This window comes from Capsaspora owczarzaki (genome assembly GCF_000151315.2).
Source record: "Capsaspora owczarzaki ATCC 30864 unplaced genomic scaffold supercont2.12, whole genome shotgun sequence".
NCBI lineage: Eukaryota > Filasterea > Ministeriida > Capsasporidae > Capsaspora > Capsaspora owczarzaki.
In genome coordinates this window covers 480436-542384 of record NW_011887303.1, presented here as the reverse complement: position 1 = coordinate 542384, position 61949 = coordinate 480436, and the positions used below count along the sequence as shown (strand labels likewise).

General features: G+C 53.8%; 17 protein-coding genes across 17 annotated transcripts in view; 10 read left to right on the top strand and 7 right to left on the bottom strand.

The window, feature by feature from the left end:
- The first annotated feature begins 5187 nt into the window (after positions 1-5187).
- CAOG_06758 (hypothetical protein) lies at positions 5188-7954 on the top strand. The gene is made up of 4 exons (XM_004344329.2): positions 5188-6959; positions 7126-7487; positions 7621-7749; positions 7836-7954. The coding sequence occupies exons 1-4, from the start codon at positions 5216-5218 to the stop codon at positions 7899-7901; spliced, it is 2301 nt and encodes a 766-aa protein (XP_004344379.1). The 5' UTR covers positions 5188-5215; the 3' UTR covers positions 7902-7954.
- A 120-nt stretch (positions 7955-8074) lies between these two features.
- CAOG_06757 (hypothetical protein) lies at positions 8075-12062 on the top strand. Its single transcript, XM_004344328.2, has 6 exons — positions 8075-8140; positions 8429-10221; positions 10354-10507; positions 10610-10959; positions 11040-11592; positions 11684-12062. The coding sequence occupies exons 1-6, from the start codon at positions 8114-8116 to the stop codon at positions 11903-11905; spliced, it is 3099 nt and encodes a 1032-aa protein (XP_004344378.1). The 5' UTR covers positions 8075-8113; the 3' UTR covers positions 11906-12062.
- On the bottom strand, positions 12006-13448 carry CAOG_06756 (ATP synthase g subunit). The gene is made up of 2 exons (XM_004344327.2): positions 13315-13448; positions 12006-12552 (listed from the first exon to the last, which is right to left on the bottom strand). Exons 1-2 carry the CDS (start codon positions 13439-13441, stop codon positions 12260-12262), a joined length of 420 nt encoding a protein of 139 aa, XP_004344377.2. The 5' UTR covers positions 13442-13448; the 3' UTR covers positions 12006-12259.
- A 94-nt stretch (positions 13449-13542) lies between these two features.
- CAOG_06755 (hypothetical protein) lies at positions 13543-16136 on the bottom strand (the record flags this gene model as incomplete). The annotated part of the gene is made up of 2 exons (XM_004344326.2): positions 13543-14927; positions 15000-16136. The coding sequence occupies 2 exons, from the start codon at positions 16134-16136 to the stop codon at positions 13632-13634; spliced, it is 2433 nt and encodes an 810-aa protein (XP_004344376.2). The 3' UTR covers positions 13543-13631.
- A 164-nt stretch (positions 16137-16300) lies between these two features.
- Positions 16301-17605, top strand: CAOG_06754 (hypothetical protein). Its single transcript, XM_004344325.2, has 4 exons — positions 16301-16624; positions 16811-17024; positions 17111-17238; positions 17322-17605. Exons 1-4 carry the CDS (start codon positions 16373-16375, stop codon positions 17529-17531), a joined length of 804 nt encoding a protein of 267 aa, XP_004344375.1. The 5' UTR covers positions 16301-16372; the 3' UTR covers positions 17532-17605.
- Positions 17551-19899, bottom strand: CAOG_06753 (hypothetical protein; the record flags this gene model as incomplete). The annotated part of the gene is made up of 2 exons (XM_004344324.2): positions 17551-19276; positions 19563-19899. 2 exons carry the CDS (start codon positions 19897-19899, stop codon positions 17730-17732), a joined length of 1884 nt encoding a protein of 627 aa, XP_004344374.2. The 3' UTR covers positions 17551-17729.
- Positions 19900-20551: 652 nt separating this feature from the next.
- CAOG_06752 (hypothetical protein) lies at positions 20552-25428 on the bottom strand (the record flags this gene model as incomplete). The annotated part of the gene is made up of 11 exons (XM_004344323.2): positions 20552-22728; positions 22807-22844; positions 22936-23027; positions 23173-23266; positions 23380-23411; positions 23666-23713; positions 24223-24279; positions 24383-24490; positions 24626-24810; positions 25009-25085; positions 25351-25428. 11 exons carry the CDS (start codon positions 25426-25428, stop codon positions 20814-20816), a joined length of 2724 nt encoding a protein of 907 aa, XP_004344373.2. The 3' UTR covers positions 20552-20813.
- A 1220-nt stretch (positions 25429-26648) lies between these two features.
- Positions 26649-32055, top strand: CAOG_06751 (megakaryocyte-associated tyrosine-protein kinase; the record flags this gene model as incomplete). The annotated part of the gene is made up of 4 exons (XM_004344322.2): positions 26649-26798; positions 26868-31517; positions 31593-31668; positions 31750-32055. The coding sequence occupies 4 exons, from the start codon at positions 26649-26651 to the stop codon at positions 31992-31994; spliced, it is 5121 nt and encodes a 1706-aa protein (XP_004344372.2). The 3' UTR covers positions 31995-32055.
- A 381-nt stretch (positions 32056-32436) lies between these two features.
- CAOG_06750 (ephrin type-A receptor 4a) lies at positions 32437-38499 on the top strand. Its single transcript, XM_004344321.2, has 7 exons — positions 32437-32463; positions 33730-34356; positions 34507-35832; positions 35945-36045; positions 36171-36260; positions 36364-36496; positions 36599-38499. The coding sequence occupies exons 2-7, from the start codon at positions 33881-33883 to the stop codon at positions 38424-38426; spliced, it is 3954 nt and encodes a 1317-aa protein (XP_004344371.2). The 5' UTR covers positions 32437-32463; positions 33730-33880; the 3' UTR covers positions 38427-38499.
- A 6549-nt stretch (positions 38500-45048) lies between these two features.
- CAOG_06749 (hypothetical protein) lies at positions 45049-48389 on the top strand (the record flags this gene model as incomplete). Its single annotated transcript, XM_004344320.2, has 2 exons — positions 45049-46915; positions 47813-48389. The coding sequence occupies exons 1-2, from the start codon at positions 45264-45266 to the stop codon at positions 48387-48389; spliced, it is 2229 nt and encodes a 742-aa protein (XP_004344370.1). The 5' UTR covers positions 45049-45263.
- A 260-nt stretch (positions 48390-48649) lies between these two features.
- CAOG_06748 (expressed sequence) lies at positions 48650-49758 on the bottom strand. Its single transcript, XM_004344319.2, has one exon. The coding sequence runs from the start codon at positions 49728-49730 to the stop codon at positions 48804-48806; it is 927 nt and encodes a 308-aa protein (XP_004344369.1). The 5' UTR covers positions 49731-49758; the 3' UTR covers positions 48650-48803.
- Positions 49759-49949: 191 nt separating this feature from the next.
- Positions 49950-51816, top strand: CAOG_06747 (hypothetical protein; the record flags this gene model as incomplete). Its single annotated transcript, XM_004344318.1, has 4 exons — positions 49950-50231; positions 50619-50748; positions 51065-51600; positions 51712-51816. The coding sequence occupies 4 exons, from the start codon at positions 49950-49952 to the stop codon at positions 51814-51816; spliced, it is 1053 nt and encodes a 350-aa protein (XP_004344368.1).
- A 326-nt stretch (positions 51817-52142) lies between these two features.
- CAOG_06746 (hypothetical protein) lies at positions 52143-53080 on the top strand (the record flags this gene model as incomplete). Its single annotated transcript, XM_004344317.2, has 2 exons — positions 52143-52881; positions 53043-53080. 2 exons carry the CDS (start codon positions 52143-52145, stop codon positions 53078-53080), a joined length of 777 nt encoding a protein of 258 aa, XP_004344367.1.
- Positions 53081-53084: 4 nt separating this feature from the next.
- On the bottom strand, positions 53085-56354 carry CAOG_06745 (protein phosphatase 2). The gene is made up of 7 exons (XM_004344316.2): positions 56089-56354; positions 55283-55434; positions 54867-55196; positions 54047-54697; positions 53728-53943; positions 53387-53624; positions 53085-53295 (listed from the first exon to the last, which is right to left on the bottom strand). The coding sequence occupies exons 1-7, from the start codon at positions 56261-56263 to the stop codon at positions 53285-53287; spliced, it is 1773 nt and encodes a 590-aa protein (XP_004344366.2). The 5' UTR covers positions 56264-56354; the 3' UTR covers positions 53085-53284.
- Positions 56355-56754: 400 nt separating this feature from the next.
- Positions 56755-58474, top strand: CAOG_06744 (chromodomain protein). Its single transcript, XM_004344315.2, has 8 exons — positions 56755-56888; positions 57151-57237; positions 57331-57418; positions 57510-57620; positions 57700-57822; positions 57890-58074; positions 58194-58264; positions 58369-58474. Exons 1-8 carry the CDS (start codon positions 56796-56798, stop codon positions 58430-58432), a joined length of 822 nt encoding a protein of 273 aa, XP_004344365.1. The 5' UTR covers positions 56755-56795; the 3' UTR covers positions 58433-58474.
- A 107-nt stretch (positions 58475-58581) lies between these two features.
- Positions 58582-60621, top strand: CAOG_06743 (hypothetical protein; the record flags this gene model as incomplete). Its single annotated transcript, XM_004344314.2, has 5 exons — positions 58582-59035; positions 59429-59922; positions 60036-60182; positions 60292-60441; positions 60511-60621. The coding sequence occupies 5 exons, from the start codon at positions 58582-58584 to the stop codon at positions 60619-60621; spliced, it is 1356 nt and encodes a 451-aa protein (XP_004344364.2).
- Positions 60622-60739: 118 nt separating this feature from the next.
- CAOG_06742 (pantothenate synthetase) overlaps positions 60740-61949 on the bottom strand; it is a 1418-nt gene continuing 208 nt past the window's right edge. Inside the window, exon 2 of the mRNA XM_004344313.2 lies at positions 60740-61815. Within this exon, the coding sequence (XP_004344363.1) occupies positions 60815-61815 (1001 nt within the window). The 3' untranslated portion in view covers positions 60740-60814. The remainder of the gene's footprint in view (positions 61816-61949) is intronic.

Below are 61949 nucleotides of genomic sequence, written 5' to 3'. Positions count from 1 at the left end.
TTGCCGACATAGCGCCTGACCTGAAGCAGAAAGTCTCTGGTCTTGGAAGGATCCTTGCCAGTGAAGAATTCCGGCAGGGTGAGCTGAGGACGCAGAGGCGGAGGGACAGAGGGAGCAACAACAACGGGTTGGATGGAGGACTGATGCAGCGCAATGGCTTGAGCGATAATTGCGGCCAGTTGGTCAGCTGAGAGGGATAGCGTAGTGTCAGAGTCAGTGCAAAGGTACGTCGATTGTCAGGCAATGTTCATGAATAAAGGTATATTGACGAATGAACCATTCCCAGTACTGGAGACATGACAGACAATACAAGGTAATGCATGCAAGTAAGTAGGCATGCCAGTGGGGCATGACACAACCTGCCACTTTGAATGATTTCTTGCGTGTTTTCTCACCCTTGTCTTTCTTCCTGATTTCTTCTGTCTTACTCTGATTTCTCTTGTCTGATTTTCTGATTTGATGATGACAAATATGTTTGTCTGTCAGTCGTCAAAATTTGATCAACCTGATTCGATTTGGATCCTTTCTTGTCTTGTCTTTATTAAATCCCAAAAATCCCCAATTCCTTGTCCTGTCTTGCGCCAACACCTGAGTACCCTTCCCTGTCCAGTCCGGGATCCTAACAGTTACCTGGCCAATAGCTCTATGCCCCAACCCGTGGGAATCGGAGTCTCACAAGGTACTCTACAAACATCTAACAACGAGCGATTCAAACAGCACATCTCGGGCAGACTCACTGGGTTGAACCTGAACTTGCCAACCCACGCGGATTTGCCTGATGATAGGAGTACTCGCTGGCCAGAGCGTCGCGGACACGAGCGTAGAATTGACAAACGTCGCTTTCGCCGCGTATTCATATTGAACAGCACCTTGCTCATCTCGAACAATCAAGTCAAAGACGTTGTCACCGATGCGGTAGTAAAGATTCTTCGTGTCCCGAACCACTTGAATTGCTTTCACACGGGTCGAATTACCATGGATGCTTTGAGGCACTGTGACCTTGACAGGACGGTCATCGTACGGGTCTCGTTTGGTATGCTGTACGCCTTGCCAGTGTTGCGCTTCGTCCATAATGATGTCTGCGATCTCGGCTGGTAATGCTGGCAGAAATGTGGACTGATCTTTCAGCTCCGGTCCGCTGGTCAGCAAGCAAAACACGGTCTGAAGGTCGTCAGCGGTTGCTACGCGTGAAAGTAAGGAGAATGCACGAGGGTTAACCTGGTCGTAAATGCTGCGCAACGAACAAGCACCATAAATGAGCAATCGGAAGGCACACTTTATTGGTTGGAAGCAGCTCGCGTGAGCTTCAATGGCTTCGTTTGGCAAGGACAACTTAGCTTACGTAGGACCCTTTTGGCCGGTGTCTGTGCGTTTTCTGATTGCTTGCGAACAAACATTGCTAATGCAATTCCGCGCTAGACTGTTGAGCAATGCAACGAGTAAGCAGGATGTATGGCTCACCCTGGCTCAAAGTCAAAGTGCACGACATCATACAAAATATCCCTCAGCTTCGGGTTCACCTTGAACGCTTCGGCAATCGCCTGGGCTCCAGCATCGCCAATCAGATTGTCGTCCCAACTGTGCGTTCCATCCATCAGTTAGCTCAAGTGGAACTATGAGGGATAGCTGCCTTACAAGAGCCAAGTCAGCGTCGAGTTCACCTTGAGTGCCTCAGCAATCGCCTGCGCTCCCGCATTGCCAATCTCATTCTCACTCAGACTGTACATCCATCAGTAAGCATTGAAATGCCCCCTGCTGAATCATCCACTCACAAGCATCTGTAAAGTGAGATGCTTTACCCAAGATGTGTCAGCCTCGTGTTGACCTTGAGTGCTTCAGCGATTGCATGCGCTCCAGCATCACCAATCTGATTCTGCTTGAGGCTGTCCATTCTCTCCATTCGTGAGCATCCTGAATTCGTTTTACTGGATCGCACATACACAAGCATCGTTGAAAGTGTGATGACTTACTTGAGACGCGACAATGTCGAGTTCACTTGGAGTAACTCAGCGATCGCATTTGCTCCAGCCTCGCCAATATACCCCAAGTCCAGACTGTCCGTCCCTTCCATCGGTGAGCCTTCTAAATGCCCTCTGCTACAATCCCCACTCGCACGCGTTCGTCAAAGTGAGATGGATTACCTGAGATAAGTCAAGGTCTTGTTCACTTTGAGTGCCTCAGCAATGGCCTGCGCTTCTGCGTCGCCAATTTGACGCAGACTGTCGGTCCGTTCCATTCAATGAGCATTTTGAGTACCCTCTGCTACCCACTCACATGCATCAGTGACTATGCCTCACCTGAGGTCGTGTTCATTTGGAGTACTTCAGTCATTCCCTGCGCTCCAGCGTTGCCAATCGTGCGCAAACTGTCAAATTGCTCCATCAATGAGCACTGTGAGTACCATTTGTTGAAAAGACTTCCACTGACAAGCGCCAGCAAAAGTGATGTGACTCACTCGAGCGCTTGCAAGGACATGTTCACTTTGAGTGACTCGGCAATTGCGTTCGCTCCAGCGTCGCCAATCTGATTGTTGCCCAAACTGTCCATCTCCTCCACGCTAAATGTCATTGCTGACATCACCATTTACAAATATCAGTTAATGTGAGATGCCTTACACGAGCGATGTCAGCATCTTGTTCACTTTGAGCATCTCAGCCATCGCCGTCGCTCCAGCATCGCCAAGCTTATTATTGTACAAACTGTTCAGTCATTAGTAAGCACTATGAACACCTCTGCTGGATCATCGACTCACGTCAAAGTGAGATGACTTACCCGAGGTTAGTGACTGTTGTGTTGACTTTGAGCGCTTCAGCAATCGCCTGTGCTCCAGCATCGCCAATCTGATTCCAATTCAGACTGTACATCCCCTCCATCAATGAGCACTCTAAATGCACCCTGTTGAGGGAAAGTGACACCCCTTACTCGATCTTGATCAACGTCGTGGTCACTTTGAGTGTCTCAGCAATCGCTTGTGCCCCAGCATCACCAATCTGATTGTTGTTCAGACTGTCCGTCCATCAGTGAGCACTCGTAATGCCCTCTACTAGATCGCCCACTCACATGCACTTGTCAAAGTGAGACGACCTACTCGAGTACAGTTATCGTCATATTGACTTTGAGTGTCTCAGCAATCACCCGCGCTCCAGCATCACCAATTTGGTTGCTCCACAGACTGTCCATCCCCTCCCATAGTGAGCCACTCTGCCGAAGCCACCCATTCACACTCATCACTCGAAGCGAGATGACTTACGAGAGTCCCGTCACCTTCGAATTGCTTTTGAGTCCCTCAGCAATCGCCTGTGCGCCGGCATCGTCAATTTGATTGTATGGCAGTCTATCCTCCTTTTCATCAGTACACATGTTGTCGCAATTTATTTCCAATATTTCCGGCCTTTTCGTACCCGAACCATTGACTGGCATTCTTGACTTTGTCGTACAACTCCCGCTGTTTCGCGCTCATGCTCTGGTACGACAGCATGGCTGACTTTCAATCCATCGGAACAACGCGGTTGTTTCAGTCAGTCTCATTGGTTGTGCTTTCACAAATCATCTCTCAAACGCAGAGTGCAGACCCCAGCCGGTGCCAAACGCACGAAAAGTGCGGCAGCGACGCAAACACAAAGAAGAAAAAAAGCGCCGCCACATCATCAAGAAGACTGAAAAACACAACAACACAACAATGGCATGGACGAGGATGACAAGTACGGACGCCAACTTGAAACATGAAGGAGAGGGAAAACAAAACAAAAAAACAAAACATTGCCCAAAACGAAGCTGCTCGGACCTTGGCGCACAGACCGATACGAACTACTCATTGTGGACAAGAAGCACGACCACTCCCGCTCGTGTCTCACCATGTTGTTCCACCTGCCCGATGGACACTCTGGACGTTGCGGTGCCGAGCTCGCTTCGACCACGCAACCATCCACACGGACCACGCTATTGCGCACTTCCGAAGCCTTGTTCTCAATCGCGCGAGGCAAGACACCTACACATGCCGCACAAACAAAGAACTCAAGACAAGCCCAGGCTTCCATAAGCTCTGGGGCAACGCACTCGCAATCGAGCCCGACTCGACTTCCAAAAGATGATCCTCGGCCTCTGCGACGACCAAAATGTTGTTAGCACCCCCAGACATCAAATCTGGGCTGCAAATGTTTGACTAGAGCTGCGTACGCCAATACCAGCGGCGCAGCTCAGCGAACTTTTGTTGTTACGACGGTGTGAGTACTGTTAAATACAAGTACACATCGGTTTGAAAAAAAAAAAGGGGGGGGGGAAACCTGCAAATTTCGCGGTTCGCAATAGCTGAACATCCGACCCGGCGATTGCCAAGGTCTGTTGACCTCTTTGAACTGGTTTTGCGCCATGTTATCAAAAATATTATTCTTTATCACTTGCGTATCTTGGAAGTTGAGCGGAGAAAAGCGTAGGTCGTCAAATGGGACAAGTCAAGGCAGACAGGTTGCATCGCTGTGGAGGCTCAAATTTTTGGACGCATGTTCGTGCGTTCTTGTAAATCTGTCGACAGCTTACAAATTAACAGGCAATGCTTGAGCTATGTAGCAAAACAGGTGCTTTGTTGGATTTGGAGCGCAGTTTTCGGGCAAACTCGAATTTTGCCTGCGTCAACTAAAATTTTCGTTTTGGTGTAGTTTTTGTTGTGTTTTTTGTGTTTGGTTTTGACTGTCTCCTTCTCAGCTAACCAGGCCCTACACAGTGAAAACGAACCCGACCGATGTCAAAACCGAGACTCGAACAGCTAACGAAGGTAGTCGGTGGGTTGTTGACGAGGATGGAGTGAAGTCAAGGGCAATCGGACGCATTTTTGTGCCCATCACCCGACGTCATGTGGCCAATAGCTCTAAGACCCAACGAGGGATTACAATTCTCACAGTCTCACAATCTCACAATCTCACGGACGCGCCGCATGAAGGAGGGTAGATGGCAACGTCCGCTCCAATTTTGAGCTGCCTTTTTTAAGGTGTTACGAATGCCAATTGTCCTGGAACCTATCATGCCATGGATTCCCACCAGTAGCTGGAGATGTTGTCCCAGTAGACGGCCACATACACCTCATTGCCAACATTCAAACAGTCATTCAAACATCAAAGAACAAAAAAAAAAAAAAAAAAAAAAAAAAAAAAAAAAAACCAATGGAAAACTCAGTCTGTTTTTTTTTTTTTTTTTTTTTTTTGTTTGTTTTTGACTGCAGATGGCGGACGCGCAGCCACCGGCATCAAGCACCACTTCCAGCGCGGCATTAGCATCAGCACCGTCACAGATGTCCCACCAGCCACTCGATGCGTCGTCGTTGTCGTCGTCGCTGGCTGGGCGATCGTCGACGTCGTCACACTCCAGCAGCTCAGCACGCAAGCGGCTGCCGTCCATCTCGGCGGCCGACCACGCGATTCTGCAGCAGCAGCAAGAGTTGTCTGCGTCTGGCACTCCGCTCGGCTCGCGATCGACGCCAACATCCGCGCGTGCGTCGAGCCGGTCGATCAAGCGGCCAAAGTTTGACGACGAGGTGGTCGACACGGCCGTCCTGCCCAAGTCCCGGCCGTTCTCCAGCAGCGACATGAGCGCAGTGGCTGCTGCTGGTGGTGGTGGGTTGGTAGCAGCACCAGCAGCAGCAGCAGCAGCAGCGGTTGCTGGCACGCTGGCCGGCGGCTTGGCTCGTCCTCTGCCTTCTGCTACTGCTGCTGCTCTGTCGTCCTTGTACTCGTCCAGCGTCAGTGCACCCTCCGCCACGTCGGCAGCCGCACCATCATCATCGTCATCCTCCTCCTCCTCGTCGTCATTGACGGCATCGCTGGCGTCGTCGTTGGCCGCGTCGTATGCGCACATGCACCACTCTGCACCAGCAGCCAGACCCGCGCCAAAGAAGGCCCCCGCTAGCATCCCGCGCAGGCCCACTGTCGCGACTGGCGCGTCGTCGTCGTCTGCGGGTGCAGGTAGCGCAGATCCGTTCCTGTCGAACGGTAATACGATGGCTGCAACGAGCTTGCAGGCCAGGCTCAAACCTCAGGCCATCACCGCGCTGCTCGGCGCCAAGCCGTCGCTGTACGGGGCGCGCTGGACGCCCTTGGACGATGCTCTGCTCGTGGCTGGCGTGCAGCACACTGCAAGCTTGGAGCGCGTCTTCCTTGCCGCTCCGTTTTCGCACCACCACACATTGGCCGAGGTCACCCAGCGGTGGCAGGCGCTGCTGTACGATCGCGAAGTGTCGGCCGAATTGGTGGCAGGCATCGCGACTGTCGTTCCAACGCTGGCCACTGACCTGGTGCTGCAAAAAGTTCCATGGTCCGCTGCTGAAGAGCTGGTGTTGTTACAGGCGGTCGCGGATTGGCGAGTCCAGCGCGCTGCTTCCTCTGCGCTGCCCTCTGCAAGTGCATCTCCACCACCAACGGCGCCATTGAGCGTGCAACAACAGCCGCTCACATCATCTGCCACACCGCTATCGTCATCCAGTGCTGCGGCCAGTCCCGCCACCGCTTTTTCGCCCGCTCCCTTCGCGGCCGAAAGCGCAGCAACGCCCTCTGCAGATCCGTCCGATTCGACCTTCATGTCAACTGCCGCCTTGTCGCCAGCAGTTGGACCGAGCTCTTTGACGCTTGGTACAGACGCGAATGCGAGTGCCACCGCTACCGATGCCACCGTCACCCCCACACAGAATTCCGGGCAGCTCGACCCACTGCTCTCTGCATGCGCGCCACAACATTTCGCCGACATTCTGGAGCAAAATCGAGCAAAGTTCCATTTGTGTCGCACTGCAAAGTCTCTGTTTCAACACTATCAAACGCTCGTGCGGTTTGGGGCGTCCGCCTTGTTTGACGCCTACATTTCCGGGCAGGATGTTGCTTCTGCCGCTGTCAATCCCGAATCATCCGTGACCATCGAGCAAACTGTCAAGGAGCGCATTGAACAAGTAGATCAGGTCAACGAGTTGCTTCAGAAAGGTGAGTTTGGACTTTTTTTTTTTTTTTTTTTTTTTTTTTTTGCTTTCATCGTGTATCTCTCGCCGCATTTTGATTCTGATTGACACCAGTCTCCTTTCTCTCACACGACTCATCTGTGCATGCAACATGACACTGTTCTTGTCCCGACTGCTTTGCGCTTCCACAGAGCTCGACATGTTCGATCACACACAGAAACGCCAGTTACGTCGACTGGAGCTCGAGCTTTCGGCTGGGCTGGGATTCACAATGTTTGCACGATCGCAGTCTACGGCGCTAGCTGCGGCAGTAAATGGGAGTGGCGACGATCAAGCTGCTGCACTCAATGCGCTGCAACGTGAGCGCGATGCTCACGTTCGCTCGCTGCCCGATGCGCTGTTTGATGGAAAGACGCTGGCAATGCTTGTGGGAGGCCAACACCGGCATCCCATGACATCGCGGCAGATTGTTATTGGTCGAGACACGCCACTCAGCCCTGTCGATGTTGACTTGATGCGTGAAGGAGCGAGCTCCAAAGTTTCGCGCCGCCAGGTGAGTCTTGTTGTTGTCCCCCCCTTGACAACGCGACTTGTTCTTTTCCTGTGGCTGCAATCGTGTCTATCAGACATACAACAACAACAGCAAAAAAACTCAACTGAGGTCATTTCTTGTGTTTGGACTCCAGGCCATCATCAAGCTCAAACCGACTGGCAACTTTAGGCTGTTTAATGTTGGCCGCCGCTCCATATTTATCAACGGCACCGCTGTTCCCCCGAATTCCAAGCGGCATCTTCCGCACAACGCACTGATTGAGGTGAGCCAGCAATGGGTTCTAATGTTGGGTTTGTTTGTGTGTGTGTTTGGATGCTCACACCTTTGTTGTGTTCTATTCACGTGCAGTTTGGTGATTTAGCCATGCTGTTTGTCGTGAACATGCCTTTGATCAACATGTTGCGTGGCGGATGATGATGCTTCTGCAGCCAACCCAACCAATGTCCGATTACAGCTTTTCGTTCCCAGTCCCATTCACGTTCCGCGCTTTTGTTCTTCCTCACCCCCCCCCATCATGTCGATGTCATCATCATCATCGTGATATTCGTGGTTTTCCATTTCCATCCAACATCCTTGCAGTTTCTCAGTCTCTCTCTTTTTTTTTTTTTTTTGTTGTTGTTGTTTCCATGTCTGATCGCGCTGCCAAGTTGCAGGTACCCTCATCCCCTCCCCCTCTCTAAACTCTTTGTTGCTTCAACACCAGATCGGGGTCAATTTCCAATCCATTGAAGCGCTTTACCGACATTTTTTTTATGCAATCACCCAACCATCGTAATGCAAGCTCACTGAATCCAATGCAATCCATTGAAGCAGTATTACACAATACTTTCACCCATACCAAAAACGAAAACGCTCGACTTTTCCCCTCCCCAAACCTTTGGCCTTTCCACTCACACTTCTCTCGCATGCTTTTGCCTGATTATTTTTTGTTGTATGGACAGGACTTGCGCGAGAAGGCCGCGGCGCACGAGCAGAGCAAGCCGCCCGTCGCGTTGGAGAACTCGCTGACAATGGTCGTGGACGAGGCCGCGCTGCTGCTCAAGCCCGTGCGCGATCTCGACGCACAGTGGGTCTCTGCAGATGCACACACGATGCGCTTCCTGCCATACACTGCGCCGCCCGTCCTGCCGCCGCCGAGCGCGCTGATCGCCAACCCGAACGCTGCCGCCGCCATTGACGCGGGCATTCGGCTGCGCGTCGAGGCCCTCACGCTCATGCTGGGCGATGTGCAGTGGCTATTGCAGCTCAACTACTCGGTCTTCTGGAGCCATGCCGTCTATTGCTTGCCGCTGCAGCGATTCATCGACTTGTACCTCAAGTTTGCCCCGCGGTCCTGGGTGCCATTGATCAGACTCGTCTCCTGGCGCAATGCATGGCAGCAAGGGTTTGATCAACTCTCACAGAGCCTGTCAGCGGCACTCACCGATGTCGGCGGGGACGAGTTTGACGCAACGAGTGGCGATTTCCCACCACTCCAGCCTGCCGCCCTTCCCGCGCCGGCTCCAGCCAACGACAAGGGCAAGGGCAAGGGCAAGGGCAAGGGCAAAGCTCCAGCCAACGACAAGGGCAAAGGCAAAGGCAAGGGCAAAGCAGCTGCTGCGCCGAGTGACGATTCTCAGAGTGATGGCGAGGATGGAATGTCAGCGACCCGCCCGCCAGTTGTAACAGCCGCCGCCCAACCACCTACTACCCATGTCGTTGAGGTCGAGACAGAAGCAACTCGGCTCCTTCAACTCGAAAAGCAGCTGCACCACGCCGTATTCTTGCTGCTGCTCCGGATGGGCGTCCCCAGCGAGTCGCGGCAACACTTTATGAGCGACGCCGTCCACGCGAGCATTGTGTACGACAACTTTATCTTTGACATTCCAAAGATGATGGACATTGCCTCGCTGTACGCCCGCAGCAACCATGATCTGGTTCAAGGCTTGCTTGCCGGCCTGTTTGCGCGGCAGCCAAAGTACATGTCCGACCTGAGCACGCTGGTTCGTCCTGCCACGCTTCAATCCATTGCCACTGAAGTCGTCTGGCTATCCACCGCCTGCGGCGGCTCTTCCTCCCTCTACGACAGTGGCGCTCCTGTGCCTCGAGCTGGCAGCCAGGTCTCGTCCACCCAACCAAAAGCCACTCCTCGCGACATCATTCAGCACTCGTGCCAGCTCGCGGACGCGTTCGATGCGCTCGAGTCGTTTGTGAATGTTTTGCCTGTCTCTGCGGATTTGTTCATGTTCCCCGTTTCCCACGTCAAGGGGCGCAAGGCGGTTGTGGAAGAAGTTCCGATCGGTGAAACCGACTTTACCTCGCAAGGCAACCTGCTCTTGCGGTCGGCGTTCGTCGCTGATTCGCTTCTACCTCGCCTCTTGTCCTACTGGAGCATTGCTGCTCGCCAGGTGACTACCGTGCCGTCGACACCGGATGTGGAAGTCCCGGAATCTGCCTGGGCTTCGGTCGAGGCTGGCCGATCGAGCCTGCTTCGCCTTTCACGGAGTGTGCTGGCACTCGTACACGCAGTTCTCGATGCAGTGTATCTCGTGCCCTTGACTGTCTCAAGCGAGGCCCATGCCGACAAGCCAACCTCTGGCGGCGACTGGGCACCACCGGCTTTCTCTGCGCGACTGGACAGCATGTTTGATAACATTACCATCATTCTTTCCATGCAAAAGGTTGTATTTGCTCTCGAGCAGCGTTTCTACTTGACGGATCGTCTGCGAAGATTGAGCCGCGTCAACAAGTTCATGTAAGCGTCCCTCGTTCTCCTTATTTTTTGTTTGTTTTTGGTTGGTTTCGTTTGGAGCTCTGCGCCTGCTCCTCGGTTGTAATGAAATGCTCACACATGTGCCATTCCACTTGTTGTTGTCGTCGTCGACAGCGATGATACACGAATCCGATTTGTGTGCGACGGCATTGCGGCCATTTCTGAGCGTAAGGGCGCAACTGCCGCTCGCGTTCCTCCTCCATCTACCTCAACTGCGGGAAAGCGACTCGGCGATGTTGGTCCAGCGTCCAAGCAACACCCCGGCCAGGTAACAACACACAGATTTAGGTTTTTTTTGTTTGTTTTTGGCGCAACCGGATTCGATTCCAACCTTCTCTTCTCCTTCATCACCACGAAATACTCGCAACAGCCTTCGCCAGACCTCCAACAAAAGGTTGCAGCGATTCGTGACATCTTCCCCGACCTGGGTGTCGGCTTCGTGGCGGCTTGCTTGAAGCACTTTGACATGAGCGTCGAACGCACGACAGATGCGCTGTTTGACGAAAGCAGTTTGCCCCCGCAGCTTCGCGCGCATGATCGAAAAGATGCCAGCTATCCCACATCATCAGGAAGCTCCAATGCCGCACAAGTTGTGCCTGTCCACCAAGCTGGGCGGTCGCTGCTTGACGAGCGCCTCAACGTGTTCGATCACGATGAGTTTGATCTGCTCAAGGGTGCTTCAACAACCATCGATTCGTCACGCATTCATGTGGGACGACGGTATGTTAGAAAGGCGTCGACTTTTCAATGTGTATCATCCCGCTCATTTTTTTTTTTTTGGTTTTCGTGTTTCTTCCTAGTGCTGAGCCTGCTGATGCCCGTGACCTTCTCGATGACAAGTCATTTGTTCGAGAAGCCAAGGCAGCCATCCTCGAGTCGCAGTATGAGCTCGAGTACGACGACGAGTACGATGACACTTACGACGACAACCTCGACTTTGGCGATCTCCAAGCGGACGATCGCGAAGAGCTGCCTCAGCAGACCGGTCGAAGCAAGGCGAGCGCTGCCAAGTCGGCTTTGGACACCAGCGGCGTCGCTGTGCCGTCGGCCCAAATCTTGGCTCGTACTGCTGCGGCCAATCGCGACAAGTCGTCTGGAGAGGTGCTTGTTGCTGCAGTCGCTGCAGCTTCAGGTCCCAATGCTCTGGTTTATGGCAAGGGCGGTCGTGTGCTCTCGCAGCAAGAGATGAACCAGGCCAAGCTGGCGGTGCAAGAGAAATCGGCCGACGGGTCCTTGTTGCAGCCTCTCAACCAGCGTGGTCTTCAAATACACCGCAGCACGAAAGGCGCTGACGGTGGAAGCAGCGATGAAGAATCTGGCGAAGCAGTCCCTCAAGGTGCTGGTCCGCCGGCTGTAAGTTTGTACTACTCTGGGTGGGGTTTGTTTTGTTTTTGGGTGTGTTCGCCATCCTTTTCTGACTTGCGCATTGGCTGCTCGTGAACAGGGCGGACGAGGTCGCGGTCGAGGCCCGCCTGGCACAGGCCCACACGGCGGCGGGGGCCCGCACCATTCTCAGCATGGAGGCCGTGAAGGTGGTGGGCCGTCGGACGACCGCGCCCGTGCAAACGCGCGCCAGAACAAGGCCAAGCGCGCCAACCACGATCGCAAAAACCAAGCCGACCGCAAGCGCAACCAATCGTTCCTGAGTCAGCCAGCAACGCAGTGAACAAGCACGGACCTTCGCAGCAAGCGTGTTGAAGAGTGCATTCAACCATTTTTGCCGAGTCGTGTTTGTACCACAGGATTGGTACTTTTGGGAAGGTTCGTGGGTTGGATGAGGTCATAACTACATTCACAAATACACGCACACACACAAACACACACACACAACATACAAACACAAACCAACAAAAAAAAAAAACAAAAAAAAAACTCAAATCACCGGTCCGCTCAAACAAAGCCACCAATCCCAGAGCATTCAACATTGCCTTGCACAAAGACGCGTTGCGCCTCCTCGGTGGTTGATTGTTGTTCACGGGAGACGAGGACGATCTATTTTGTTGTTTTTTCCCCCTCTTGGTTAATGATGGGCGTCGTGGTGGGCATCGGCGTGCTTGTCTGCGTAGCCGACAAGGCTGCCACGGGCAATAATCTCGCCGACAAAGAACCAGCAAGCAATCTCAACGCCGACAAGGGTCTTCTGGACGGCCTCCTTGATGGGGAGGTTGAGGAAGGAGAGTTTTTGGGCCGAGTGGATGACCTTGCTGGCGTCGCGCGAGACCTCGCCAAACTCTGCTGGCAGGGGAGGGAGGAGCTCGGCCTTGGCGTTCTTGGCGAAGGTCTTGACGTGCGGCGCGACAGTCTCAGCGCAGCCTAAAGAGGTGTACAGGTCACACAGGTCAAAGCGGACGAGAGTGAGTGAAGGAGTGAATGAGACTGAGAGTGAGATTGAGAGTGAGCTTGAGAGTGGGTTGTTTTGCTGAATGCGACTCGCGTTTGCCAGACTCACACCCAGCACTCAATCCGTCCTGGTGAATGACATTGCAGAGTGATGGAGTGATGGAGTGATGGAGTGATGGAGTCATGGAGTGCGAATGGCTGGGGATTGCATTCGTCGTCGCCAGTCCAGCATCCCAGTCACGCACGAGCGATCGCTTTTTTTTTGCGACCACGTCTCACATTGCACACCCTCTCCTTGATGCATTGAGCCGCTTTGGCCATCGTTGCGTGTGGTAAGAGGGAGAGAGGGAGAGTGGGAGGTGGGGGGAAAGATCTCGTTTTTCCTCCTTGTGTGCGATCACTCTCTCGCGCTCCCCCGGCTCACAGTTCGACCCCCGCTCACAATCATCCAATTCGCACATATTCAATGTCAAAACCAAAAAACAACAGAGCATGAAACACAAGTCACTTTGAAACTATGATATGAATGGAGCAAAAGCAAAAAAAAAAAAAAAAGAAAAAAAAAGCGTTTTGATTTCCTCGTGTTTTTTTTTTTTTTTTTTTTTTTTTTTTTTCCACAATAATGGGTTTCCAGCCAAAAAATCACAAACCCTTCAAACTTTGCTTTCATTGAGAGAAAGGGGAAGGGAAGGGAAGGGGGGAACCAGCAGAGTCAGTGTGTCACCGCAGACGTACGGATGGTGGTGTTGACGAGCTTGCCACTCGATTGGACGAGGGCAGTGCCGAACTGTGCGAGCTTCTGGACAGCAGCCATTTGGTGTCTGTGTGTGTCTGTGATGAAGGACTGAGCTCTGAGCCGCATTTCTGAGAGTGCCAACAACAAGATACTAAATAGTGTACAGCAAACAAACTCAAGCTTCGATCTACGGGATTGCAGGATTGTGAAAATCAGAAATAAAAAAAGCAGAGAATGAATGGGTCATTAACAAAACAGCTCAGCTCAGCTCACGTCGCTGCTGCTGACATCACAAGACGAGCACCAAAAGCAATGCTTAATACTCGTCAGCCTCATCATAGTCGTCGCGGTTGTCTTGGGCATATCCAGTGTGGACGAGCTCGTTGTCGTCGCCATCGTCGTCGTCGTTGCCACCACCGTCGTTCGTCGATCTTGACAAAAAGCCAGATGCATCTTCACCACTACCCAGCGGTAGGCCAATGGTCGTCGGACGTCCAGAGCCAAAGCCGAGCGACTCGGAAGACGGACGTTGCCGCGAAGATCCAGCTTTTGCGGATTTACCCGACGTGGCAGCAGTGGTAGTAGTAGTAGGCGGCCCAGGCAGTGCAGCATGCAATCCCGGTGCAGCAGCAGCAGCAGCAGCAGCACTCGACGCGACAGAGCCCGGGGCGGCAGCATCCTCCTCCATGCGGTGGAAGAGCTGCTCCAGGAACAGGCGCTCGTCCTCGCCGGCTTCAATGTCGGGCAAACCGTTCATGTGGACTTTGGCGAGCCGCCGTGGTGTCTTGACGTCAGGGCTGGAGGCAGCACTGGCCGCTGCAGCAGCGGCTGCAGCAAGAAGATCTGACGTTTTGGAGGGACTCGATGCGGCAGATCGCGGTAGGACGGGCAGCAAGTCTGGCTCACCGGTGCCGTGCACGTCGATGGCCATTGTGAGCGGTTTGCGGTTGCGCAGGGCATAGTCGACCCGCGCCCGGTTTTCTCGTTCTTCTCGCTTGTACTTGTTGCGGATTTGGCGGCGGTCGCGGTCCGGGAAGAACTGGTTGACCAGCGAAAAGTCGGTGCCAACCATGCTCAGTACCTCGAAAAAGCGTGCCGTCTCCTGCGGCGTCCAGCGTTCCGCTTTGGAGCGCTTGAGGTAGGATGCATAGGTCGACATGACGCCTGTCTCTTTGATGGCTTCGCCAACAACCTTGGCCTCTGGCGCAATTGTGGTCGTTGTGACCACCAAACTGTCCTTGGCCATCACAATGTTGCCCTCAGCGTCAATGGTGAGCTGAGGCGCAATCACATTGGTGCTTGTAGCCAGAGGAGGGGCCTCGCTGCTCCCGTAGGCAATTGGGACGGCCAGCGAGCGGCTTGCGACGAGACTGGGCACGGGGACGGCGTGATCCCTGATGCCACCAGCAGCAGACTCTTCAGTGGCACTGGCACCAAGCATGCTGTTGTTGTTACTGCTGCCGTCTGCTTCGTCGTCACTGTCCTCGTCCTCGCTCCCTCCGCTCACATCGTTACTCCGCGTTGCATTGTCGTCATCGCCAGCTTGACTGGAAGAATCGAGCTTGGTGCGTTTGCGAGCCTCGGCAGAGGCAGCGGCACGGCGCTTGCGCGTCTCGATGGTGGATTGCATGCGATTGTTGGTCGGATTGTAGTAAATCAGGTCACGCATGGTCAGCTTGTTGACATCGCTGACACCTGTAATGCGCTTTTTTGACTTTTTGACGGCTGTCGCCGGCACGAGCATGGACGAAGGGTCGTTGCCATCGGCGATCGAAGCGCTCGTTGTTAAATGGTGAGCTGTTGAAGATTCCGACCATCGCTGCAGCGACCACTGACTGCTGGCGTCCATCTGACTATGACTGGCGCCTGTACTACTAGTACCACTACTGCTGCTAATACTACTAGCACCATGATGACTGATATAGGCGGGCTCGATTGACTCGGGCATGGAGATTAACGAAGCGCCAGAGCCTGGAGCAGAAATGGCAGTTGCCGCATTCCGGGACGAGGACGAGGACGATGCAGACGATGGCAGCGCACTCGACGACAACGATGATGATGATGCTGCTGCTGATGACGAGGGTATGGTGATGAGTGAGGCAATCGGGCGACCGCTTGAGGCCGAGGTTGAAGCAGCGGGACGAGTGCTCAATCCCCCACTAGCAGAAGTCCCAGCAGCATCTGTTCCACTGTGTGCATCGCTCGACGGTGCTCCAGTGTCCTGGGAAGCGCCCTGGGTGGCCGCGTCGTCCTCATTGAAGTTGGCTGGAGTGGAGATGGCGATGGCAACGGCGGCGGCCGGTCTCCGAGCAGCTCCACCCGCTGGCGGGATGCGCGGTGCAAACCGGAGCTTGTTTGCAGCAGGAGCGGTTGCCGTCGCTGTCAGTCCGACAATGGCAGCCGCCGCCGACGAGAGCAGCGCAGAAGGGGACGACGACGGTACGGCAGTATTCGAAGCGATGGACGACGCCGCGGACGGCAGCTGCGATGGCAATGACGATGACAATGACGATGCTTCCTGAGTGCCAACAGAAGCAGCAGCAGAAGCAGTAGCAGCAGCAGCAGCAGCATCATCAGGAGTCGGGGCAGCGTCGTCGTGGTTGTGGCGGTGGTTGTCGGCGTCGTCGCGTGGTGCATTCGCGCGCTCGGCCTCGACCTCTGTTGCTGGCGGGGCTGCGGTCGCCCGGCTCGCGTCGTGCTCCTCGTCGTCCTGCTGCTGTGACACTGCAGGCGCATCAACTGCCGCGACCGGTCTTCGCCGCGTCGAAGTCGCCGTCGACAAACCAGAATTCGGCACTTTTGGCGCAAATTTCAAAACCATCCAAAAACCTGAAAAAAAAAAAACTCAGAAACAAAAAAAGTGAACCAAATCACAAAACAGAAAAACAAAACGTTAAAATAAAACTTGATCACCAAATCTCAGAAAGTCAAACGACAATCTGAGAAAGTTGAAACAAGTTTCTAGTCTTTTTTTTTTTTTTTTTAATTGAGTTTTCCATTGAGTTTTCCATTGAGTTTTTCGCTGTTCAACTCCACTTTGTCAAACTCCCTGCGCCAATGTACACCAACTACCACGGGCAGCCGCAGCAGCAGCAACAGCAGCAACCACCGCTGCAGCAACGGTATCATCCGCAGCAGCTGCCGTACCCAACATCGCTGCAGCAGCAGCAGGGCTCGGCGTACCCAATGCCGCCACAGCCTCAGTACCCGAGCTTCCGGAGCCAGTCGCCGGCGTCCATGCCAGCGCAGCCTCAGCCCAGCGGGAGCAGCAGCAGCAACAGCAGGGGATTGCCACCACGCCAGCCAACGGTAAGGTCCAATCCAGCGGAATGAAAGTGAGGGAGAGGGAGAGAGGGGGAAATGGTGATTGTTGGTGACGTGAGCGTCGTTGTTAGTGAACTCGGAGAGTAACCGGCACTTCACTGGAACAGCGAGTTCTTACCATCCAACCTAACCAACCTCATTCGCTGCCCTACCATTTTGTACACACAACAGGTCTACCACGATCAGCAGTCACAGATACAAACAGTCGGCGTACACACCATCTACGAGCAGTTCCCGGATCTCAAGGCCATGACGTCGCTGAGCGAGTTGAACGCGTTGCTGGAAGACGAGCAGTTGCTCGACCAGATTTGCTCAGAAATGCCAATGTGCGCATCCATCGCAAAAGCCCGGTCGGACTTGCTGGCCAAGAACCACGATATTGCGCGTAAGCGACAGCGAGTGCATGCCATTGAAAGAAGAAACCAAAACCGGATGAAGCGTTCATTCTCACTGTTTTCCCCCGTCATACAGAACAAAACCTGGCGCTGGAGCCGCGCTTTATTGAGCAACTCTCGCGGCTGGCAGAGCTACACACCGAGCTGGCAAACAAAAAGCAGCAATACGATGCCCTATTCCAAGAACAACAAGAGGCTTCCCGGGTAAGGCCACCACGACTCGCAGTCTTTGCGCATCATCGCGCACTCACCGATTTACTTGTCGTTTTATGATGGCCATCTCGCAGCGATTTAGTACAGATGCTCTTCTCCAATCACTGAAAGTGGCAGCGACCGAGGCCGACAGCCAATCCGAGGCGCTGGCCGAACAGTTGCGCTCAGGCGAATGCTCGTCCGTGGACGACTTTGTGCGAGACTACCAAGGTCTGCGGCGGCTGTACCACGAACGAAGCGCAAAGATTGAAAAGTTGCAACACTTGAAAGATCATCAACGGTAGATGCAAACGAAAAAAGAAACAAAAAGTGTTAAGAACAACAACAATACACAATGTAAACATTGCAACAAAACAAACGGAGATCTTGGCAGTGTACTAGACCAGAGCATCACACCAAAAAACTCACCAAAAGCAAGCGAATACAACCAACTATCAAAGCGGATACATTTTTGCCATGCAAAACTCCCCCACCTCGCCTTTTCACCCTGCATACTTGTACGTTGATTGAGAGTGCTTTGCAGGGGTTCGCAGGGCAAACTTGACGACAGTGGGTTTGGTTGGGATTTCGGCATTCTGCTCTATTTGTGCGACTCGATTCGAGGCCGAGGCAATCGTGGGTTTGACCTCCATCCCTGTGTCGCCACCGCTGGCCTGGAGTGCACGAGTCACTGCACAGTCGGTGTGTTTCAAGAGCACCTGGCGCAGACGCTCAATCTCCATGCGCAGCTCCTCAACCTCGAGGACGAGCGCGCTGTTGTGCATTTGAATGGACTGCTCGCGCTGTTCGAGATCGGACAGCCACCTCTTCTTTTTGGCGCGACACCGAGAGGCTGCCTGGCGGTTGCGTGCAAGGGCCAGCTGGCGACGCTCCTCCTCTGTGGCGCCGGGCCGGGCAGTAAACTCGGAAGTGCTGTCCGCGTCCGAGTCGTTCACGTCCAAGTCGGCCTCCGCCGCAGAGCGCTTACTGGGCTTGACTGCTTTCGCGGCGCTCGACTTTTTAACAGAGCTAGAAGGGGCGGCACTTGTCGTGTTTGCGACCGAAGCCGCCTCTCCAGACTGGAACAGCGGGGAGATGAAACGATCAAATGTGCCAGGGGTGATTGGCGGGGGACCAACCACCGCAGTATGGGGGTGTGTGGGCTTGTTCCGGTGGGACGCCGAGGCTGCTGAGGCTGCGGCTGCTGAGGCTGCGGCTGCTGAAGTGGTGCCAGGCAGGGCTTCGCGGGCTGTGGCTGAAGTAACAACAAACACGGGAAGATTGGATGATGTCGCGTCGGACGCAGACAGTGAGGGAGACGACGAAGACGACGCATCCACCCCCGGCGATGAAAGAGTGGGACGCGTGCCGTTGAGCGATCGCCGCTGCCGTCCAGGCAAGAGCACGGGCTTGGCCAGCTCAATCACGCGTTGAGCCGGGGTCGTTGTGTGGACAATCGAGGCAGTGATGGGTTCGTGCGGCATGTTGTCCAGATCAAGCATTCCAGAATGCACCTCATTCAAGAACGGCGTATTTAGAGCCACTCGCGACAGGACGGACGGAGTAATGACTTCCGTGATTTGAAATGTGGAGAGCAGCAGGCCAGGACTTGCCGCAATGCGAGCAGAGCGACGCGGATGCGCGGCGTTGGACGAGTGCTCCATGTCGGCTTCTGTAATGATTCTTGCGGACAGCTGTTGCTCTGGCGCGGTTGAAATTGTGAATGGGGACTGGCGGCGGCCGTTGCGCTCCGAGTGCCTTCGTCGTGGACCCGCGCTGGGCTCGTCGTCTGTTTCATGGCTGCTCGCATCCGCCGCCTGCTCCGGTTCATGTGCCTCCATGCGCACCCGACCACTTCGGGGACGCGGCGATGCTGGCGTGATGTGAATGACGCCCGGCGACGCTGCAGCGCCATTCTCCTTCGACCGTCGCGACCTTCGAGAAGCGCGGTCCCCGTCATCCGTCAAAACCTGCGCAAAGCTTGCATCAAAAGGGCTAATTTGCTGGATGAGTTCCAGCTCGCTATTCGTGGACAGAGGACCTGCAAATCCTGTCAACCAAACGCAAGACACGGTAAAAAAATGAGCGAAAATCAAAACAACCAGCAAAGCATCACAATTCAAAGCGTCTCAATCTCCGAAATTTCCACCACTGTTAAATAAAGCAAGTCGAAAAAACCCCCCTCCACAATCCAACCCGAAACAACACAGCGAATCTGATGTTGAAACAGCCAAGATTTGAAAAAATGCGCGCCAAATTCGCCTTTTTTTTTTTTTTTCTTTTTCAATAGTTTTTTGGTGAGTTTTGTTTGTTTGATACACTGCGTACTGCGCTACCTGGGATGGAGAGCAGGTTGCTCGTTTCGTGGTGGCCCGAGGCGCCCGGTGTGAGCCCGTGCGAGCGCAAGTGGGGCCCGCCAAAGTTGCCCCAGCCGCGGTCGGCGTGGTTGGCGGCGTGATGGTCGCTGAACGCCGGCGGGGTGAAGACGGCAGGCGATGGATGGTCGGCCTGCATGTCGTGCCGGCCGTGCGCCGCGGCCGAGTGGTGGCTCTGGTGGTGATGCGCATGCGCGTGGCTGTGCGGGTGGCCGTGGTGGTTGTTGTGCGACGACGCAGTAGCAGCATCCGTGGTCGCCGCCGCTGCATTTCGCCGCTCGTGCAACCGCTGGGTCATTGTGTTTGTGCCTTTTCCCCCCCCCCTCTCGGAGTCGATTAGTGCCAGTGGCTGAAGTCGGGCGATGCGCAAGTCAAGGTACAAGGCGTCCTCGTAGCCAAGGAAATGGGCGAACGAGAAGAGCGAGAGAAGCGAAGGATTTTGCAGCGAGTCGAACCAAGGTCAGTTTTACTGAACAATTGGTCCCAATGCAAAGTCAGTCAGTCAGTCACGAAATTCAAAAGAACAAAGAGTGAACTGAGCCATAACGATCAGTTGAAATGGATTCAAAATTCGAATTAGGATGAGTGAGAAGGTGTGGTTGTGAAGGCCACGAGTGCATGGAAAAAAAAAAAAAAAGCTACCAAAACTCGATTTGCCGACCACTCACACCATAAAGTGCTTCAACTCGTCGATTGAGAAGTTTTAGACAATGGCGGAAAAAGCATTGCGGTTGCGTTGGATGATGGTTGTCTTTGAGACGTGCGAAGGACAAAGGGGCCAAATTGATTTGCACTACCGCAACGCTTTGTCAACGCATACGCAAGTGCTCCAAAGTCGCGATTCGCTCTGCTGCTGGGATCCCAAAGCCAGCCAGCTCCAGGAGTCTTTGTTGGAAGTACATTCAACCATCGCTTTACTGATTTCTCTGCGAATGAAAATGAACGCCGAGGGGATGACTCTGGGCGGATTGAATTGAAATTGAATCGTTCATGCACTTTTGACTCACTTTCCAGCCCATCCCTTGCAGTTTCTCGTGTGAGGTCAGCCATGAGCAAAAAGACACAACCAATCCTCCATTCCAACATTTAAAAGGAGGAAGAAAACCAACTCGTGACTCTACAACCAAAAAAACAAACAAAAAACAGTAAACAAAAATGACGACATTCTAGCCTTGAAAAGGTGCGTTCGTTGCTTTTCGAGTCAAAAGGATCTCAAAGGATGCCTTCAAGGTCCTTCATAAAGCTGTTGTAAGCATCGTCAGTGGACGGCTTGGCACCCTGAGCGTTGCCTTGAGACGCTTCCTGATCGTCCACCGCAGCAGGAGCCGCAGAAGATGAGGACGACGCGTAGGCTGTCGGACCCGCTGTCGCACCGTCTTGCGGTTTCTTGTTCCGCAACGACGTTGGTACAAACTTTGTCAGATTTTGCTTCAGGTTGCGGATTGCCGGCGCAGCTGAAATGGTGGGCACGACCGCAGTGATGGGCATTGCTGACGAGCCGACTTGCGCCGCGCCTGGAGGCGGCCCGTAATACGCAGGTGCGTTTCCAAACTGCGGCTGAGGCTGGTAGTGCTGAAACTGGGGATGCTGGGCGAGCGGGGGTGGAGGAGGAGGCGGAGGACGAGCCATCATGCCGGCCAGCAGCGGCGGCGGTGGCGGAGGCAAACGCCCGCCATACGCAGGCGCTCCGCTCGGAAACGCAGGAGCAAGTGGGATTGGGGGTGGTGGAGGAGGCGCAGCAAACTGCTGCTGCTGCTGCGGCTTGCTTGGTTCTGCAGCTGCATCATCTTCATCATCGCTATCGCCGTACGATGCGAGCAAGCCGCCAAGGCCGGAAGAAGGCGCAGCAGATTTCGAACTTGGTACGACAGGCTGCTCGATCGGGGTAATCGGAGCTGGCGCGGCCACGGGTTGTTGGGACGGAGGAGCGACAGGAGCGCTCGTCATTGAGGGCGTTGCCAGCAGAGGTCCGCCTGGAGCGGCAGGAGCGTACGCAGGGCCAGTAGGAGGAAGCGCATAGTAGGGCTGGCCATGGGCAGGGTGGCCATACGGGAGAGGCGGTGGCAAGGGGTATTGCTGCTGTTGCGATGGATGCTGCGAGAAGGGCGGCGGTGGCGGCGGAGGGAATCCGGCATGCTGATGCTGCCCGGCAACCTGTGGCGGAAACTGTGATGAAGCGTAGGGAAAGGGTGGTGGAGGAGGAGGAGGAGGGAGGCCATATGCAGGGCCACCTTGATGCAATGGCGGCGGCGGGGGTGGAAAATTCGAGTAAGGTTGGGTGGGTGGAAAGGCTGCAGCAGCAAGCGGTGGGCGGAATCCCATGCCAGGCGCTGGCAATGAAGGGTGCGGGGGAGGAAGCAAAGACGCAGGGCGAGCTGGGGCTGGAAGAAGCGGCGGCGCAGCCGCTCCAGGTACAGGTAGCAAACCGCCACCAACATTGAGCGGCGCACTAACAGCAGCGGCCGCAACAGGTAACGGCAACAGTGGTGGTGGTGGTGGTGGCGCTTGCTTGGGCGGGGTGTTGTCCATGTCGAAATCGTCCGTTGTGCTCCATTTCACCTCCTTGTCCTGCTTCTTGGCACGACCGCTTCTCGGTTCCTCGTCTTCTTCTGAATCAAGCACATCACCATCCTCGTCGTCCGACTCTGGTGCACGAATATTGTCGGGATGATGTATGAGGGTTTGCTGGCGCGTTTGGAGTTCCGCCAATGCGTCGTCAACAATCGAGGACGCCTTGGAGGCCTGCTCGCGCAGTCGAGCAAGGGTAGCCAGACGCTCTTTCTGACGTTCTTGGCTCTTGGCAGCAGTGTCGTCGAAAGCCAGATTGGAGGGTGGCCCTGGAACAAACTTTGGCGGCGGAGGGTGCCGCGACGCGGATGGGGCAGAGAAACCTGGCGGAAGCGCATAGCCTCCACCTGGCAGTGTTGGAGGTGCCCATCCAGGGGCGGATGTGTCGCCGTAATACGCAGACGGAGGTGGGGGAAAGGCGTGCGTGTTGAGCTCGTCGCTTTCGTTGTTGGCCGACTGGTCCCGATTATTGGTCAATTTGGCACGCTTTTTCTCGTGCTTTGCGGCGGTCGCCTCGACTAATTTTGCCGAAGCTACTTCATCAAAGTCTGATTTCCAACTAGACGAAGCAAAAACAAGCACCAGTGAGCGTCATGCGATCGAGATGGGATCAAAACGAGGAAATAAAGTTAGCTACCGATTGAACGCGTCCAGCCCAGCCTTGTCGTTGCGTGTCTGCGCGGTAGTGATGCACAGCGATGCACGTGAGCAAGTGCACGCGAGGAAGGGTGAGCATGATTGATTTCAGCTCGCCAAGCTGCCTTACCAAATGTGCAATCACGTTATCAAACTCGCTTTGCTTCTTCTTCTTGCGATCGCGGATGAGGTAGATTGAGACGTCTTTTGGCCGATTCGTTTCTGAGAGCAACCAAAAACAACGTTCCCAGAACGGCAGAGTCAGAGTTTTTGCTTTCCCATTCACCATCCATCTTGGACATTAATCTTCGCGGCAACCCACACTCCATCGCACACATCACTCATCTGTCTGAGCGCGTTGATATACCTTGGCGAGTGAGCTCGGCCAACTCTTCATACAGTCGCTTTGGGTCTGCAGAGGACATGCGCGACTTTTGCGCCGCCTCCTTGGTTTTCTTATTCTGCGATTCACACACACACACAATCAAACAATCACAACATGCATATTCACCGCCCATGGATGATGAGTGCACTTCCATTGGGAAAACGATGTCCATGCGTATCCGTCGCTTGCCTTCATTCCCTGCCGACGCGCCAGCTCTTTACCTGTGCAAGTGAGAAGAGAACCACAGCAAAATACAAGTTGTTTGGGAACGGGCAACAGGCAGTGAGCGACTGGGTTGTGGAGCGTTTGACTGAGGTTCAGTGAGAGGCGCAAAGGCAGAGGAAGAGTGGATGGAGCCCGAGAGGTCCAATCGAGCACGACAAGCAAACAAGACAAACAGATCAAAGCACAAGTCCTTGTCATTGAGGTTGATGGGTGGCGGGTGAGAGTGAGTCAGTGAGTGAGTGAGACGCACGAGCAGCTTCGGCCGGGTTGGCGCCCTTGTCCTTCTTGCCCATCGTCGCTGAATGGACAGGAAACCAAAAGACGACTGAGTCTGATGGATGATGACGTTTTAGAATGTAAATACAAACCAATGTCACAAAAGAAATTGGCAGCAGAAAGGAAGAAGCTGCCAGGATGGATGCTGAATGAGCGATCCAGCTTTGCATTGGTCGAATGCGAGCAGATCAAAATCATGGAATGTGTATTGAACAACAGAGCTTTCAGGAGGATAACATCGCGACATGAACGACGGCGAAACGCACAAGAGAAGCGCAGTTAAAGAACAGAAACAGCCGTTTATTTTTCAAGATGTGAAATGTAACGAGTTAGCTGTTCAAGCTGCTGTGTGCTTGGGAGTTCCATAGAATGAACTTGTACTGATAATAGGCAAGAGGAAAACCAACCAAGGGGGGAGAAGGACGGAAGAGATCAAGGAAAGAGCGTGAGTTGAAACAACAGCATGAAAACACAAATAAACTGCTCCTCCAACATGGAGTGTGCAATCACAAATCACAACATATCACGTACCTGGCGGAGGAATGACGAAATATTGGTCTTGCAGTTGCCACTTGGCCGCTGATGCTTCTGGGAAATGGAACAAAAAAAAACCCCTCGAGATTGGTATTCATTGTGCAGCATGCGCTCTCTCTCTATCTCCACGCCAACAACGAGCTCACACGGCACTTACGAGAAAGCGTCTCGCTTTCCGATAGACCCAACAACGCAGCGCAATCCGTCACAGAAATGGTCGAGTATGCGCGCGAAACGAGATCAAATGCGCGCCCTCGCACGGCAGCTGGAAGGCAGCACACACCAACAAACGCCAACCATTCCAAGCATGTTCGAGAAGTGAGAATGATGGAGCAACAACATTTCAACCGCGCGATCTGCATGAAAGATAGCGCCCCGTCATTTCGCCATTTCGTCGTACCTTGAATGCTGGAAGCCAAGACCTCATTCACACCAACGGTCCAGAGGTCTTGCACAGCTTGGTGCACAAGAGTGTACTGTTTTTGCCAGAGCAACTTGCCGACGTTCCAGATTGGGGCCACCTTCGAATCTGGTCGCTGCTTGATTCCTGGTGGGATTCGCTTCCACAGGTACTTTGCGTTCTCTCTGTGCGAAACAACAAAAACAAGAGCGACATGAGTCAGAGCAGGTATGAATCAACACGAATGGCCGATTGAGCTCCTGTCTGAGAGTCTAGAAGGTTGAGCGCTCGACCATCGAAGCAGCCCGCCCTCGACCCGACTCCGCCCCAGCCGACCAAGCGCAAGTGAGGCAGCGCTTTTCTTGTTCCTCTTCGTCTCTTACAGATCGTTCTGGATGAGCAGCGCGGCCAGTGCGATGGCGTAAAAGTCTTCTTGCAGCAGAACGCCTCGAGCGAGTTCCTGTGTTTCCCCAGCCGCGAGCACATCCACAACAATCAGCAGCCAAGCGTGAGTGAATGGCCCAAGGAGCGAAACGAGCCAAAGCGCGAGTGGAAGAGTGGAAGAGTGGAAGAGTGGAAGAGTGATGATGTGAGGCGAGCGGGAGAACGACAGCCAAGAAGCAAGCCGACATCAGCCCAGTAACACGACCACCACCACCACCACCACCACTGAGACCGATTTGCGGAACTGGGGAAAGGGGAAGGGTGTCGTGAGGTCGACGCACATTCAGCTCGTGCGCCTCGCAGGCTGCAGCGACGGCGTCAAAGCGCAACGCAGCGACAAGCTGTTGAATTTCTTCCATTGCTTGTTGAAAAAGGCGCAAAAAATCAAGCAATGAAAACTGAATGGACGAAGAAGAAGCTGCTGAGAACTGGAAATTCAACCCAAATGTATGAGAATGCTGGCGAGAGTTGAACAACACGGAAGGCGAACAAACGCCAAAGATATTGGAAAAAAAAAAGAAAAAAAAAAAAGAAGATGAAGAAGAAGAGCACAAAGCCGTGACAATGAAGAGTTTTTGAACAAAGCTGCTGAGATTGACACAAAAAAAAAAAAAAAAAAAAAAAAGAGCAATACTGCAAAGCTGCTGAAAGTGAACTAACTGCATTCAACCGAGTGGTTTTCACAGCGCTCGATTTGCAACAACTCAGCGAAAGAACGGGGGGGGGGAGGGCCTCGAGTCAAGCAGATCCTGAAAGCTGAGAGCAGCAGAGGGCGTCCACGCCTGCACAGAATGGCGCTTTCTCCCCACCCCCTTGATTTGCTTTGTCAACGCTTGAAATCAAGCGCACAACAAGACGCTCGTTTGAGTTTCTCAGACGAGGTTTGTTTGATTTTGTTTGTGAATTCAGGATCGGCTCGTGATCATCATTCGTCAATAATGGTAAGATTTTTAAAAATGACATTAAAAACCGACGCGTTTTTGCGTGCGTCCACCTCAGCCGCATAGTGGCAGTGGGTGGTCATTCGCACTTGGGCGCTTCAGAAGGAGCAGAGCGGGGGCGGGCGGTGGACGACGGGGCGGACCAGGGGGCGTGCTGTCGTCCACGTTGCAGAGCAGACGAAAGTGTTTAGTCGGACTGAGACGGCCTGCAAGGGGGTGGGGGTGACAGGGACACGGGATGAAGCACGATGTGATACTTTTCTGTGCCTTCTCATCCCGAAGGCGGTGGGGGCGGGTGTGTGAGAGCCGGTTTCGCTCAGGGGTGAGGTCGAACGGATACCCTTCGGTCGTTTTTCCCACAGGTCGCTCCGCTTCGGCTGCTTCAATCGCCTGCCCTCCTAGCGTAGCTCCGCAGGTAGTTGGCAGCAAGTCCAACTTGCACGCATGCAACGTGAAGCAGACGAGGGCTAGTTGGGCATCACCAAAGAACGACACTGACAAATTTGTTCGGACTTGGTTGAATTTGAATTAGAAAATGAGATCTACGCTAATCACCGCATTGCTGGCGGTGCTTTGTGCTGTGAACGTCAATGCCGGCCCAGCAAAGATCGGCTTGTATTACGATTCAGCGTCCTTCAATGGACCTGCGTGCGACGACAGTTCGGGAGCCACCGCTTGCGACAGTTTTTCGAACCACTGAGTACTCTGGCTCAGTTGCCAAACTGCAAGACGACAACAATCCAGTCTGGGAACAATACTTCACGACCAGCCAGGTCAACAATTACCCTGTGAGTAATCAATTCTAAAAACAGTCTGGTCGCGGCGAAATCTCACCATTGCTGTTTCGGATCTTACAGGGCTCATTCAAACTCGAGTTGGAATTCTACGACGCAGACTTTTTGTCAAACCAGATTCTGGGCTCCATCGTCCAAACCTACACAGCGGGCTCTTCTGCTGCTTACATTCCCATTACTGTCAATAATCCTTTCGCTTCTGCATATTGGATCAAGTTTGCGTATCGTGTTATTTGCCAAGCCAACTATTACGGGCCGACGTGCGACACGTTCTGCACCACCTCCACTGGAAACTGTAGTACCTGCGATCTCGTGTCTGGCGCTTGCACGGCTTGCAAATCAGGCTACACTGGCACTCCGTCCTGCTCCACTTGCGCCACCAACTACTATCCGAGCGGCTCTGGTTCATGTGTGTATTGCATACCCAATGACGGTGGCTATTACACTTGCTCATCAACAGGCACTAAGGTTTGCACTCCTGGCTACACGGGTGCCAGTTGCAACACGCTCGTTTCCTGCCCGACCGCTCCAGCTGCGCCGACCAACACCACCAAAAGCCAATGCAGCTCTGTCAGCGCCAACTCCACTTGCACCTACCAGTGCAATACTGGCTACTCAATCTCTGCAGGCTCTCCAAACATCACTTGCAGCACAACAGGCGCATGGGCACCTACAGCTACAACTCTCAGATGCGTTGATACAAACGAGTGCAACAACTTGAACGGCGGCTGCAACCAAACTTGTCTCAACACCCCTGGATCGTACGACTGTAGCTGCCTCACTGGCTACACGAAAAACGGCGATGGCAAAGGCGAAACCGGCTGTCTCGACAACAACGAGTGCAGCAGCGCCAACGGCGGCTGCCAGCACACTTGCACCAATCTGCCTGGGTCCTACGCTTGCTCGTGCAACAGTGGATACCAGCTGCAGCCTGACGCCAAATCTTGCATCAACATCAACGAGTGCACGACTGGAATGCACAACTGCGCTGCGAATGCCACTTGTGCCGACACTATTGGCTCGTTTACTTGCACCTGCAAGGCTGGCTTTTCCGGCAACGGAACGCACTGCGACGACGTGAATGAGTGCAATGGCATCCCGTTCCCGTGCAGCAGTGACGCCCTATGCACAAACACCCCTGGAAACTACTCGTGCGCCTGCAAGCCTGGCTTTTTGGGCAATGGTTTGGAGTGCGCGGCTGATGGTCGCGTTGCGTTTGATGTGTCGTCTCGCTTCCTGGTGGTTCGTCGACCCGAGTCAGGCACGAGCACAATCTCCCTGGTTGTTGAGGCTCCAGTCCAGGTTGATGCGACTGTTCAATTTTCCATCAGCTCGGCATCTTTGACTGCTGTTTCTTCGGCACCGCTGCAGTTTTCTTCGACAGTGCATCAGCAGACCATCACACTGAACCTTGCTGCAAGCGGCAGCGCGTTGGCTCAAGAAACGATCGACATTCAACTTGCCAGCCCCGTCAACATGGCATTGGACGACCACTTTAACAGGTCTCAGATCGTGATTGAAGCCAGCCAGTCGCAGTTTGGCACGGTCGGCGTGTCCGCTGGCTCCCGTCAGATCAGCTTGAGCAACGTCATGGCCAACCCGGAGTTCTCAATCACGTTGGAGCGTTTCAGCGCCGTTTCCTATGCCTCGGCCGTCGATATCACGTTTTCCGTGACCTCCACTGTGGCCAGTTCCACCACATTCGTTGCGACAATTCCCGCAGGCCAGCAAACTTTTGCGGTTTCCATCACAGTGCCAAACATGGGTACTCCGACTGTCCCTTCAACGCTGACGTACACCATCACTGCTGCGACCGCTGTGACTCTTGGCGAAGCGACTCCGATCGGCTACTACGGATCGTCGGTCGTTGCAGTGCCCGAACATGACTACCCCTACGGTCTGTTCAGCATTGCTAATACTGCGTCTTCTTGGCCTGAACCATCATCGGCCAGTCTCACCATCACTCGTGCTCGTGGTAGCGTTGGCACTGTCACTGTCCGCGTCACTCCGTACGCTGTCGCATTCAACACGTCAACTGGCACACCTGTGGCCACCATCGACTTGGATTTCGCTTCGACACCTGTGGATGTCGAGTTTACCGCTGGAATCCTGACCAAGAACGCTCTTGTTGCCATCCTGGATGACACCATTCCTGAACTCGCCGAGGTCTTTGGCGTTCGCCTCGAGATTGTCAGCGGCGGCGGTGCGGTTGACTCGACTGCTTCCAACGTTCTGGTGACAATTGCGGAAAGCGACAGCCCGCATGGCGTTTTGGCATTTGACGCTGCCACATTGGCGGTTGACGAGCCCGCTTCTGACAGCAGCGTGTCCATTACCATTACTCGAACGGCAGGCCTGTTTGGCGACGTTACGTTTGCCTGGGCGACCTCCATCACCGGCTCCGACCACAACGTCAATGCCCAAGCTGGACTGGACTTTGTGGAAGGCGCAGGCACTGTGACGCTGCTTCAGGGCCACTCGAGTGCGGTCATTCAGGTCGTCATTCGTGCGGATTCGCTTCCGGAACTGGACGAGACGTTCGCTGTTACCCTGTCCAGCCCCACTGGCGGTGCGACCTTGGGTGCACAGTCGACAATCACAGTGACCATTAACAAGAACGACAAACCCTACGGCACCATTGGCTTTGTCACTCCAACGTTGACCAAGTCGGCTGATGGCAGTGCACGGTTCCTCGTCACTGGTGGCTCAACTTTCACTGCAGAGGTTGCGCGCTATTTCGGCACATTCGGAACTGTGACAGGCGATGCCACCTTGCAATTCACAACACCGGTGACTGCCGCTGACTTTAACAATCAAGTGGTGCGGACTGTGAGCTTTGCGGCTGGCCAGACGTCGCAGACATCCAACTCTTTCAACGTCGTTGCCGCTCAAGCCCCTGTTCGTCTATTCGACATTGTTCTGAGTCCCAGCTCGGGATCTCTGGCGACCCTCGATGCTGACGCCCCTTCTGTCATTCCATGTGCCATCGAGGCCAGCAACGCCGTGGACGGCGTCGTCCGTTTCACTTCCCTCACATTCATTGCTCAGGAGAGCGCTGGTGTTGCGCTCGTCACGGTGGAGCGCACTGGCTCAGCGCTTGGTGCCGTGACATTCACCTACAGTGTCCGAACTGGCACAGCCGGCGGTGAAGACTTTGACGCCTCCATCCAGGACGCGCCCGTTGTGATTGAAGCCGGTGCAGCGAGCACTGTGATTAGCATTGCGGTTGACGACGACGATATTCCCGAGCTGGACGAGACGTTCACTGTGCTCTTGACGGGCATCACTGCGGGCTCCGCCTACCTCACCTATGCCTCTGTGGCCACGGTCACGATTGCAGCCAACGACGATCCTAACGGCTGGATAGAGTTTGCACCCTCCGGCAATCCGCTTGGCGACGATGTTTATACGGTTCGAGAAGATACCCCTTCACTTAACATTCCTGTGCTGCGCAACGGCGGCCGATTTGGCGCAGTGGACGTCACTGTCGTCGCTGGCACGAACGCGTCCATCGCCCCGTTTACGGCCTTCCTGAATCGTGACCATCCGGACGAAGGCGTATCCTTGACTTCCGACTTGCATGTCACATCACCACTCGTGGTGCACTTTGCTGCTGGACAGAGCACTGCGTCGGGCGCGCTTGTGCTGACGATTCTGAAGGACAACGTGCTTGAAGGGGCCAAAGCCTTATACCTTGCTTTGCAAGACCCGACGAATGGTGCTCAGCTTGACGCACGCAATGTCATTATGGTTGAGCTTCGTGATGGCGAAGACTCGGCCGCTAACAGCGCTGCAGCAGCAGTGCCCATTGCCATTGGAGTGGTGGTCGGATGCGCGGCGGTGATCCTGCTCGTTGTGATTGTGTTGCGCCGTCGCAAACGAGCTCGCCATCAAAACCAACTCTTGAAGGCGACAGAATCAGGATATGCAGTGCCCATGCAAACAGTCACCATCCCGTCCAAGGGGGATGCAAGCGAACCTCTGTATGCGACTGCAACTGCAACATACAGCAACAGTGCTGCATCTGCAACGTCCGGATCTGCCAACTACGACACGATCGATGCCCGAAGAAATCCCAACGAAGCCATCTACGACGACGCCGTGCCACTTTCTCGCATCCACACAACTCCAACTGCGATATCCAACCAGCTTCGAAACAATCTTGTCCTTGGGGAAACACTGGGCTCTGGCGCGTTTGGTGTTGTCGTAGCAGGGCAGCTCTCCCTTGAGTTTGTGCCGCAAGATGCCATCTATCTCTGCGCCAAGCGAAATCAATCAACGCTCGCGGTAGCGGTCAAGCAACTCGCAGCTGATGCCACGGCGAACTCTCGCGAAGATTTCTTCGAAGAAGCGCAGATGGTCTGCCGATTTAGCCACCCCAACATTGTGCGGGCGCTTGCGGCACTGCTCGAACGCGACCCCAACATGTGCATCCTGGAACTGATGCCGTACGGAGATCTCCGAAGCGTGTTGCGGAACTCTCTGAAGGACAATGTGTACTGGAGTGCTGCGGAAATGTCGTTTGCGCTGCAGCAAGTGGCCTCAGGCTTGGCATACCTTGAGACACAGAACTTTGTCCATCGCGACCTCGCTGCTCGCAACTGCTTGGTCGGAGCAGGCCTCTCTGTCAAGATCTCGGACTTTGGTCTGTCCAGGGCGCTGGAAGAGAAGGACTACTATCATATGGAGACGAACGGTCGCCTGCCTGTCAAGGTGTGTTGAGTTGGATGAGGGAGGGAGCGTGGTAGTGTTGTTGTCGATTCTCACTATGCTTATTTCATTTATCAGTGGATGGCGCCCGAGTGTCTGAACTTTCGAAGGTTTTCTCCTCATAGCGATGTGTGGGCGTACGGTGTCTTGGCTTGTAAGTCGGTTGGTATCCTTTGGCTCGAGTCTGCCATTGAAGCCTAACACACGACTGTACAATGATTTACGTTGATTGTAGGGGAGGTCTATGCGTATGGCGCAACGCCTTATGGCAACTTGGCTGCAGGCCGGGAGGTGCTTGCTCAAGTGGAAGCTGGCTTGCGACCGCAGAAGCCAGAGTCGTGCCCAGATGCAGCGTATGCTCTGCTTGAGCGTTGCTGGGATTTGATTCCTACTGCGCGACCGACAGCATCAGAGCTGCAAAAGTTCTTTGCGGTGGGCGCATCGGAAGGTGCTATTCGAGACATTGGTGCAATGTTGTGAACCAGCTTTTGACATTTTGTTTTGCGCATCTCTTGTCTTGTTTGCTTTGGATTGAAACACCTTTAATCGAGCTGTTATTGTTTGTGTTTATTTGCATGTATCCGCTTTCCAGCAGCAGGTTCAAGCAAGAAACACGAGTGAGACTCTTCTTGTCTTTGCTTGCTTACATGAGTGCCAGCGCAGGCAGGCCTGTGAATGCGTTCGCAGAACTGCTGGTGATCCTATTACCATTCAGCCACCTACAAATTGTGTCGCCAACGACGAGTGAGCTGTTTGTGTGTGATGCTTCGGGACTTACCATGTTCGCAGGGATTGCATCCTTTTTCACTTTTCGATCTCTCTCCAACCCTCTTTCCCTGTTTCCCCGTTTCGCGTTGATGAGGCCGACTGATTCTTCCCACATGTCTGAGTCTTCGTTTCGTTGTTGCACTCAGTCTTGACTCTTTTTCTTTCATTTTGTGTGTGTTTGGTGAGTTTGGATTTGTTTTTTTTTTTGTTTCAATTCGCCTTTTTTTTTTTTTTTTTTTTTTTTTTTTTTTGCCTTTGTTTTCTCGCTCGTTTTTTTGAAGCTCGACAAGCGATGGATTGGCCAGTGCCGACCCTGCCACAAACACTCATGAATGAGCTGTCGCAAGTACTCGAGAGACACGCACGAGCGGAGAGCGGTCTTGAGTGCCAAGGAGAAGTGTCCAAAAAAAAAATCACGACAAAAAAAAAAAAAAAAAAAAAAAAAAAGGCTGGCTCGCTTCGTTGCGCGCCCCGGATTGCGTGGATTGCGTGGAGCGACGCGAGCGTTGGCGATGGCGATGGCGGTGCGGGGTCCGTTGGTGGGACACGGACGCAGTGATCAAGGGGGTGGACGAAGCATCGGCCCAGATCTGTGGCGATGGTCGCGGGGGCGCGCGAACCTGGACAAGTGTGCAAAGAGCGGAACACGGCATTTTACCGTCCACTGCTCATGGAGCCTCGCGCTCGACAGCCTGCAGACGCGTGTGTGCAGTGCATGGTGCTGCAGGGCGCTTGCCGGGTGAGAGCAGGTCCAGTCGATGGAGCCTCCTGCACAGCCGTAGAAAATTGTGGCTGCTGCTGCGAGTCAAACCAAACACAAACAAATCTCAAAAAAAAAAAAAAAAAAAAATCAAAAAAATCCAAAACTTATAAAAATCGATACGCGCCCTCACTGCGAATTCGCCTCAACCTAGGCTTTTGTTGACTTTTGCATTTTGTCGTCCTATGACGAGATCGTTTTTATCCGTTCTTTTCTTTGTTTGTTGACACTTGAACATTGTGTTTTTTTGCTTCTTCGCACGCTCTTCCACGGCTCATGCTGTGCACAGCCTTCAGTTTCACACACCAACCACTGTACTCGTTGCTCGTTCGGTTCGTCATGCAGCAAGCGCTCGCAGCAGACGCTCTTGTTTTTTTTTTTCTTTTTTATTATTTTATTATTTTTTATTATTATTACCTGACTCCTATGCGAATACGATCGCACATTGCGACCCCATTTGCTCTGTTCCTACACCGACAAACAAAGAGCACGGGGTTGGTTCGCTCTCGTCATCCTTTTGTCACATTCTCACCCCAGCTTCCATGTCGCACTTTGCCGCTTGATCTCGATTTGTTGTACGTCTCTCACCGTTATTTGTTTTTATTTTTTATTTTTCGGTTTTTTTTTTTGCTCTTTTTCAAAATTTCCTTTCCCTGTCTCTTTCTTGTTGCCATCCTTCTTCTACAGTTTGAGCAGAAATCCCCCCAACCAAGGACCCGTCTCTGCTGGAGCTTGATTCTCGTCCTGGTTTCCTTGACCTCCTTTTTTTTTGTTTCGTATTGCTTGGAGGCGCAAACAAACCACAAGACAAGCAACAACAACAACAACTTGACAAACAATGGAAGGCGCGAATCTGCGTGTCCACCTGGAAACGGGCGATGTAAAGGCCGTCAAGTACGCGGCCAATACGACCGTCCAGGACATTATCAATATCATGGGACTCAAGATTGGCTTGCAGTCGGTCGCTCACTTTGGCCTCTACTTGGAGCACTCGGACGCTGCGCAGTCGCAATGGCTGAGCCCGCTGCGCCCCGTCGCCACTGTGGAGGCGTTCTATCAGTCTAAAACACAAATATTTGTTACTTCGTCGTGGAAGTACACGTTTCGAGTACGCTTCCTGCCCAAGAACGCCGTCAATCTGTACTCGAAAGACAAGACCGTCTTCTCGTACCTCCACCAGCAGCTCTGCCGATTCCTCAAGCAGGGCAAGTTTGACGATATTGCAGAGCAGAGCCTAGTGCAACTTGCAGGCGCCGAGATTGTGCGTCGCTGTCTCGGGATGGCGTCGCACAAGGTGAATCTTGACTATTTCGAGTACGTCACTTCTCGCTTTTTTTTTGATGATGTTGTTTGCCGCCTTCCTCCAATCGTTCATTCCGTGGCCAACCTGTCGCTTGTGCACGCCCTTTCCTTGTTCTCATCCCCCAATCTTTTTTTGTTGGTTTTGCCACGCTCCTCCAACAGAAAGGAAATCGGCTTTAGCGAAATCCTCTCGGAAGGCATTCTGCATCGCTACAAGGTGAAAGAGTTGAAAAAGCTTCTCAGTCCGCATTGCAAAGAGTACGAAAAGCTAAGCGAGGACGAGTGCAAGCTCGTCTTTTTCAAAACGCTGCAAGAACACTCTGAGCTTGGCTTGACAACGTTCAAGGTCCAGCTGGAAATGATGTCTGGCTGGGGTGTTGGAGTTGAATTCTTGATTGGCCCTCGCTCTGGCATTTCGCGCAAGGAGGGCGACAAGATCACGCCTGTTGCCGAGTACAGTCAGCTGCGGTCTGTGGGCATTGTCCCGCAGGGAAACAAGGCAAAGGTCGAAATCCGCTTGATTGGGTATGACACGGAAGTCCTCAAAATCATTTGCGAGAGCATCATCGCCGCCGAGGAGCTTGCCAGCTTGCTTGACGGCTATTACAAGCTGTTCGTGGATGCGCGCTCTTCGATTTTGGCCTCCGAGCAGCAGGCCAACAGTCGGTTTGCCCGAGCAGGCCGCGGCAGTCCAGGCACTTCCCGCGCCAGCCTGTATCTCCCCGATCGCCCGAGCATGATGTCCGACCCGTCCAGGGACGTGGGGTCGCGGTCTGACGACGAAGACGTGGATGATGCCGAGCTCGACCATGCGCTGCAGCAGCAAACTAGCCTTGCAAATGTTTTGCGAAGAGCGTCAGAAATGAACCTGCAGGGTGTAAGTCGCACGCGATCCGATGCACCATTGCATCAGAAGCTATCTGGGTCGTCTCGAGCGCTTCATGGCAGCCAGGGCAATTTGGCTGGCTCCAAGCCGGCATTGCCTCCGATGCGGATTACCCCAGGCCCGTCTTCCGGCCCCACATCGCCCGTGAATACTGTCGCGCCCGACGAAGAACTGGACGACTACATGACGCTGGATGACAAGCTCGACTGCGACACCATTTTCCGCGACCAGCTCACTATCGCGCGTGTCATTGGAGAAGGCCAATTTGGCTCGGTGAACGAGGGCGTCTGGACCCGTCCCGACAACACCAATGTTCCCGTTGCCATCAAAACGTGCAAAAACAACGTTTCGCGAGAAGTCCAACGCGAGTTTTTGGCCGAGGCTACGCTCATGAGCAAGCTCAACCACCCGCATATCGTGCGTATTCTGGGCGTCAGTCTTTCAAGCCCAATTCTGATCGTATGCGAGCTTGTTCCTTTGGGTTCGCTTCGCAACTATTTGCTCGACAACAAACCAAGCTTGAATCTTAAAATGCTGCTTGGGTACAATTGGCAAATTGTTTCCGCCATGTCCTATCTCGAGCACGTCAAGGTGATTCATCGGTAAGGAGGCGTCCAGTCAAGCACGTGCAGCAAAAACATGTTGGCTGTTGGATTGAGCGACAATCATTTGCGAAAGTTTCCTTACTTTTTTGAACTTTTTTACTTGTTGTAGTGATCTGGCAACGCGTAATATTCTTGTTGCTACCCGGCAGGTTGTCAAACTGACGGACTTTGGCCTTTCTCGAGTGCTGACTGAGGACGACATTTACACTGGTAGGTGTCTTCCGCCGATGCGAATGCCTTGATTTTTTGATGCTGACTTGTACCTTTGCTTTTCCTTCCTCCCCCCCTCCTTTCCTCTCCCCCCTCCAAAACAATCTTAACATGCGATACGCCAGCTACGGGTGGGAAAATGCCTGTCAAGTGGATGGCTCCCGAAAGCATCAACTATCGCACGTTCACGACTGCAACCGACGTGTGGTCTTTCGGTATGTGGAAACGCCTCTGCCTTGTTCTGGTCCTTGTGATGCTGTGCCACGGGCTCTCGTCTTATTTTGTGTGGCTCGGTGTTGTGTTTCTTTTGCTCTGCAGGTGTCTGCATGTGGGAAATCATGTCGTACGGCGAGAAGCCCTACCCCCAGCTCCAAAATAGCGACGTTATCGATCACCTCGAGTCCGGGGCACGATTGCAATGTCCGGATGACTGTCCTGACTCATTATATCGGTGAGTTTCACGGTTGTTTGACCCTCTCTCTTTCTATCGTTCTCCCTTTGCTTTTTTGTTTTTGGTATTTTGTTCTGACTCCACCCTCGCCTCTTTCCGCAGAGTCATGCACGACTGCTGGGCGTACAAGCCGGAGGACCGTCCTTCCTTCCGAGAATTGTACGATCGGATGATGCAGGTCATTGCGGAGGAGCGTATCGAGATTCAGGGTGTCACAACGTCCCATTTGCGCAAGTCGACATCGGAGGCTGAAATGCGTGCTCAAACCAAGCGCATCGTCGAATCCGTGCGCGGCTCGCAGTCGTCCATCGCCATGAGCAGTCTCACGGCACCGGCTTCGGACAGCGGTCGCAGCAAGTCTCCCCGCGCCTCACGACTAACGCATCAGCAGTCACTCCCCGCGTCGGCCTTTGCGTCGATGGGAGACGAACCACACGTTCTTACTCCAGGCGTCGTCCCGACGGCGCCCAAGCCCGTCATTCCTGGCGTCACAACTATTTCCCGCACCAGCCTGACATCGTCCACCTCTTCGCTCAACGCATCGGGTGCGATGGACTCGACGTCCTCGCTCAACGCGACCTCCGCGGCCCGAACCAACAGCAAGCCGCCAACGGTCCCAGTCAGTTCTCGGCCGACGACTGCGCCCCACGGCAAATCATCAACCTCCACACCGGGGCCAGCAGCGAGCGCCGCGTCTGCCAGCGAGTCGCGATCATCGCGACCGTTGCCCGAGCGTAGTACGAGCGTTGACGGCGATGTGGCGCTTGATGTTGCCGCGGAAGATTTGCCACCGCCACCAGCGCCCTTGAAAACGTCGCCAAGGCCAGTGCGACCAGTCAGCACGCTGACGCCGCCATCTATTCCTGCTCCGGCTCCGCCCGGCGCGTTCAAGCCCCCGTCCGCGACCCCCGCTGCGCCAGGCACTTTCAAGCCCCCGTCCATTCCAGCCCCCGCACCCCCTGGCTCGGCCGTGCACAAGCCCCCGTCGGGACCGGAAAGCCCGGCGGCTGGCTCTGCGCCTTCGCCGCTGGCTGCTCGCTTGCAGGCTCGTCTGAGCGAAGGCGGCAGCAACCCTGCTCATGCCCCGGGTCGGCTGTCAGTCCTACTGACAGACCTCGATGAGGACGTGCAGAGTGTTCGTCTCGAAAAGGAACGGGAGCAGGCAACGCAGGCGCAAGCCGCAAGCAAGACCAAGCTCGAGCGCCGCACGTCTGACTTTACCATGATGCTGCGTCAAGCGATCGACGAGCTGCCCGACATGGACGGTGACGACGAAGACGAAGACGACGATGACGACGAGGAAGCCGTCAACGAGCAAGTCACCGCGGCTCTCAAACCGCCAACTCGAGCGCAAAAGTCGACATCGATGGAGCAGCTGGAAGCGATTGCAGCTCCGCTGACAGCACCCCACGCATTCGTTGTTCCAGAATCGCCTCGCATGTCTGACGCGCAGGTTAAGCGCCAGGCGCATGAGATTCTGTCCGAGCTGGATGACCTGCTGGACGAGGAGGATATCAAAACGGCACAAGTCCGGTTGGATGCCCTCAAAACCATGTACCAAGACAAGGTCGTAGCTGTCATGAAGAGCGTCATGGATCTCAAAGAGTCGGTGCGGCTCAACGAGACCTCGGCGTTTGTTGACATGGTTCGCGTGATTGTCATGTGTGCCGGAGAGGTGATGGACATGGTCGATCCAGTCATGGCGTGTCTCGCTGACCTCAACGACAGTCAAGTCGCTCCCGAAGTTCACATTGCCCTTGCCGATGACGTCTCCTTGCTCAAGGTTGACATTGAGAAGCTTGTCGAGCGCACTGGCCAAGCCACCCAATTTTCGCCGCAAGCCCACCTGTTCCAAGCCGAGATGCTTGACGCGGCGTTCAAGCTGGCGGTGGACGCCAAGAAGTTGTGCGACCGCATCACCAAATTCTAAACCCAGCTCTTTTTTTTTTTTTTTTGGCTTCTTGTTTTGCTTCTTGTTTTGTTTCTTGTTCCATTATCTATCTCGAAGAGTTTTTGGTTTAGCTTCTTTCTGCCCCTCCTTTTGATTTTTTTTTTTTCGTCGCTTGGTCGTTGTGTTCTTGGTACTTGTGTAAAATTTTTTGGTGTCACTGTTTTTGCTTTGTTCTTTTCTGTTCTTTGCTCGTTGATGAAGCTTCTGTTTGTGTCGTATGAGTATCTAAGAACGTGTTCTTTGCCAACGCAATCCCCTTTTGTAATACAAGCTCACTTTTACTTTTACTTTTTTTTTTTTGTAAGTTGCTGGTTGTTTGAAATTGGCGAGCGCGAGCGTGTTGGTGTGCGTTTGGTTCTACGCTTTTTCTTCGTAACTCGTGCAGCCTCCATGCACATTTCTGATTGAACCGTGAAGATGTCTTGCAGATGAGGGAGCCAGATTTTGCATGGCTTTGTTCTCCAACAACGTGTCCGGCACGAAGCGAGGTTTTCGGGGGAGGGCTCTTGTTGTTTTGTTTTCTCCCTCTTTCGAGGTGTCCTTCCTTCTTGTTCTCTACTCTGCTTTGTGCTTTTGACTTTTATCAATGGAGAGGGGCGCAACGGCTCGATCACGGGGGCAGGGAGAGAGATTTACAGAAGGAGAGTCGGCAAGGTGTGCAAAGTTGGAGTCGCAGCAACGGTTTGCGCGCAATGGACCTAAAAGCGCGACACCCAGCGAACCGCAATGCTCCGAGAAGCGTGACGCAGTTTGGGTCTTTTTTGTTTCTTTCTCTCATTTGCTGTTGCGCTGCGGACAATCGACCGCGACATTGAATGGCGTTGTTTGTTTATTTCAAGACGCCCCTCCCCCTTTTTTTTTTTTCCACGCCGCGTTGTTCCTTGCGTTGGTGCAACATGGGGCCCAACATGTAGTCATGAAAATTTGTTGCCATATGCAACCTGAATTCATTCGCGATGGGCAGATGGCTGCCGCTGATGTGTGGCGGAGGCGTGTCGTTGAGGTTTTGAGATGAAGCCGCGTTTTTCCGGTTGGTGGCGCCTCCTTTGGTTAAAGTTTCCCCCTTTTGGCTTTTCAGTACCCTAGTACATTTGCAAACGTGATACTTGCGCTGCAACCACGACAAGGCAGAGGACAGCTGCAGCTACTGGGAGAGGGGAGAGAGAGAAGGAGTGGCGTTCTCGTGTGACTTGACTTTTGATTGCTTGGCTTTGGCATTGCCGCCGTAATACCATCGTCCTTTTGAATGAGAAAGTTCAGCGCAACGCCACGCCCAACGACTCAGCGAACATGCCTCAAACACACACACCTGTTTTGTGCACACCCTCAGTACCATCCACGCCGAATTCTCTCGCCTTCCCCGCAGGCTCTTTGCCCCCCCTCCCTTTGTGTCTTTGAGTGTGCTTGTGGACAAGCGTTCCGACAGCTGTGGAAAGGCTCAAATGCCAAAACAAACCAACCAATTTGAAATAATTCACGACAAAAACAAAGCGAAAAAAAAAAAAAAAAAAAAAGGATCGATCGGAATGGATTGAGATCGATTTTCAAAATATGCGAACGCCGTGACGCAGAAGGTCGGACATGAGGGGAAAAAACATTCTGGGAGAAGGGTGTAGCGGGTGCGATGAATGCACGTACCTGGACTGCAGCTAGAAAGCGAGCGAGAGAAAGAGAAAGGGAGATGGACAGAGAAGGAGAGAGAAACCCGCGAACAAGTTCAAACTGAGACATTCGACTGTTCAGACAACTGTGTCTGATCACTCCAGCATTTTGACTCAAAGGGTGCCTGACGCACTCGAATTGCCCAATGAGAGTGCGTTGCTTGGTGTGGCTGTCATTAACCATCCTGCTCAGTCGCGATTCTTCGTTCGTTTGTTTTTCTCTGCGTTGTGTCATTTTGATTGACTCTTTTTCCGTTTGACCCTTTGCTGCTCTTTCCTCGCGTGCGGCCATCATCGTTCGTCGTGCGCTTTCCATCTCGCTTCTTTAACGCATCGCAGCTCGTACCTTGGCAGCGTGTGAAGCTGTAAGTAAGCCGCGGTCTGCCCCGCTCTTGTCTTGCCACACGCCCCGCCCCACCCGCCCATTGCATCCACCCCTTTTCCCCCATTGCTGTACACACCCCCCTTCATGCGTATGGGTGTATGAGTGCAGTCTGTATCACTGTAGCATCCGATCTTGCCCCAATTTCGCCTCACATTCGAAGGGCGATTGCCGCGCGGTTTGCGCTCGTGTCGTTCGTGTTGTTGGGTGTTACGTGCGCGCTTCTCGTCGCAGCGGCTTCCACCGTCGCAGCGGCTTCCAATGTCGCATGTAGCACATCGTGCACATCCCGGGGTCTGTTGAGTGCGAGCACACTCGTTTGCTTTTCGCTGAATGTGCGAATTGGAACACGAGGGACGATTTTAACTTTGTCATGCGAAATTTGAACCGCACCACTTTCTCTCCCCCCCCTCCTTTTCTCGTTTCCGCTGTGTTGGTCGTTGCGTTTGCTCCAGCTTGCATGTGTTCCAAACGCTTGTGTGTACGAATGATGGAGCGGCGCTGGGGCTGTCTTGGCCGGTGGTCGCCCTGAATTCTCACCTCCGCCCCTTTTGTCGTTTCGCCGGCTCCTGCTCCTCCTCCTCTCTCTGCTCTCGTTGCGTCGCCCCTTCACCTATCTGCATCCACTCGTTCTTTTCATTGCTCCTAATTTTGGAGTTCTTCCTTAAGCTGTAACGGTTCGAGTTTGGTGCACCGAATGAGCTTTGTGCGCATTTTACCTTCTGGTCGGTTCTGTTTGTTTATTGTGAGCCGCGTTATTCATTTCTTCAGCGTCCGCTCGTACTTGGCGACGAGTGCCGGCGGCGCTGGTGTATGACCGTACGCTGTTTGACACGAGTCGGCACTTGCGAGGTAACAAAAGCACAAAAGAAAGTGAAGAAGAAGAAACGATGGAAACGCGTGGTTTGCCCAGAAAAAGCCCTTTTGTGGTCTTTGTTGTAGCGGTGTCTGCGAGCGGAAAACACCGCATGTGCAGAGTGGTGGTATTGACAGCCGACTGATGCAGGCGACATGAGAAGGGGAGGGGGGCGGGGAGACTATTGGGCGGGGACATTGATAAAAAAAGCGCAATTTTTACGGCGCTTGATCTTGTTCCGCTTGTTCGGAGGTTGCCGGACATCCTCGTCCGAGCTCTTTGCCGGTGACACGGGCAATACCCGACTTTTGTGGTGCTGGAGACAAAGCGATGCGTGACGGGTGGCACGGGAACTTGCAAAAGCAACGAAGGGCGATTGAATTCGCAGCGTCGCGTGCGAACTTTTCGGTGTTACGAGTGCTGTCGGGGGGCAGAGACGCGCGTTCTGTGCAGCTGTTCGCTCGCGGTAGCTGCAACATCGTTTGCAGCACCTGCCCATGTGGCTATGGCGACACATTCGCGCAAACTCGTTCCGCAAAACGCCATCGTTTCGAAAGTGGTGGCGTTTCGATCCTCAAACCGTTTTTGGTCGTTTTTGAGTGTTCGCTCCTCGTTGGTGCCTCAGCGCCCAAAACGCGCACTTTATCACCACAACGAGCATTTAACGAGCTTTGAAGAGGAGCGATGCACTCATGTGGGAGGTGCTGGAGAAGAAGCGAGGGCGGCGGTGGTTCTCGGCGGTTTTTCACTTTCGAGCAACCGCCGACCGCGCGCACTTTTTTTGCTGAAACACAGCCACCACCTGCAGTCACTCATCTCGCGCTTGCCTACAATGCAGTCCCATCCTCCCGAGGTGCTGGTGCTTGTGCGGAATGAAGTGGGTGGTGGTGGTGGGGGGTCGAGTTGTGCATCGCTTCTGGTTTCAGTTTCACTGCTGTTGCTCTCGCCCCGCTTCCTTCTCTCTCCCCTTCTCTCTCCGCTTCCTGAGACCCACACAACAGCTGCATCTCTTTGCACCCTGCTGCTTGTTCTCTCGACCTTTCTTCTTCTGGTGTTCAGCAGTCTTCGTTTTCGTTTCTTCTTCTTTGTAAGAATTCGGTTTGAGATGTTAGAAAAAAAAAAAACAAATGGAAAAAGCAACAAAACGAGCGCCCAGTGGAAGCGCGTTCGAGATGGAAGGTGTCAACTCGATCGCACTGGCGGAGCGGGAGCTGCTTGTTCCTTCTCGCGCACTCCAGCCACGGCGCAAGTGGGAGGTAAAGGGGCGAGGAGGGATGAAGCCCGCGGACGGCGGCAGCCATCAAACGGCCTGTGCTCTCTCGCGTCCCCTCTTCTCGCACCGCCTCTCCTCTTGTTTGTGAGCTGTCGTTGGTTGAGCCTGGCACTGCTGGCGTCACCAGCTCGCCTGCCGATCGAGGGGCTTCCTCTACGCCCCAACGCGCAGTCCATCTAACAAAAACTGTCGTTGGATGTTTTGTTGTTTGTTGTTCGCCGATTCGCTCGTTGCTTCGGGGTCGATGGGTTGGCTCTCCCGACTCCATCTTCGTTGCGTGGCAGCTCGATCCCTAGTGTGATCGAGTGCGAGCGAGGGTGTCGGGGAGTGGATTGCTACGAATCTGTCAATAACACGCGGATTGGTTTGGGAAGTTGTCAATGTAAAAAACAAAGGGAAGGGTGACTCCTTTGATCGGCTCCCCTTAATTTCCCCCGATGCGGCCGTCCCCCCCATCGCTCCCCTTTTGCCTTGTCAACATGTCTGATGGTTGGTCTGCATCCCCCTCCCCACTCCCCTCATTAAGTGAGCGAAGGGGGCTGGGCATTTCAGCGGCGAAATGGAATTGCGAGGGAGTTCCCATTTTTCGGGTGTTATCTTTTCGCGACCAAGCGGTTTTTTCCCTTTGATTCGCTCCGTGAAAGTGCTTCGGCGAACACGCTCATCCTGCTACGTCATGTCTCCCCAACGAGTGCTTATCTTATGTTTTTTATTATCCAAGGCTGAGCAAACGAGCACAGTGTCATCGCGTTGTTGCCCTCCAAAAGCTCAAACCCCGCATTTTTTAATGTTTGTTTGTTGTTTTTAAAAGTGGTCGCTTTTTTGCGATTGCGGTCAGAACGCGACCTTCATTTTGCTCTTCTCTCGCTCTTTCACCTATCCTGCAGTGTGCAGTCGGTCACTGTGATGATTATCATGCTCCTATCTGCTCTCTCGCTCTGGTCCTTTGGACGTTGTGGCTGTGGAGGGTTTGCTTGGTTTGCGGACTGTTTTTTTAGTTTGTTTCTTGATTTCCTTCTTTTTCACTCCCTCGCTGTCTCGCCTCCTGTCGCTGCCTCTCTCTCTCTCTGTCTCTCGCTCTCTCTCCCTCGCACATGCACTCACACACTCGTACCTTCATTTCTCATGATTGTCACGCACAAGGGAGGGGGGAACTGGCGCGCGGGGCTGTTGCCTGGGGCTGTTGTTGTTGTTGTTGTTGGGGAGTCCGCAATCCGTTTCAACACCTTTTTGTTTTTCGTCGTTCTTTCTCGCTTTGTCCTGCTTACCTCCATCCACTCCAACCTTGCCCTCCACCCACCCCCCGCAAGCAGTTGAAAAGCGAAGATATTCACAAAAGCAATGCGAGAGTGGTGGTCTTCCACATTGGCCTCTATATCAATTTTAATGATTCATCATTGAGAATCGGATCATTCTTTTTTTTTTTTTTTTTGGTTGTTTTTAACGGTGCGGATTTTCTCTTTCCCTCTCCTTTGGTTGAATCTGAGTCACCACTCGCTCCCAAGCCACGATCGACTCCAACCGCACATCATCACACTGGAAATCCGTCCCATCTCCAGCAACACGAGTGTGATTGCGCGATGGCAATGCCGATTGCGCGGGATAAGGGGAAGAAAAAAAAAAAAAAAAAAAAAAAAAAAAAAAAAAAAAAAAACCAGAAGAAAACGTGCGTTACTCGTGTGAGCTGCATTCACATTCAAATTACCGAGCGAGTCCGCGATGATCGTCCTCAGCACAACGAGCTCTGTCTCCCTTAAAAGCACAGAGTGCCGTTGGGATGGCTGCGAGGCGTGTGTGTGAGGCCATCGTGTGTGTCGTCGGATTCTCTTTGCGAGCTTTGTTGGCGTTCCCAAACCCCCTGCGGACAGCTATCAAGTGGTCTTCCTCTCCGTTGTGAGTGTGGGGGTGCCTTTTGGTGCTTGGAGCAAGGTGTGACATTCCTTGCAGGTTGGGGGTCGAGGACGCGTCGATGGATGCGAAATAAAGCCGAGAGGAGGTGATTTGATGGAATGAAGCCGAGGAGGAGGTGACACCGGTATTTCCACCCCTCCCTCCCTCCATCCTTCCTTGCCCTCTGCTTGCCCCCCTTCGCCCTCCATACGCACGCTCATGCACTCACACACACACAAAGCACACTCTGTTGCGCGCTCTCCTTCCCCTCTCTTTCACACACTCAACTCTGTCATTCCCAATTCCACTCCCTCTTCCATTTTGCCCACACCCCAAAGCCAACATTTCTTTAAGGCACTCCCCACCCATCGTCCATCCAATGCCCTCTCTTTCTCTTCCTCTTCCTCTTCCTCTCCTTTCGTTGTCCACTTTCTCCCGGGTTTTTCCCCCTGCCGTTGCTGACGTACATTTTGCTTGTTGGTTTGAACCTTTCATTGTTTTTTTTTTTTTTTTTCTATTTTCCCCTTTGAAACCACAGCTTTTTTTTTTTTTTTTTTTTTCGATCACAAATCACACCTCGACAGCGCCAAAGTTCACTCTGCAAAACCACGACAGCAGCTTCTTTGTTGGTCATTGCCGTTGTCATCATCGTCATTGCCACCGTTGTCCTTGGAGCTGCAGCGTTGGCGTCGTCGCGTCGTTTTGTGTCGCCGCCGCGGTTTGTCTCGTCGCCATCATCATCATCATCATCATCATGTCGAACACGTACCCGTTAGCGGCCTCTGCAGCAGCCGAAGGGCTCGCGTCCAATGAGCAACACCACCACCATCATCATCATCATCATCACCATCACCATCACCCCAACCAGAACCAGAACCAGAACCAGAACCAGCAGCAGCAGGACCACGCTCACCAACCGCCGCCGCAACAGCAGCTGCCACCAGACACGCGGTCCCGACTCATCGCATCGCCCGCCCCTGCCGCCCCTTATGCTGGTGGTGCCGACCACCCCGCCTCCACAACCACCGCGCAGCCCCATTCCAGCACAAGCACGGCGGGCAGCACAGACCAGCAGACTGCGCAGCAACAGCAGCAGCAGCAGCAGCTCCTTAACGGCAGCAACCCAACAGGCGCAACTTTTGCTGGGGGCGCGCTTGCCGCTCCTCTTGCGTCGCATCCGCCACCTGCCGCTGCTGGGCTGACTGCGTTTCATCCAGCTCAAGTGCAGGATAACGACCGGCTCGCTGCTGGCTCAAGCGGTCTCGCTGCAGCGTCCCAGGACGTTGCCCCCTTTTCCTCGTCTTCGAACGTGTCTGCGGACGGCAGCAGCAGTGGCAACGTGTCACTCCCTCCACGATTGCCGCAGCAGGACACGAACAGCACGTCCCCGAGCATGTTCTCGCTGCCTGGGTCTTCCTCGATGATGCTGGATCAATCTGGTAGCAACCCTTACGCGTTCGCACCTAGCAGCCACGCCCCACCGCCAATCTTCCCGTATCCGCCACCCCTCATGCCCTCTCACATGCCGTCAATGCCGTCAATGCCGCTGTCGCACCCCATCGGCCATTATGCTGCCGTCGATGGCGGACGCATGCCTGGGTTTGCGCCCATGAATCCAGCAGATGCACTGCAGCAGCAGCAGCAGCAGCAGCAGCAGCAGCAGCCGCAGCAGCAGCCGCAGCATCACCAGCACCTCCAGCACCAGCACCAGCAGCAACTTCCAATGTCCACTGCTGCGGGGTTTTACGGGTGGAAGCCGCAACCCATGCCCCAGCAACCCATCCAGCTGCCGCATCAGATGCATCAGCAACTTCAACACATCGTGCAGCACCCACAGGCCAAGCATCCACAGTCGCAGCTTCCGCTTCCTCAACAGCTGCAACCGCAGCAGCAGCAGCAGCAGCAGCAGCAGCAGTCAACTTCATCTCGGATGTATTCTTCGTCGCTCGACGAAGCAATGCAACCACGCCTCCCTGGCGACATTAAATCTGCGCAACCCGGTCCGCTGCCTTTGCTTGTGGCCGAGCCTGTGGACGGTGGTGCTGTTGTTTCGGAGGTTTCCGTGTCCAGCTCGGGCTTGCAAAACGGCTCCATCTCTGCCGCATTGTCAACCAGCACGAGCATCAACGGACAACTCACAACGCCTGCACAGCAACAGCAACTGCAGCAACAAGCGCCCAATTCACAGCTAGCGTGGTGGTCGAACAATTCGCTTGCTTCGGGCGCCTCTCCGATGAACGCTTCGATGAGTACCGCCAGCTCCACCGTTTCCCAGCGGAGCAGCTTGCTGTCACTAAGTCCGTTTGTTGCCATGCAAGCATCGGGTAGCTTTGATCACTCGCATAGCTCGCAAGCTTCGCAGAATTCGGCATCGCCGCACTATTCAATGCTTCCACCTCCGCCCATGTACATGCAGCAACCGCAGCCGCAACACCAGCAGCAACCCCAACAATCACAGCAGCAGCAGCAGCAACAACAACAACAACAACAACAACAACAACAACCGCAGCAGCAACCGCAGCAGCAGCAGCAGCAACAACAACACCCCATTCATGCTGGAATGCCAACGCAACTCAACTCCTTTCCATCTGGAGAGTTTCAACGCTCGCCCGTCATGTTCACGCCACAGGACTTGCCACAGCATGCCCACTCGCATCTCCAGTCCGGTCAACTCGGACAACCATTCAACTCGTTCCCACCACCTCCTGGCATGCCCCTGACGTCCACGCCGCTGGCCCACCCACAGCAGCAACACCAACAGCAACAGCAACAGCAACAACAACAACAGCAGCAGCAGCAGCAGCATCTACGGATGCAAGGCTTCCACCCGACGCCCCTGCAACCGTACATGTACCCACCCCAACACCTCCAACAAGGGCCTCCTCATCCGGTCAACCAGCCGCTGCACCTCACAGCTTCCTCTTCGCAGGCCGATTTTGATCTTGATCTGCAACGCCAGCACCAACAACTCATTGCCCCGCCCGGCCAGCATGCAGGCCACCCTGGTGTTACTTCGGGATTTCCTGGAGTCCTTCCTTCCCAGTCAAATGGCGGAGCGTTGCCTCCAACAGCAGCATTTGCTTCTGGTTTCCTGGGCACTGGACCTACAGTCTATCCTCCAGCGTCGGTACAACACCAGCAGCAACAGCATCAGCAACTACACCAGCATCATCATCAACAACAACAACAGCAGCAGCAACGCCGGTCGATCAAGCCGCCGCGGAGGCGAAAGCAAAGCAATGGCACACCGACTGGTTCGAGCCATCCATCTCGTGCTGACGAAATCTCCGTTGTTGCCATCAGGACAGAGGCCGCGCCCGGCGAGGAAAAGGAAGACTCTGAGGAGAGCGACGAAGACGCGGATGATTCACGGGTTGACGATGGGACCACCTTTGTCCGAGCCAAGCGCGTTCAACGCCGTCGGGCCTCGTATGCTGTCGACCACGAGGAGCACAAGCAGTTTGTCTGTCCTCATGAAACATGTGGCAAGTCGTATTGGAAAAACTCGCACCTCAAAGCGCACATTCGCATTCACACTGGCGAGCGACCTTACGCTTGCACCTGGCCCGATTGCGGGTCGTCCTTTATGCGCTCCGATGAGCTTACTCGACACATGCAAAAGCACAGCGGTGCAAAGCCGTACTTGTGTGCACGGTGCGGACACACCTTCCGGCGGTCCGACCATCTCGCCATGCATTTGCGACGACATGCGCGTCGGGAGAACAATCCCAACGTTGTGACGGACGCGTATCTGCGCATCTCGTCCGACGCTGCGTTGGATCAGGACGGCCATGCTACTCCCAGTGCGACGCTTGCGTCTGGCTCTGCAAGCGAGCTTCCTCACCTGCTGCCCGTCGAAGCTGCATCCGGATCCAGCTGATTTCGCTCACTTTTCGTCATTGTTTTTTCTCCGTCATTGCTTCATCCTATCACACACACCCCCCAGCTTATTCTTCCCCCCGAATTCAAGCTCTTGTTTCTCATTTGCTCGTGCTCATTTTTTCAAACTAGCATCTCTACGCTGTTGTCGTGATTGTAGACATTGTTTTGATTTTTACCCCGACTTTCACGTTCTCTTGTACTTTTTTTTCTTTCTTTCTTTTGCTTTTGTGCCATTGTCACTCCTGATCTTTTAATGCATGCGTTTATTCCCTGTTTATTATCTGCTGCCATAGAATGACCATTCTACAGACTGTGTTTGTATTTTGGGGTTTGGTTTTCATTGTTTTTTCTCCATTTTAACAAGAATGAACAAAAAGCACATTGAAGATCATCCAACAATCTCAACCATCCGTCATTGCGCTTGCTCAAATCCCTCTGGTTGGCGGACAGACGCGGGAAGTGGAACGGCGTTGCCGAGTTGGCGCTTTGGCACGGGAGTAACCAGGGTCGACTGATTTAGAATCTGTTGCGCCATTGGATTTTGTTGCTGCTGCTGAGGTGTCATCATCATCATCATGGACTGTGAGGATTGGTAGCTCTGCACCGCCTGTGGCTGTTGTCCACCCGCAGATCCAAGCGACTCGCTGGTGCCGCTGCTGTTACTGCTTGGGCCGAGGAGCTGTTGCGGCGCGACGCTGCTGTACGAGTTGTCAATCATGTTCAACTGCTGCGTAAAGAGCGGCGCGTCCGTGTACTTGATAATGTTGGGTCCCAGCAATCGCTGCACAAACGCAGAGTTGTCCTCGCGATGGCGGATGCGCTCGACGGGCGTCCAGGTCTGGTCGGCCTCGAGGCGGTAGGATCCGACAAATGTGTGTGGCGTGCCCCGCGCACCCCACTCCTCAGGCGACAACAGTGACAAGTATGGCACGCCATCGTCCTGGGGCCCGTCGCGGCGGTACAGATGGTACGTGGTTCCCGCACGCTTGGTAAAGTTACACGCAGCGCGGTGCAGATCGGCGTCGCGTCGCGCCTCCTCCATAAACACTCGCGCCTGCATCTGAAGCAGTCGGATTTGGTCGACAATGACCTGCATCTTAGCACCCGTCGTGGCGCGCAGGGTCACGTCCGCGTCCTGGATTGCTCGCGCGAGGTCGACCAGGTGCTCACGCGGGGCGCCCGCCGTCGCAGTCAGCACGTTGGTGTCCAGCGACGACAGCTGCACAGTGCCAAGTGCGTCGGCATTGACTGTCGCGTACTGTGCCACGGCGAGCCGCTCTGCCGCCATGTCGCTCGCACCCGCCCCGTTGCCGGCCGTCGATGCTCCACTGCTCGACATGTGTTTGTTTATTACAGTATGATAAGAGATGAAAGAAGAAGGAGTGTGTGAAGCAACTTGATTTTGTTTTGGATCCATGCTTCTCTGAGTACCCTTTGCATTGCATTGCAAGCTGCAGCGGTAATCCAAATCCAAATCCAATGCAATTCAATACAAAATTTTCAGTCCTTTTTTTTTTTTTTTTTTTTTTTTTTTTTTCCATTCGTTTTCCTCCCATCAATGTCGAGCCAGCAGCATCCGCTCATCTCGGCGCCCGTTGCGGCCGTGCCCATGAGCTCGGCGACGAGCGCTGCGTTTGGCTCTGGCTCTGGCCCTGTCGCACCGCCGCGCACTGGCGCGACGTCGCCCGTGTCTGCGTCGCGGCCAAACCGCCCACAGTCGCCGCCAGTGGTCGTGCGCGCGTCCTCAGCCATCCCGGATGACGATGCGGTGCCGCTCGCAGAGAGCGAGTACAACATCAACAAGATCACCGAAATCCAGGCGTCGTTCGTCGGCGGACAGGTGCGAAAAAAAAAAACCTATTGAAAACCATTGAAAAACCATTGAAAAACCCTTTTTTGTTGAATTTTTCAAATTTTGGGTTCAAATGTCTGAGATTTTGCGAGATTGCAACCAGTTGAAAAATCAAATGTCTTGTTTGGCTCACGTTGAGAAGGAAAAAAAAAATTCAATCATCGACAGTCGCTGCTCGCGCCGGGACGCGTCTTTCTGCATGAAGGCACTCTGCTCAAGCAATGCCGCAAATCGCTCAAGCCCCGTTATTTTGTCATGTTCAATGACCTGTTGGTATGCGGAAAGTAGCTGTTGATTCGTTTGTATTGGGTCTTTTCGTTTCTGTGGGGAAGTACTCACTCGATGATGGTCGACACGACTTTTCTTATTTTCAAGGTGTACGGAACATCGTTGGCGAAAGGCCGCTATGCCAAGCAAGTCGCCCTCGAATTGGACCAAATGACTGTCACTGCCCAATGCCACTACCTCCCGACCGTTTACGACTCGGAGAACAATATTGATTTTGGTGCGTGTCAGCTCCTCCTGCTGCTGCTGCTCCCATTGTATCATTCCACTCACCCCTTACTCTTAATTCTATTGATGTTCTCTAAGATGCCATGAACGGATTCCAGATCAGCCACAAAACCAAGTCCTTCCATGTCATTTCCCACAGCGCTGCTGACAAGGCGCACTGGCTTTCGCTGCTTCAGCAGTATATCGAAAAGGCAACTCAGAAAAAGGGTGAGTGAAAGCATCATGCTACCGTCCTCGTATCTACACGCCGTTGCGATTGCTGTCCTTCCATTTATTTTTCAACTGTTTCAAATTGTTCGAACAATCAGGCAAAGTTCCCTTGAGCCACGTTGCGGCAGTGTGGGTCCCTGACGCCAAAGTAACGACTTGCATGGTTTGTCAAAACAGCAAGTTTACCACCTTCAACCGCAAGCACCATTGCCGCAACTGTGGCAAAGTCGCGTGCGGAAATTGCACTTCGCAGTCGTGGCTCCTTCCGATGTCCTCCAAGCCGCAGCGTGTTTGTGACGAATGTGTGGCTCTTTTGAAGAAATCCAGCGCTGGCGCGTCTTCTCCTGCCATAACTGCAACCCCATCCAGCGCTGCTGCTCCCGTTCCTGCCGCAGCTGCTGCTGCTCCGCGTCCCCAGCCAGCTCCGCGACGCCCAAAGCCACCGCCCGCAGTGCCGACTGCATCGTCCACTGCAAACGGGCCCTCCTCGCCCTCTGCTCCGGCAAACGACGACGACAGCGGCTCTGGCACGGACTCGGACGACGACACCAGCGATACGGACGCTGAAGATGAGCCCCAACCGAGCGCTCGGCCGCAATCAGCGCCGCGACCAGCGGCACCCGCCCCTGCACAGGTATGGGACAATTGTTTGTCGAGTTATGGAGCAAGTGGTGAATAGGATTGGAGCGCCATCTCACCTTTCGTGACTTTGGTTGGGTGTTGTTTGTTTGTGACTTCACTGCAGCGAACGTCCCGCTTTGGCGATCTCGATCAAACTATGAAGGCTGTTGTCAACCAACAGGCTCTTGAAGCTAAGGGCGCAATGGAAAAGGTTTGCCTCGATGGATGAGCTCTGCCGCATGCGTATTCTGGGACGTGAACTGACCTATCGTTCCTGTCGATCGTCACAGGATGCGGCCGCAGCAGCAGCCAATACCACGCCTGCACCTACTGCACCTGAGACCACCAGTGCAGAGCCAACGCGCCGCCCGCCCGTTGGAGTTCGCGTATTACCGGTAATTTGGAGTTCTCTTTCTTGCTTCATCTCTATCTTGGTCAAGTCTCGCAGTATTCAGTTTTTGTGGATTGACTTGATAGGTTATCGGAGCACCTGCTTCTGCGACTGCTCCTGCTGCTACTGCCGAGCCAACCGTCGCATGCACGGAATGTGGCATCATGCTCAAGCGAGGCGACTTTGCCATGCTCAGCGAAAAGCCGTACTGCAAGCCGCATTTCAAGGTGAACTTTGCCAAACAATCGGCTGCGGCTGCCCCCAAGCCCTCCGAGCCAGCTGTTGTCGTGCCGGCCGAGCCTGTGGATGATGGCCCTGCTCCCGTTCCTGCCCCTCGAAAGAAGAAACCGGCCGCTGGCAGCACTCCTGCTGCTCCCGTTGCAGGAGATGCTGCGGTGGTTTCTGCTGCATCGGCTCCTGCTTCTGCTCCTGCAGTAGTGGCAGTCCCTGTTTCTGCCGAGCCTGCGACTACGACCGCGGCTGTCACAGAGCCTGTTGAGAAGCCTGCCCCTGCTGCTGCGCCAGTGGAAAAGCCTGTGCCTCTGTCAATGCAAGTTCTGCAAGCTGCTGAAGACACGCCTGACGAGGCCGTCCCGGAAACGCCCGCTTCGGAGCCGGTCGATTCGCTCGTCCGTTTGAATTCGCTCGAGCAAGCAACCGCTGAAAACCTGGCCGCCGCTGCCGCTGCTGCTGTTGCTGCCGCTGCTGCCGCTGCTCCTGCTGCCGTTGCTGCTTCCGCTCCTGTGGAAACCAGCGAACACGTCGCTCCCGCTGCTGCTGTAGCTGAACCCGAGCCAAGCTCGCCTGAAGGGCAGGACTCGGCAACTGCTGCTTCTGCTGCCGCTGCACCCGGCACTGCTCGTCGCCGTGGCCCTCGTCGTCCAAAGTTTGACAAGAAGGAAGGTGACTCTGCTGGCTCGGAGGAGCCAGAAAACTGAGCTTGATCTCGCTTTGGCTTTTTCTTTGTTTTGTTTTGCACATCTATTTTTGTACTGCATGGGTTTGGTGAGCATGGCCTGCGTTGTGTGTTTTGCCTTGGTTTGCTGGTTTGATGCTGCGACAAGCCCGCAGGTTTTCAATTCGAACGCAACACCACAAGTAAAAGCTTGATCGACATCAACAATAGTCGTTTGGAAACATAGTTATGCAGCAAAGGTACACACTTAAAACTCGACACGACAACGGGGCAGTCAGCAGCGAAGGAAAACAAGACAGTGAAATGCACACTAGGAGAAGGAGGAGGAGGAGGGGGGAAAAAGATTGTAACAGCAATCCAAATTTTCTCAACGGGTAGGTACTGGAGGTTTTACACGCCAGCTGTTCATTGAGAAGCAAACGAAAAGGACAAAAATAAAACGTCAGTACCTCGTCAAAAGTCAAACCCGACGTTCGTGCTTCTGCAACATACCAGCTTCAAGAGCGTGCGTGGCAAAGTACTTGACATCACCATCGCCATCTTCTTGCAAGCTTTGCAAGACGGGCTTCATGTGAGTCTCGATAACATCCTTGGAGATGCGCATGGCAATCTTCTCAAGGGTCTTGGCAACGTTGAAGCGCACGTTGGGGACGGTGTCCTTGGCCATCGGCAAAACAACAGGCAGAATCATGTGGGTGAGGGAGTCGACGTCGACAACGTCGATGAGGAGCTATTAGAGCGGGGTTGGCAGAGGAGCGCAGAAACAACAAGTTAGTCACACATAGCCCCCCCCACCGAAAATAAGCAACCACATCATCTGCCTCGCCGCTTACATTCACTGCAAACAGAGTGGTCATGCGGTAAAGGTAGTTAGGGTGTCGGTACATGGACAAAACCTTGGGAATGATGCTGGATCGGGCCCAGTCGAGGCCGAAGGTATCGACAAGCTTCTTGATGTTGAGGGTGGCAGCCTCGCGGATGCTGAAAACGCAGTCACCAAGCCATGTCATGCACAGGTTGCTGAGCTTTTCATCAAAGAACTCGACGCCCTACTCAAAACGAAACAAAACAAACAGAAAAGTCAGTCAACACAATTCAACCCACAAACACCGCAGGGCTCAATGCAAACCCAAAGCAAGATCAACAACGTACAAGCTGGGAAGCGAGGAGAGGAATGTACTCGATGATGGCGAGACGCACACGCCACTGTCGGTCCTCTGCAAGATCCACAATCGCAGGGAGGAGGGACTGGGACAGCATGTCAATGCCAATGACGCGGTTGACGCAGTCGAGCTTGGAAATGATGTTGAGGCGAACTTCGGGGAACTCGTCCTTGAGGAGCTGCAGGAAGACGGGGAGCAGGTGCTCGACGGTGTGGTCTCGGCCGAGAATGGGAGCGAGAAGCATGACCACCGAGGCAAGAGCAGAGCGAACGTGCTGCGAGTTGTCGTTGGACAGCTCCTTGACGCACGGCATCATGAGGGTGAGCACAGCGTTGAGGCGGACGTCCTCGTCGAGGTTGTTGGCAAAATCGGGGATCTTTTGGGAGGCAATGGTGCGGACCTCGGCCTCGTTGTCCTTGAGCAGAGCCACAAAGAAGTTGAGCAGGTCGGCCTTGGTGATTTCAGTGCCGACGGCGCGCTGCAGATCGATGAGCTTGTCAGCGAGCATGTAGCGCACACGCCATGACTTGTCGACGGCTGCGGCGCGAACCGATGGCATGATCAAGGTCTCATTCTCTGCAGGAGTGAGCAAGCGAGCGATGGCGACGCCGCCCTCGACAGCGAGAAGGCGAACCGAGTCCTGAGAGGAAGAGAAGAGAACAGAAGAGAAGAGAAGAGAACGGAAGAGGAGGTAGTGCAACCAAAAGAAAAAACAAAGAAAAAAAATAGGCAACAACGTATGAGCACAACGAAATTCATGCCTCCACACACGTCACAGACAAAAAGAAAAAGCAAACAAGCACACAAACCTGCTCGTCTTGGGCAAGGGCAGTGAAGGCAGTCATGAGCTCGGTCTTGACAAAGGCGGGCTCGATGACACCGGCAAACTCGCCAAACTTGGCGGCAGCGGCGCGACGAACCATCGGGGTCTCGTCAATGCACAGCTGCGCAAAGCTCTGACGAAGCTCGGCCTTCTTGGCATCGTTGTTGAGCCTGTACGCAGCGGCGAAAAGGCCGCAGGCAGAGATGCGCGATGTAAACCAATCGCCCGTGGCAAGGCGGTGGACGAGCGGCACCAGGTGCGTGTCCAGCTGTGCAACGTCGAGGCTCTCGGCGATCTTGCGGAGCGAGAGAACGGCCTAGAGGAAGACAGAAAAAAAAAATAAGAATGAGCCAACTGAGACAGACAGCGAGTCAGACACGACACGACGTGGGTTGTTTTTACCTTCTCGCGCACGGCAGTCTCTTCGACGCCAGCGAGGCTCTCGAGGGGTGCCAGGAGTGTGTGAGCGTGCTCGGGGCCGCCGACCAGCGGGACAAAGTTGCCAAGCTCTTCAGCCAGAGCCTGCAGGACTTCATCCTCGTCGTCGATCGAGTCTGCGCGTCAGAGGGAAACAAACAGCGCAAGTTTTTGTTGTTAAGTGAGTGAATGAGCTTTTGGACAAGAGTGAGAGCGATGAGAGGAAGACTAACAAAAAAAAAAGAAAAAGAAAAAAAAAGCCACCAAGCAAGAAAATGGTAGAGGTGGGTATTAGAGCGCCGTATCACTAAAGCTGCTTAAATATGGCATCGGATACGACGACCGCTCACTAACCAGCGATTTGTTTGCATTCGATTTTTTTTTTCATTTTTTTATTTCCGTTTTTTTTTTTTTCACTTCGGCCCAGCGTTCGCAGGAGCAGCAGCGCCACCGCAGCCACCACTCTCCCGCGCACTCTGTCTTCAAGCCAGCCAAGCCACCAAAACAGAGGGACGGCGTTCAGCCGCAGCAGCCTCACATTGTGCCAAAGAGAGAAACAGCAAAGAACAAAAAATAAAAAAAAAATAATAAAAAATAATAAAAAAGTCTGCTTTTTGAACGATGAAAGCAAACAAAACTCAAAGGAAACCGAAAACCGAGTGAAGAAGAACGAGAACGAGAACGAGAACGAGAATGAAAGAGCGAACGAGAAGGGGAGAGCGAACGGAAGGGGAGGGGAGGGACAGAGAGAGAGACAGAAAAAGACAGAGAGACAGAGACAGAGAACGGACCGTTGAGGAAAGGGACGAGCTCGACGCGCGTTCGCTCCTCGCCAAGCGCAAGGCCGATCGTCGACAGGCGGCGGATGGAGTTGAGACGCAGCTGCACGTCGTCGTTCTTCAGCTCGTCAATCAGCACCGCAATCGGGTACAGCGAGTCGTCTCCTTCGTCCATCGGTGTAGCCATCGTTTGAGTTCGTTCTCTTTGCAAGTGGGGTTTTTTTGTTTAAAGAAGAGTGAGCAGGGTTTTCTGAGATGGCGAGAGATCTGTGAAAATGATGAAATTGTGAGATGCAAATCGCGAGTTTATTCAGATCAGTAAAACAAAAAAAGTGGAGGGGGGCTGGAGTTGGAGTGGAGATGAGTGGCGGCTTTATTGCTTTGAAACGATGAAGAAAGCTGCGCCGAGTCTCTCATGCTGCCGCCTGAGGTCTTAAATTGAAAGGGAGCAAAGTTGGTCAATGTCTGACTGCACTGTCCTTGTAGGTGGAGCGACCCCGATGCGAGTGCCGTGGTTTGAAACACTGACTCACAAAAAAAACCTCAAATCTCCACTCGTCTGGGCTTTTTCGCTGGTCTGCCCAATCTGCTGCCATTCATCCAACACACTCATCCACTTTGCACTCGCTTCAACTAACTACCTCGATCTGGGCTGGATTTGGATGCTCAGTCAAGCTTTTTTGTTTTTTGGGTACTTTTCCAACTTGCTGCCCTCTCCAATGCCGATTCCACCGCCGCCGACCTTCCCATCGCTCCAGCTGGTGCTCGATGCAGAGCACGGCGTCCTGTGGATGACGCTCGACCGCCCGAAGGTCAGTCCGTTGGGCAAAACCCGGCGCACTCTCTCCGCTCAAATCCCGCTCTTCCGACTTCCGACGGGATTTGTTTGATCTTCAGTGTTTCAACCCGGCTCTTGGAGTTTGGGGAGAAGCTAAGCGAAAAATGGGGGTATTTGAATCATGGATACGAATATGTGGATGAACTTCGGATGGATCCAAGTTTCGACCTGTGATTTGTTTGCACAATTGGTGATTCTAACGACTCGTATGTTCAACTCGAATTGTGATTGCGTAGAAGTACAATGCGATTGATGGACCGCTGTACGACAACATTGTCCGCGCCCTGGATTATGCGGCGCAAACGGATGGCGTGAATATCGTGGTGCAGTATTTTGTGAAACCGATTTGGAGAGAATTCTGCTGAGATTGTCCAGGAAAGCGCTCATCTGCATCTGCTGCTTGGCATCATTCATAGGTGCTGTCGGGCAACGGAAAGTACTTTTCCAGCGGAAACGATCTCGCAAGCATGAATCAGCAGTACGCCGAAGCCGCCGAAAACCCAGGTTTGTGTCTTGCGTTTGCTTTCCGTCTTGTTCAATCTCTCGGAGCATGTGTTTGGAACTGATTTTTTGTCGCTTGCTTGTGATGTGATAGACGGCCCGCAAGCAATGTTGGACGCTTCTCGCAACCGATTCTCCAAGTTTGCCATTCGATTCATCACCTTCCCGAAAATCCTTGTGCTGGCTTTGAACGGCCCAGCCGTCGGTAAGCACGGATTGCTTTGTGTGTCTGGCTGTGGAAACAACCGCTGACTCGCGCTTGTCTCTCCCTTTCACGCTGACAGGCATCGGCGCAACCATCATTCCTCACGCGGACTTTGTCTACGCCAGTGCGGATGCGACCATTTACACTCCATTCACGGATCTTGGCCAATCGCCCGAGGCAGTGTCGTCAATGACCTTCCCAGGTAAGAAAAGGACGCGCTCAAACGACTCTGCTATCACCAACTCTAACATGGCGTTGATTCTCGCCAGCAATCATGGGCATGGCGCGCGCAAACGAGGTGCTGATTTTGGGACGAACCTTCAATGCGAACGAGTGCTTCCAAGCCGGCTTGTTCAGTGCTGTCTTTTCTCCGGAAGAGTTCCGGCAAAAGGTCCAGGAGCGTGTTGCCAAGTTGGCCGACAAGCCGCCTGGCTCGTTGCTGGACTGCAAGAAGGTCAGTTCACGCTCCGTTTCGATGCTTGTCATTTCGTCCGTCCTTGCATTGCCTCGCATTGAACTCAAAACGAGCCTATCTTTCAATCCACCTTACACACACACTCTCTCTCTCGACAGCTCATCCGGGAGAAGCTGATCCCTGCTTACCTCGACACAAACGAGCGAGAATGCAATTTGCTTAGCCAACGGTACGTATCTCGCTGTTGTTGCTCTCGCGTGGGGGTTTTCATCTCGCAGCTGACCATCTCTGCTTGCTCTTTGTATCGAATCTTTCTGCCATCTTGTCTTGCAGCTGGGCGTCCGACGAATGTGCTGAAGCGCTGATCAAGTTTGCCTCTCGTCGTTCCAAGTTGTGAAGCAAAATTTCCGTTCGCAATAAACAGACTTTTTTCCCCTCCCTTCTCTCTCAACCCTCCGTCTACATTTACGATGGTCGCTTCCATTAATGTCCGAGTCTGAGATAACTTGTCTCAGTCTCTTTCTCTGTCTCTTGTTCGTTTGGTCAATGTCCTCTGCAATCACTGAGGACGCCATCGCCGCCGCCACTGCCGCCGTCCTGGCTGCTGCGGCTGCCAATGCCCTCGCTGCGACCACTGCCAGTGCTTCGAGCACGGCTGCGGCGAGTGGGAGCTCGTCCTCCGCTCAAACGCCGGCACCGGCCTCGTCCGCTTCGCTCTCCGACTTCCCCTTTGCCACCGCCGCCGCCGCCACAGCCTCAATGCCGTCCTCCAGCTTGTCTGCGTCTGGATCTGGGACGGGGCCTGGGACGGGGACGGGGATGGGGTCTGGTTCAGCTGCCGTCCATGGCTTCTGCCTCTGCCAGTCGCCAGCAATCCCGACCGAAGGCCGTCCGACAGTCACCTGCGACAACTGCAGCGTCGGATGCCACGCAGACTGTGTCAACCTATCGCAGGAAGTGGTGCGGATTGTCGAGAGCTACGTCTGCCCGCTCTGTCGAGGTAACCAATCCTAATGCACTCAGATCAGAGTCTCAGAGTCTCAGAAAATCAGAAAATCAGAGTCTCAGAGAATCAGAGTATCAGAGTAGTGCCGGTCGAGTATATCGATCCGCATGACGCCTTTGCAATGTTCGCAAAACCAACTTCGTATCGGATACTTGATTTTCTCTCAAACAGCTCAGAACGCAGCACGGCGAATCAAGTACAAGCCAAATACATTGCTACTCGAGGGATGTATTTGGAAATCGTTGTAGAATTATCACCAAACGTTTCTGCATTTCAATTGCTGCCTTGAGACATTTGAGCCCCGATTGCTGACCTGGCTTTCTTGGCTCGCACTCGCACTTTAAAAGAGCTTTGCGTCGTGTAGGAACGCCGGATGCGATCAGCCAGCTGGCGTGGGATCAAAGTATTGCACAGCAGCGTGCGGAATCAGCGTGGCTGCTCGCGCAATCCGGCGAGTGCTGCCGCCAACGCAAGCTCAATGGAACCAGCAGTCTCACGTCACTTTTGCCGTCGCAGCGGCGACCGACGACGACGAGCGCGTGTTGCAGCAGCTGGAAGAGACGATGGAGCTCCGAAAGCAAGAGGTTCTCGCCATCAATCAAACCATGCGCGACCTCATGCTTCATCTCGCTCGGATACCCAATCTCAAGCCAGAGTCCCCTGCAGAAAGCACGCCAGTGAAGCGCGAGCGCGAGGACGGCGGATCTGACCACGACGACGATGCTTCTGACGGCGATGACGATGACGACGACGGCAAACACGCGACCAAAAAGCGTCGTGTTGATGGTGCCGGCGACCTCGGCGAGGTTGACTGCTTTTCCTGTGGCTCGTCCCTCACTGGCCTGTCGATTGTGAAGCACTTGGAGTCCTGCTTTGCAAAGGTTTTGTTTGTGCTTTGGGTCTCAGAGTTTGCGGACGATTTTGTTGTTGTGGTGGCTTCTCTCATGGCCATTTGCTTTGCCGTGCGTTCCGCTGAATGCTTTGTACAAACCAGGTTTCACAACGTGTCCCAACCATGGGCTGGGTGGCAGGAGACGCTGCGGAGAATGACGTCTTTTGCAACTATCAAGAGTCAGTCGATAGCTACTGTCGCAATCTTGCGATATTTTGCACACAGCACAACCGCAAAATGAAACGCAAGGTATAGTGTGGCAAAATGTCGGAGAGATGTAGAGGACGAATCTGTGCTTGTTTTGACATGCCAAAAGCCATAGACTGACTCGAAATACGTCCTTGGGTTCGCCGCACAGAATATCATCCGGCAATACACAAACAAGGATGTCTGTGGACATCTCGAAACAAACGGCTCGTGCTGCATGCTCAAGCGAGGCGATTGCAAGCTGCATGTTGGTTGGGAAAAGATTCGGGTGGCAGAGCTCAAAGTCGAGGCGATGGTCAAGGTGAGCAGGCAGCGAATTGCCGATGAATGACCCACCTGTTTGCTCAATTTGCTTCAATCTTTGTATCAGATACAACAATTCGGCAAGGCTATGATGCTTGCCACCGATGCCAAGCGAAGGCTGTCGTCACGAGAATGCGGAGCGGCTTTGAGTTTACATTCTACCACTCGGCACTCTTAACATTGTCTGATTTTGTTGCGTGTCTCTCAGTTGTATTTTCAAGTCAGTTAGTTATCTCCCAAGTTATCCTCTGATTCATGCCGCTTTGGTGATTGTCGCAAAACGGAACGCAAACAAAAACAAACGAACGGTCGCATTTGCTTTTTTGAACAAACGATGGAAACCAAAGAACAGAAAAAAATGATAGCTGTAATTACATCTTAAAGTCCAGCAAAATGTTGTCAATCAGACGGGTCTTGCCAACCTTGATGGCGCCGGAAAGGATGGCGCCGTTCTTGTCGTCAATCGTGTCCACCTCCTGCAGAGAGTTGCCATCGGCAATGGAAATGTACTGAATGGTGACACTCGGCTCGGTTGCAATCACCTGGCGGACGACCTCGCGGAGAGCAGCGGCGCTGCGCTCGCCACGTTTCAAATAGTGCTCGTTGAGGGCGGCTTGCATGCCCCGGTACATGATTGGCGCAATGGCGCGTTCTTCGGGGGACAGATACACGTTGCGACTGCTCATGGCCAGACCATCCTTCTCACGAACGGTCGGGCAGACGCGAATGTTCAGCGGCATGAAGAGGTCGTGGACCATCTGACGGAGAATCACGCACTGCTGGACGTCCTTTTGCCCGAAGAAGGCCGTTGTTGGCTGAACAATGTTGAAGAGCTTGCTCACAACCGTGGCGACACCCAGGAAGAAGTGCGGCCGCACCGAGCCTTCGAGCAGCTGGGACTTGCCGCGAACCTCGACGAACGTGCCAACCTTGCCGAACGCATCGGTGCCCGTGCTGCCGTGGTACATTTCCGCCACTTCCGGCAGGAAGACGAGGTCAACGCCTTCTTTTGCGCACATTGCCAGGTCGTCCTTGTCCTGCCGCGGATACTTGTCAAAGTCCTCGTTCGCGGCAAATTGGGACGGATTGACAAAGATGGACGCGACGACCGCGCGCGAGTCCTTCTTGGCCTGCCGCATCAGCGACAGGTGCCCTTGGTGCAGACATCCCATTGTCGGGACAAACCCGACCTCGGTCGTGTGGCTGGTGGCGGGTGGGCTTGATCCGCCCTCCTGCTGCTGCTGCTGGAACTGGACCTGGCGCAGCTCGTGCCGTGCCTGGCGCATCTCGGCAACCGTCTTGGCCACAAACAGCGTGTGCTTGGTCGGATGGCGCGCTGCGACTTGCTTGGCCAAGCGACCGGGCGAGTACGCTGCGTCATGCCGAAACCGTGACCAAAGAGACAATGACGGAAGAAATTGGGGATTGAAATTGGATTCATGGAGAGTATGGAAGCAAAAAGGTACCAGTTTGTTGAGAGTCGGGTGGAAATTAGTGAACAAGTCA

Coding starts and splice junctions, on each gene's coding strand:
- CAOG_06758 (XM_004344329.2), top strand. CDS start 5,216: ATGGCGGACGCGCAGCCACCGGCATCAAGCACCACTTCCAGCGCGGCA. Junction 7,488..7,620: donor CCAAAGTTTCGCGCCGCCAG/GTGAGTCTTGTT, acceptor TTTGGACTCCAG/GCCATCATCAAGCTCAAACC. Junction 7,750..7,835: donor CGCACAACGCACTGATTGAG/GTGAGCCAGCAA, acceptor ATTCACGTGCAG/TTTGGTGATTTAGCCATGCT.
- CAOG_06757 (XM_004344328.2), top strand. CDS start 8,114: ATGTCTGATCGCGCTGCCAAGTTGCAG. Junction 10,960..11,039: donor CGCATTCATGTGGGACGACG/GTATGTTAGAAA, acceptor GTTTCTTCCTAG/TGCTGAGCCTGCTGATGCCC. Junction 11,593..11,683: donor AAGGTGCTGGTCCGCCGGCT/GTAAGTTTGTAC, acceptor GCTCGTGAACAG/GGCGGACGAGGTCGCGGTCG.
- CAOG_06756 (XM_004344327.2), bottom strand. CDS start 13,441: ATGCGGCTCAGAGCTCAGTCCTTCATCACAGACACACACAGACACCAA. Junction 12,553..13,314: donor GCTCGTCAACACCACCATCC/GTACGTCTGCGG, acceptor ACACCTCTTTAG/GCTGCGCTGAGACTGTCGCG.
- CAOG_06754 (XM_004344325.2), top strand. CDS start 16,373: ATGTACACCAACTACCACGGGCAGCCGCAGCAGCAGCAACAGCAGCAA. Junction 16,625..16,810: donor TGCCACCACGCCAGCCAACG/GTAAGGTCCAAT, acceptor TACACACAACAG/GTCTACCACGATCAGCAGTC. Junction 17,025..17,110: donor CAAGAACCACGATATTGCGC/GTAAGCGACAGC, acceptor CCCGTCATACAG/AACAAAACCTGGCGCTGGAG.
- CAOG_06750 (XM_004344321.2), top strand. CDS start 33,881: ATGGAAGGCGCGAATCTGCGTGTCCACCTGGAAACGGGCGATGTAAAG. Junction 34,357..34,506: donor GTGAATCTTGACTATTTCGA/GTACGTCACTTC, acceptor CTCCTCCAACAG/AAAGGAAATCGGCTTTAGCG. Junction 36,261..36,363: donor AACCGACGTGTGGTCTTTCG/GTATGTGGAAAC, acceptor TTTGCTCTGCAG/GTGTCTGCATGTGGGAAATC.
- CAOG_06748 (XM_004344319.2), bottom strand. CDS start 49,730: ATGTCGAGCAGTGGAGCATCGACGGCCGGCAACGGGGCGGGTGCGAGC.
- CAOG_06745 (XM_004344316.2), bottom strand. CDS start 56,263: ATGGCTACACCGATGGACGAAGGAGACGACTCGCTGTACCCGATTGCG. Junction 55,197..55,282: donor AGACTGCCGTGCGCGAGAAG/GTAAAAACAACC, acceptor GTCTTCCTCTAG/GCCGTTCTCTCGCTCCGCAA. Junction 53,944..54,046: donor CTCTCCTCGCTTCCCAGCTT/GTACGTTGTTGA, acceptor CGTTTTGAGTAG/GGCGTCGAGTTCTTTGATGA.
- CAOG_06744 (XM_004344315.2), top strand. CDS start 56,796: ATGCCGATTCCACCGCCGCCGACCTTCCCATCGCTCCAGCTGGTGCTC. Junction 57,419..57,509: donor CGAAGCCGCCGAAAACCCAG/GTTTGTGTCTTG, acceptor GTGATGTGATAG/ACGGCCCGCAAGCAATGTTG. Junction 58,075..58,193: donor CGTTGCTGGACTGCAAGAAG/GTCAGTTCACGC, acceptor CTCTCTCGACAG/CTCATCCGGGAGAAGCTGAT.